The sequence below is a fragment of the Podarcis pityusensis genome (genome assembly GCF_964106645.2).
Source record: "Podarcis pityusensis genome assembly, chromosome: 3".
Classification (NCBI taxonomy): domain Eukaryota; kingdom Metazoa; phylum Chordata; class Lepidosauria; order Squamata; family Lacertidae; genus Podarcis; species Podarcis pityusensis.
The window spans coordinates 6,714,340-6,786,428 of record NC_138026.1 but is presented as its reverse complement, the minus strand read 5'-3'; the positions used below and the strand labels follow the sequence as shown (position 1 = coordinate 6,786,428).

At 44.4% G+C, this 72,089-nt stretch overlaps 1 long non-coding RNA gene across 1 annotated transcript; it reads right to left on the bottom strand.

The window, feature by feature from the left end:
- Window positions 1-30,031: 30,031 nt before the first annotated feature.
- On the bottom strand, window positions 30,032-61,230 carry LOC308473788. Its single transcript, XR_013984321.1, has 3 exons — window positions 61,130-61,230; window positions 48,685-48,825; window positions 30,032-30,148 (listed from the first exon to the last, which is right to left on the bottom strand). It is a non-coding gene; the product is annotated as an uncharacterized lncRNA (long non-coding RNA).
- Between the last annotated feature and the right edge of the window lie 10,859 nt (window positions 61,231-72,089).

Below are 72,089 nucleotides of genomic sequence, written 5' to 3'. Positions count from 1 at the left end.
GACTTATCCATATGAGTAGAAACCACCCCATTCATATCACCCATCATTATGATGTTGGTATAGTCCAGATAGTCCAGCATTATCTCGTGCAGCTTCTTGTAAAATTCCGATTTCCCCTCATTTGGTGCATATATTCCTAAAATCAAAAATTTTTCTCCCTGTGTTTGTATTTCAATTGCCAAAATTCTTCCTTGCTCATCTTTAAATAAAAATTTCGGTGACAAGTTCTCCTTTGCGTAGATTACCACTCCTCTTTTTTTAACTCTGTCTGATGAAATAAATTCTTGGCCTAGTCTTTTGTTAATTAGCACCTTCCTGTGGAGTCTAGTCACATGCGTTTCCTGCAAGCAAATAATATCCAATTGTTCTTTTTTCAAAATATGAAAAATCTTTCGTCTTTTTTCCGGGGAATTCCCGCCATTTATATTCCAACTGTACAACTGCAGAGACATTCTGAATCAATCTGTTGTTCCTATAATGGGGTGTCTTCTTTTTCTTCTGGACCCGAGGGTGTAGGTATCAATGTTGTTCCAGGCAGTGGCGGTGGCCAAGAGGCTGCGGCTCCCTTCTGAAGGTCTTCTCCGTGGTCATGCAGGAACTTCTGGTTATCTTCTGATGTTTTGATCTTAATTTTCTTTCCTTTATAATTAAAAGATAAACCTTGGGGGAACTCCCACCTATACGGAATCGCGTTTCCTCTCAGCAATCTTGCTAGGTCTGTATATGTAGCTCTGAGATCCAAAAGTTGTTTAGGAATATCTCTATAAAATTCTGCTCTTTTACCTTGGATATCAAGTGATTTCTTAAAGTGGAGGCCTAATATTTTATCTCTCTCCTGCTTGGATCTCAAAATAATCAAACAGTCTCTGGGCTTATCCCTCCTCACGACTCTTCCCAGTCTAAACGCAGTTGTGATCTTAAAATCTTTGTCCTCTTCTATACCCCAGAACTTAGAAAATTCAGCTGTCAGATAGCCAATTAAATCTTCCTGTTCAAGCTCTGGAATAGCTCTTATTCTCAGATTATTTTCCCGGTTTCTCAATTCCACCATAGACAGGTAGGCCTGTTGGTCACTAATATGCTTGTGTAGTGGCCTTACCTCCCCTTTTATAGCCTCAACTTTTTGATTTGCTTGTTCTGCTTTTTCATTGGCTGCTTCAGCCAGTCTCCGATTTTCCACAGTTGCTTCCTTAAGATTCCCAATAACTTGTGTATGTTGTGCAACTTGGTCAGACAATTTAGTAATAGAGGATGTGGCTTGGTCTATTTTTGCCGATTGGTCATCTACCTTCTTATTCAATATTGCAAATTGTTCTAGCATTTGTTTTAAGAAGGTATCCGATCCTCCCTCCGCCATATCCTCTGATGCAGGCTGTGCAGTTTCTTTTTCTTGTATTCCCAAAACAGCTGGGACAGATGATCTACGTGACTGAGTAGTCAAAGTTGTTTGCACAAGTTGGGCTTGTCTTGCTTTCGTTTTAGCAGATCTTGTTTTCGGTTGGCCACTCATTCCACACCTGTCTATGAGTCAAGGTCAAATTGTATATTGTCCCATGGGAAGGGTAGTTCCAGAGTGTAAATAACAAAGCAGGAGATAGTCAAAATAAAATTTGTTCCCAGGCACTTATAATTCCAAGACTCCACTAGGGGGAGTATTACTGTAAGTTCATAAAAAGGAAAGAAGTTTATCCGCCATTAAAGTCCCTGCAGCCCCAAACAGTCAAATTTACCAAAAGTCCTTCATAAACTTTTTTAACTTGCAGAGCACTTCCCAAGCTGTCACAAAGTCTCAGATAAAAGGTGCAAATAACAGTTTCTTTAATTGTATCTTGCCAGTATCACTCCACTGCAACAGTCTCTATTTTAAATACAGTTTCCGCAATGACAGCTCTCTTTTTCTCCTGTCAGTCCGAGATTTGGTTCTTAATTCCTTGTAATCCATAAAGGGGAGAAAAGTCCCATTTAAAGTCCAAAACACTTAAAAATAAAAGTCTTTACTCCTTCTTTTTAAAAGCCAATTCTGTCAACACGATAGTCCCAAATTTTTAATCTTTTAAAGCTGCTTCCCGCTTGTTAAAATCTTTGCCTTTGATCTTTAAAGCACTGCCGGGAGACGGACTTCCTGTTTAACGTCTCCCGCTTTCAGCCAAATTTAAAGCTTTTAGTCCCAAGATATTTAATCCTTACTCACGAGTAAGTAGTTTGGAGCCTGATGTTTCAAGAAGAAAGGTCGGCGCTCATCAGCAGCAGCCGCGCGGCTTCGCTCCCGCAGAAAGAGCGATGAACTCACAGCACCGCTCCCCCTTCCACGTTTCCGGAGCCCCTTACGGGGTTCCTTCTTCGTTTTTGGGGTCGCTCCTGGTGCCCGCCGAGTCCCACGGCCACGGGCTCACTCTGCCCGTGGTTTTTCTTGATGGGTCACCGCTGTGCCGCAGCGGACGACCCTTTTCTGCGGAGCCCCTCTTCAGAAACCGAAGAGGACCGCCATTGCCGTTTCGCGCCGCCTCCGGAAGCCCCACCACAGCTTATCTTGTCTTCCAAATTACTTCAAAATCTAATTATAAACACTGCCTCCTTCAGATGCAACCAACTTGCCACAGTACTAAAAAGCTGGGTAGCATTTCCCCCCCTTCTAAATTAATAAATATAATCTGCCTGTTTTTAACCTGACAGACTCCTGTCTGTCTACTACTTGACCTTTCTTTCCCTTGACTCCCCCCACCTTAACCTTGAAAACAGTAATATGCTGGAACTCCCATGAAAATTATTTGGCTACCATTTAATAAATAAATAAATTGCATACCACCCTTCATCGGACGATCACAGTGTGGTTCACAACAAAAATTCTGACTCAGTTCAGACATCACATCAAAATGGTTTGTGCTAACTATGGTTTGCCATGATGTCAGAGAGTGCAAGCTGTAGGAAAAGCCACTTCTTCCTCTGGAGGCTGGCACATGATGGAGATAGGAGTGAAGATGGGAAGCTTTATATTTATATAAATATAAATTTTTATTTATATCCCACCCTCCCCACCCAAAGCCAGGCTCAGAGCGGCTAACAACAGTAAAATAATACAACATTCTAAAATCAGTTCAGTTCAAATCAAATTAATGGCAACCATTGGGCTAGAGTTCTGTGAGGATTGCCAAAGGAGGGAGTCAGGCTGTGCCTTCGCCAAAGGCCTGGTGGAACAGCTGTGTCTTGCAGGCCCTGCAGAAAGATGTCAAGTCCCACAGGGCCCTTGTCTCTTGTGACAGAGCGTTCCACCAGATCGGAGCCACAGCCGAAAAAGCCCTGGCTCTGGTTGAGGCCAGCCTAACCTCCCTGTGGCCCGGGACTTCCAAGATGTTTTTGTTTGAAGACCATAAGGTCCTCCATGGGACATACCAGGAGAGGCGGTCCCGTAGGTACGAGGGTCCTAGGCCGTATAGGGCTTTAAAGGTTAAAACCAGCACCTTAAACCTGATCCTGCACTCCACCAGGAGCCAGTGCAGGTGGTATAGCACTGGTGCATGTGATCCCGCAGTGAGGACCCCGGAAGGAGGTCCATTCTGCACCCGCTGGAGTTTCTGGGTCAGTCTCAAGGGCAGCCCCACGTAGAGCGAGTTACAATAATTCAGTCTGGAGGTGACCGTCACGTGAATCACAGTGGCTAGGTCAGGGCGAGAGAGGTAAGGAGCCAACCGCTTAGCTGAATGGTTAGTGCAGACCATGGTGGGCATGATGTCTAAACCGAATCTCTGAATTCTTACTAGGAAGGATTGTCAACGTACGGTAGAATTGCATTTGCAATGAAAGCCTTTGACATGAAGTGTGGAGCTGGTAGGTGTGGCTTTGGGGAAAATCAGCTCTCGGGCTCAATTAGGACCCCTGCCACCCTTAATTTGACCTGTGGGCCAGTGACCTGTTCTCACTGGACACATGAATAGCCAGGAGCCATGTCAATGAGGCAGCAACCAGAGCCAGAGTCAGTCCAATGTCAGATTCCAAGCAAGCAGGATGCAAAGCTGCTGCACAGGTAATGTTTCAGCAACACTTTCAGCCAAGCACTGTGGTTTTTGAACCACAGCTGACTCATATCAACTCGCTTCTCTCCAGAGCTGCCTTTGCAAGGAGGGATTACTCCCGAGGAGACCTTTTTGACCGAGGTGTCTTTGCCTGGTTCGGCACTTTTCTGCATGGGCTGGGATTCCATGTAGAATTTAAGGCGACATCTCTTCCTTAAGCTTGAAACCCAGTAGGCCATGATGGCAGAGGCTTGAACTCAGCCGGGTGCCAACGTTCCAACCTCATTGTAGGATTCTGGCTCCTAGATGTAGACTGACTCAGGGCTTGGTGTAAGGCTGTTCCTCTTCTGAGTCCCTCAGCTGAAAGTTTCCATGCATAACATAATCTAGGTGTATAAGCAACTAAGGCTAGCTGCCCAATAGAAGAGATGCTACTTTGGAGTTTGGATTTGATATCCCGCCTTTCACTCCCTTTAAGGTGTCTCAAAGCGGCTAACATTTTCCTTTCCCTTCCTCCCCCACAACAAACACTCTGTGAGGTGAGTGGGGCTGAGAGACTTCAGAGAAGTGTGACTGGCCCAAGGTCACCCAGCAACTGCATGTGGAGGAGAGGAGACGCGAACCCGATTCACCAGATTACGAGACTACCGCTCTTAACCACTACACCACACTGGCTCTCTACTTTCTTGCTCTTTTATTTAGAAAATCTTCATCTGAATTTGTTAGATCTTAAAATATATATTTATAATTTCCATTTACCATATTTTTCTGTGTATAAGATGCCCCCATGTATAAGACATTTATTTATCTATTGGGGGGGGACTCCAAATTGAGAAAACACCCCTTAGCACTACCCTTGTATAAGACGAGCCCCAATTTTAAACCTTATTTTTTGGTTAAAAAAACCCTAGTCTTATACACGGAAAAATACGGCATATACCTTACAACAATAGTTCAACAATAATTCTAACATTACAAACCTCGACTTCCTCCTTTTTCTGCAGTTCCTTACATTTATTTTTTATCATTTCCTGCATACTTCACTTATTCTTTTATTCATCTATTCTCATCTATTTCTCGTAGATGTTTTTTGAAACTTCAGGTTTTTACAATAATCCTGCCAAAGTCTTAATCTGTTTACAGTTTATTTGTAAATATTCAACAAACCATTTCCATTCCTTTCTAAAAAGTTTGTTGTCTTGATTTCTTATTCTTCTGGTAAATTTCACCATTTCTGCATAGTCCATTAATTTCTGTAGGCAGTCTTCTCTCATTGGGACTTCTTTCCATTTTGGGGCAAATAACATTCTTGCAGCTGTAGTTGCATACATAAATAAATATCTATATTGTCTTGGTAGTTCTAATCCAATAATTCCGAAAAAGAAAAGCTTCTGGGTTTGTTTGTTTTTACAAATATTATCTTAAACATCTTTTTCGGTTCATTATAGATTAAAATATATATTGTATCTTCAGGCAGTTGCCAGGGCCCACTGTTGATGCTGATGCCTCCTAGCGTTCTCCATCATGTTTTTGCAATGGCTGCTCTGTTTGTTTGCTTTTACTCACAAAGTTATAGAATGATAAAACTTGTGATGACGATGCTTGCAGGGAACTGTATTCTGTGAAAACTAAAATCGCACTACAGACTTGGCCACTGGGGTCTCATCAACCAGCACTTCATATGATGTATGTCTTCTCAGTTGGGTCATTACCAAAATATTTTCTTTAAAACATAGATCCTTGAAATGTTACAAAAAAATTAATCCATGGATTAATTTTTAATCTTGAATAACTACTCCTAGTCCACAGCATGAATGAGGTTGAAATCTGTGCTCAGCACATTTCCGGACAGATGTTCTGCACAAAATGTAGTCAAACCTACACCACAAATTCCCACTGGAGTTAAAAACCAGTACTGGAACCACTCAACCTTCTTGGCTCTGATTCAGTGTAAATTGTTAGCATTTACAGAATTACACCAATTGTCTAGACTCTCTTCTTCCTTAGAATAGAAGGGCTCCGTTCCCCCCAAATAAGCATTCATGCTCCACATGATGTTTTTCTCCTGTCTGTGGCTGAAGCTGTTCAGTCTTGGGGTCCATTCTTCTTCGCTTGTACTTCAGGAACCAGATGTGCAGAAAAGTACATGGCTCCTTCTTCAGCTTTTAAAAAAAGTTTAGACAAAGTTCAGATTCTCCAACACGCACCGAGATGTAAATATCTGAATGAAACATTACAAAGAGTCTGGGGGGTTGGGTTCATGTAGTACCCTGTGCAAAACTGCATGTCTACAATTAATCAAGTATTGCATTTCTTTATAAAGAATCCTCACATAACGAGCTGGTGGAAAAAGGTAGGCCAAGGGGGGCAGTTAGCAATGGTTTGACTCAGCTCACACAACTGGAGACCTTGACAGTTGAGTGGAGGCTTGAGTGTGTAAGCAAACTTGGGGAAATATGGGGAAAACCCACCCTTTGGGAGTTGGAGCTTGCAGCCACTATTGTATCTACAGCTTCCTGATTCCTGCACCCACAGCTGCTACCCATTGCTACCATCAGAGGCAGGGAGCAGTAAACAGCTTGGGCGTCTCTCCTGACAGCTGTGGCTGAGCAGTTGCTCAGATGACTCTCTCGTGGGTGGGGTCGGAGGGTGGCTCTGAATTCAGATAAATAGGATTGCGCAAGTTGCACTCCGTGGTCCAGACTTCAGTGTGAATATTTGTTCATAAGTATTCCTTTTGCAGAGCAGGTTGCATAAGTTTAATAAAACACTCGGGCTGCAGAACGGGAGATAAAATAAACATGCCTTACATGCTCTCTCTGTGTGTGCAGTATATTATATATAATATTCCAAATGAAAGTTTGTGGTAACATTCAAATGAGCAATTATTTACTGTTTTGTTAAATGCTGACATGTATGACAGCAATCATATATTACTATAAATAGTTTTCTGTTAAGAATGGCTCATTAGTTATTGTATAGGGCTGTGTTCATTTTAAGGTTCAGATTTGCAATCTCTTTTTTCTCCTGCTTAATTTTTGGCAGCAGGCCAGCTGTAGATATGCATAATATTTCACTGTTAAACCTTGCAAACAGAATATCCTGCTGTGCTAAAGAAAACATTATGTTTCATACCACATGAAAACAATCCATCACTTTTTAATCAGCTCCCCCAAAAATGGGAAAGGGAAAGAGACAGAAGGAAGGAAATAAGGAATGAAGGAAAGAAGGAAAGAAGGAAAGAAGGAAAGAAGGAAAGAAGGAAAGAAGGAAAGAAAGAAAGAAAGAAAGAAAGAAAGAAAGAAAGAAAGAAAGAAAGAAAGAACCTGTTCCTGGGTTGTTGTTTTCCACCGGCCTCTAGAAAAATTAATAGCTCTAATATGAAATGTGGACTCTGCATATATGATCCATTAAAGTACAAGCTAATCCCAATGCAACTGACATCCGATTTGCTGAGCAACATGGAACCAGAAAAAGGATGCTGTGAAAGCAGACCGTACTAAGGCTCATATAGCTTGGTCAGTTCATGTTAATTTCGCTTTTTTAAATATTTCATGTAAATGGAGACCTTTAACAAAAGTCCACTTCACATCTACTTTGTTCCTGCCAGTGCCGGATTTACGTACAAGCTAAACAAGCTATAGCTTAAGGCCCCCCTCTCTTGAGGGCCCCCCAAAAATTCACCATTAATATACTTCTTCTTAACTGTGTTTCAGTTCAACAATTACTTTGATAAAATATATATTTAGCTATGTGCAAATGGCTTTAGATACCTATTAGGTCCATAAATTACCATACAGCATATATTCAACACAAAAAACAGCGACAATTTGTTGTTGACAAAGGACAGCTGGACATATAAAGGGCCCCATTACCTTCAGTAGCTTAGGGCCTCATCAAACCTAAATCCGACCCTGGTCCCTACCTGCCTATACTTCCCGAATTCTGTTAATTTGTTTTCAGTTCCTCCAAGTTGTCATATTTCAATAAATAAAGCTTTGATCTCAAAGTCTGATCTCATGAGTGGATGTGGTGGCAAAGGGAGGTTTTCTATGCTGGCTGAGGTTGATGGAGTCCATCAACATTTGTGTATGTGGGGGGATGTTACTTATCTCTGGTTTGAGCCTAATTTAGGCAACAATGCCACTTTTTCTTTGCACTATGGTGCAGTGTGGAGGAATGGCATCCATAGTCAGACACACCTGTGGATGGAATGTGATGGAGCGTTGGGAGAAGAAGCTGGCTGGAGGGGGCAGAGTCGCTATACCTGCTTCCTGGCAGGTGGACGGCTGTTGCTTCCCAAGAGGGGAAGGAAAATGTGAATGGGCAGTCAGTGCAGTGCAAATGAACTGGCTCAGCCAATCTGGCTTGCCCGCTGGTGTGTTTGCACCATGGCCACCTAGAATCATAGAATCATAGAGTTGGAAGAGACCACAAGGGCCATCGAGTCCAACCCCCTGCCAAGCAGGAAACACCATCAGAGCACTCCTGACATATGGTTGTCAAGCCTCTGCTTAAAGACCTCCAAAGAAGGAGACTCCACCACACTCCTTGGCAGCAAATTCCACTGTCAAACAGCTCTTACTGTCAGGGAGTTCTTCCTAATGTTTAGGTGGAATCTTCTTTCTTGTAGTTTGGATCCATTGCTCCGTGTCCGCTTCTCTGGAGCAGCAGAAAACAACCTTTCTCCCTCCTCTATGTGACATCCTTTTATATATTTGAACATGGCTATCATATCACCCCTTAACCTCCTCTTCTCCAGGCTAAACATGCCCAGCTCTCTTAGCCGTTCCTCATAAGGCATCGTTTCCAGGCCTTTGACCATTTTGGTTGCCCTCCTCTGGACACGTTCCAGTTTGTCAGTGTCCTTCTTGAACTGTGGTGCCCAGAACTGGACACAGTACTCCAGGTGAGGTCTGACCAGAGCAGAATACAGTGACACTATTGCTTCCCTTGATCTAGATGCTATACTCCTATTGATGCAGCCCAGAATTGCATTGGCTTTTTTAGCTGCCGCGTCACACTGTTGGCTCATGTCAAGTTTGTGGTCAACCAAGACTCCTAGATCCTTTTCACATGTACTGCTCTCAAGCCAGGTGTCCCCCATCTTGTATTTGTGCCTCTCATTTTTTTTGCCCAAGTGCAATACTTGACATTTCTCCCTGTTAAAATTCATCTTGTTTGTTTTGGCCCAGTTCTCTAATCTGTCAAGGTCGTTTTGAAGTGTGATCCTGTCCTCTTGGGTGTTAGCCACCCCTCCCAATTTGGTGTCATCTGCAAATTTGATCAGGATCCTCACTGCCTCGCTCCTCCCCCTCCCTGTAAACAACAGTGACTCAATGATGTAGCTCTGTCCCACCTATTGGCATTGTTTGTTTCAGCAATGGAGACATCCCCATATCACCAGGTAAATATAGTTTGTTTGTGTGTGCTTTTCCCCTGTTGTCATGTCCTTCTAGTTCTAATGCATCTTGCTTATCTAATCTCATCCAGTCCCTGATCCATACCAAACAAGCAGATTCATAATACAATTTAAAGTCTGGGAGGGCAAACCCACATCTGTCTTTTACATCTGTAAGTATTTTATGTTTTATCCTTGGCCTTTTGCCCCCCCCCCCCGATAAATTTTGAAATCTCTTTCTGCCATTTTTTAAAACATTCATCTTTCAGGATGACTGGTATTGCTTGAAAAAGAAATAGTATTTTTGGCAACACATTCATTTTAATCGCCGATGTGTTTACAGCAGGACACGCCAGAGTAGCCATGACAAGTAAAATTGCTACCTAAAGTGTCAAGAAGTTCTGATGGTCAATGAACTTGCCAAGTGGCTGTAGAAGAATTGACTTGATACCCTTTTGGTCTCCAGAAATTCTAAGATTATATGGAGCTCAGCTAATCCTCTGCAAAAAGAAGTCATGAGGATTCACCCATGACTTTAGTTGTGGCTATTTTTATCGAAAGATCAGGCATTTACTGCATGTAATGCAACACATTTATTCATTGTGCCTTATTTAGTTTTCTAATCTAAGCAAAACAGTTAAAAAGAAATCTTTCAAAGCTAATGCAGATAGTAGCAGTCATAAGAGTTTTAGTGTGTGATGTGGTTTTGCCCTAGTAAAGAATTATGTTCCATAAACATTTGCAGGCTGAAGAGTGTGTCTGGTGGTGCAACTGGATAGGAATCTATGGAAGCATGTTAGAAGAACAGTGGCTACAGTATGGGGGGCACCTTAAGACTACACCACCAAGCCTAGTAGCATAACTGGATCCATGGGCTGTTGGTAAAATTATACATGCCATTTGTTTTCTTTTTTCTTTTGGAGGGAATATGGTGGGGACGATGACAATTTTTGAATATTTGACCAACATTTTCTTCTTCATTTGGGACAGCAAGAGCTTGTGAACTGAAAAACAGTTTTCAGCAGAGCCTGAAGGGTGAACATGAGAGATCTGTTACGTATTCATGAGATTGTTGACTACATCTGGACCATGAGTTAGCATTATCATTAGCTCATACTCCCCCTTAGCTTATATGCTCACCTGTTCTACCCCTCAATTCTTCCAGTGCAGCCATGAGGAGGAGATAAGAAGTTTCCATTAATGTTCTAGAACAGATTAATTGTAATTTAGGGTGTCTTCCAAACCTGGACAAACTGTGGTTAATCATAACCAGTTAGCTTCTGGGAACTGAAAACCATAAATTTTGGTTACATTCCCCAAGTAATATGGACCGTTGCCACCAACGTTGCTTTGTCCATCTCAGTCACTTATTTTAATAGTTGGAACTAATATAGGAGATGCTTGCAGTATTTACCATAAAAACTGCTTGCTCACTTCTCTGGCTCAAACAGACTATAGGGACAGCAAACTTTCCGTTCGTTGTTTTGCCAAAGAAATGATTTCTTTTCCAGTGACTTATTTTGCTCCTGCAGAAAAAAGACACAAAATTAGTATAAACTAAGTTAATCCAGAAAGTTGGGTGAGCTATAGGCAAAGGGGGCCCAATGCATATGTATGCCAAAAACATCTATGGTATTCATGGGTAATTCATGGAATTAAAGAGCAACGTTTTTGCATTCCCCACCCCCATGGCAACATTGGGGAACGTATTAGACTTAGGTCTTCTACTATTCTCTTTTTAAAGACATTTTGATCTGGTATTTTAGGTGAAATAGCCACAATCATTTCTTTCACGGGATGGAATGACTAATTTAGAGATCAATGTTGTCAACACTTGGTTAATGTTATATTTGATAATCTAGTTTCATCTAGTATTTTGTTACTTGCTTATCCAACTGTGTGAGCTCCTTCTGTCTATGAATTATTCTTGGTTGGGTTGGGTCCCCCCCCTTAATTAATCAGTGAATTAATCATTTAAATTAGATTTGAATTGTTGGTTTCCAGCACATGTCTCTGGGTCACTCTCACCTTTCCATTCTATTATTTGGGAACCAGCTACTGTTCAGCTGCTGGGTGACATTTAAATTTATACTTGGCTCCTGTTTCAATATAAAATCTTCTTTTGTATTTGGGGGCTGGCTGGCACAATGGTGTTCGTTGCTTGACTGCTGTAACATCAAGTGATAATTGAATGAACTAACAGACATTGAGCTTTCATATAGCTTCACATCACTTCAGCATTTCAGTGCAAACAGGTGAAACATTCAACTGTCCATCATCTAGCATACAGTAATTTTAGAAAATCATCACAGTTCCCTGGCTCAGGATAGATGACTTTCCGGAACACCCAGGCATGCCAGCTCTAGGGGGCAGATATGTCCTCAACCCCTCTATATTTGTATGAAGGGGGTCCAGCCCCTTACCCCATTTTGAGGGGGCCCGGCACTGTCTTGATTGTTCTCTGATGGTTGGTTGTCAGAAAGTGTGTCCACAAAATTCTGCTGAATATTGGATACAACCCTATTTCCTGCAAATCTTTCATGAATAGCCGTGCCACAGCATTGTCCCCATTGTGTGATTCTGTGGGACAGAAGAATGCCAACATCTTGTGTCACTGCAAGTAGCAACAAAGCTTTTTTAAAAAAAAGTAAGGAAGAAAAGCTATCGTCCTCTGCCACCCCCGTTACTAATACTAACCTCTCCCAAAATTTGTAGATGCCCCCCCAAAAGTCACAAAAAATTCCTCCCCTTTTGTTTGAAACACAATTGAAGGAGGATGATATTCAGTGCAGCACTGTATGTGACTGGGAGAGACTCAAATATTCTTTCCTAGATAAGGAGATGTTTGAGAGTCTTTGGTCTGACGCAGGTGGGGGCAGAGAGGAGAAGACAGCTAGGAGGGGACTCTGGAATTTCATCCAATGTAGAAAAAGAAACTGAAGCAATAGTGCAATCTGTAAAACAAACGTTAAAAGAAAAATACGAGCTTGTCAAAGCTTTTACCAATAATGTAGAAGAGGCAAGCGCAGCCAGGAAGCTGTTCCAAACATCCAACCTTGCCAGTTGGCACCTTTTGAAGAAAGCAACTGTGATTGGACACTTTGCTTTGCTTTTCCTTCTTCACTGACCATAGCAATATTTATCGAAGTCTTTTGCAAAGTCTGTTATGTGAATACTAGCCAAGAAATGGAAGCCACACGTGCTTCCAGCATTTGTTATACACTGACAGGTATCAAAAAACAATATAGTTTTTTTAAAAAAAAATGGGGTGGGAATATGCAACTTGAAAAGGCTGGCTAAGAAAACTCTGAGGAAAGTTTCAAATAACTATGAAGGGCTGTCTGCAGTATAGATTCACATTGTTCATATTTTGTATTATCGTAAGTTATTATAGGAACGCAGGTGGCGCTGTGGGGTAAACCACAGAGCCTAAGACTTGCCGATCAGGCAGTTTGAATCCCCACAATGGGGTGAGCTCCCGTTGCTCGGTCCCTGCTCCTGCCAACCTAGCAGTTCGAAAGCACATCAAAGTGCAAGTAGATAAATAGGTACCACTCCGGCGGGAAGGTAAACAGTGTTTCCGTGCGCTGCTCTGGTTCGCCAGAAGTGGCTTAGTCATGCTGGCCACATGACCCAGAAGCTGTACGCCGGCTTCCTCAGCCAATAAAGCGAGATGAGCGCCGCAACCCCAGAGTCGGCCACAACTGGACCTAATGGTCAGGGGTCCCTTTACCTTTACTTTAAGTTATTATAATCAGTCTGCAGCATTCAAAAAGTGCCACCAACTCTTAAAAGTGAACAAAAAATAACCTCCAAAGTCTTGAACCTGTAGCATGTGATCATAGCTTTCTGCAGACCCAAAAGTATAGAGCAAAAAGGTGAAAACTCAGCATTTGCTGTAAAATAAATAAGTCTTGGTTTTTCAAACAAGTTTGCCATGGATATAGATCAGAATGCTAACAATGGCTTCCACTCGCCTTGGTAGGGTTAAGTAACAGCCAAGTATGATTGGGATCCAACTGATGTATTTGTGCCTATGAGAGCGGTTTTGGATCCAGTGGTTACCTCAGCTACCAAAATAAGAAGGTTGGCAGTTTGGGCTGATTCTTCCTCCCCACTGCAGCATCCCTCTCACTCCCCCCCCCCAAAAAAATCAGCTCCAGAGAGTATTAGATTCACCCTCCAGAACCGGGGGGCTGCAGCAAGGAGGGTGAGCAGGCAAAAATTGCTTTCCCCCTTCCCCTTCCATTTGTGGAGGGGGCCACTGGGTCAAAACTCACTGTGCTCACAGAAAATACACCCGTTACATTACCCCCATTTTTAGTATCAAGATTAATCTTTCTGTTCCAAAATTACCGTATTTTTCGCTCTATAAGACACACCTTTTCCCTCCTAAAAAGTAAGGGGAAATGTGTGTGCGTCTTATGGAGCGAATGCAGGCTGCGCAGCTATCCCAGGAGCCAGAACAGAGAGAGGGATCACTGTGCAGTGCTCCCTCTTGCTGTTCTGGCTTCTGGCTTCGCCCCTCAGTCCCTTCCCCCACCTCCTGGAAAAGCCCCCAAGAGCTGCGCTCCCTTTCACGAGCCGCGTGGAGTGTGTGTGCGGCTCTTGGGGGCTTTTCCCCAAGGAGGGAGAAGGCAGCCCATCAGTGATGGACTGCCTTTCTCCCTCCTCGGGGAAAAGCCCGCAAGCGCCGCACACACGCTCCACGCGGCTCGTGAAAGGGAGAGCTGAGCAGAGCCTGGTATGCATACAGGCTGTGCTCAGCACCCCCTTAAAAGAATTCCCCCCCCCTTGCATTCCCCCTCTAAAAACTAGGTGCGTCTTACGGTCGGGTGCGTCTTACGAAGCGAAAAATACGGTAGTATTAGTATTAGTTTAGGGGTACTCTCATTTTCCTACACATTCTGAAATACTGCCCCTCAATGAGGCCAAAATTAGATTCACAAAATATTTAGGGGTATGCGTACCCCTGCATCCCCCCAGAAAAAAAGCACCGAGTATTACACATTTGAACCTTTGTGCAAACTGGTCTCCATTTGTGATGGCTAGTGATATGTTGTGCTGTAACAGGTATTTGCATTTTCACACAAGTGAGAAAAACTGGAAAGATAATTACTGAATTAAATCTTCTCTTACTTATCAAAATCCATCCAAGAAAAACCATTCAGGTATCATTAATATATATATATATATATATATATATATATATATATATATATATAAATGGGGGGGCAGCAACACTAGTAGTTTTTGCCCTTTCAATTTAAAAATACCAATCTGCTCAGCGATGTAAGGGAAGCGTGCTAGGAAGAGTGAAAGACTTCAGATGATGCAAGGCCAACTTTATATTCTGAGATCTCATCACCTACCTACTGTTTTTATGATCTAGAAACCAGAATATTTTGTTTACGATGGTAATAATGCACCGTGCTGCAATAACACAGCAGACGGTTTTCAAATTACTGAGCTAAAACATTGAAGATGGTGCTCAGGACTCAGATTAAGGGGTAATGGTGGCAATGCAATTCCCGTTGGTAAAGTAGTGCAATTAGTTTAATAAATAAAAGGAGAGCAATTAGTTTAATAAATAAAGGGAGTTGCTTTCTTAAACAGTTATTTTTTTCGTCAGTTCTTACTACCCTGCATATGCAGAGCTACAGCTATGGGCACAGTCTCGCTTGTGGAAAATTCTGTCCCTAATTGCTATGTTCTATTATATACATGCAAAGTTATTGCTTTAAATAAAACTGGTGGTTCAATTTGTGTCATCATCATCATCCACCCATCCACCCATCTAAAGGAATGAGATATTATTAGGATGAATGCTATTTCTGTACTTGCCTTCCTCCCAATGGGAGCTCAGGGCAGTTGTACAACTCCATTAAAACACCATAACAAAACAAACAAACAAACAAACAAGTACCATATATTTACAACTGTTGGGTCCCTGGGACACTTAATTTACAAAGGCCCAAATGAATATGTAGGTCTTTAACTGGTGCCTAAAGGCCAGTAATGAGGACGACAACCATATTTCCATAGGGAGAAAGTTTACGTTTGGGCACCAACACTGAGAAGGTATAATCATACAAGCTGCCCATGGTGGCACTGTGAGCTGAGCCTCCATAGTTGATCAAAATACATGGGTCAGTAGATGCTGAGAGAAAGTTAAGGCTGAAGAAGAGAGAACCAGAATCAGAAGAGAGTGACAAAAGAAAAACTGCCACAGTCTTAGAAAGAGCTCATTCCAGTCTTTTCCTGGGCCATTGGTAAGAGATAATTCTGCACAGTTGTTGAAAATAACGATAGGTGACATTCAAAGGTGTCCACACAAAAGTTTTCCATACTTCAGCGAACTGGACCACCATTGATGGAATGCTGATCTTTCCCTGCTACATATTTCCCCCAAAGATGCTCTAGTAGGTTGGAGGATCCACTGGAGCAGATTGAATGGTGGGGGTTGTGGGCTGGGGGAAGGAGGAAGGAGGAAGGAGGAAGGGGAAGTCCCCTCGTCTAAGGAGAAGTCTGCTTTCATAATGTCAGATGTCACTCTATAATAAAAAAGATGCATGTATGTGTTTAGCAATTTTAATAAATGTATGTAAGAAATATAGACCAAAAGTAAAGACTTCAGTAGATGATTAAGATGACCTACAATGAAGGGCTATTAGGAAGAATTAAATTTTAGGGGGGGGGTGTTTCCCCCTCTGATCATCATTCATCAATCACCCTTCTGTCATGAAGAACTGAAAGCTATTTCTGTGGTAGTGTCCCCATTTTCCTTTATATTCTCAGATCGTTGACCCCTTTTGTAAAACTGATCCTACTTGCACCTGCTTAACACATGGACTTTACACGGCATTGTCTGGAAGTAATCAGACTTCAAACGGCAAAGTGTGCACTCAAAGGAATGTTTTAAGCTTAAGACTGAGATTATAGGTCAGTTGATTTTGATGTTCTCAGGCCCTTCCATTTTATTGTTGGCTTTTTAAGACTTATAATTGTTTGAATTTATTGTTTATTTACATTGACTTTCAAACCTTGGTAGAAATACAACTAAGGTAAAAGAAGATTGAAAGAAGTATTTGCACAATGAAGTAGTGCCAGGATGAATGCTTTTGTTTTAACCGCAAATTCTCACATATCCTTTGTGCAATGTTCTGTTTAGTACCCAAGCTATATGGAAAGACTCAAAGGAGGCCCCGACTCCTTAAATTTATGTTTTGATAGTTCTCATAGCTCCTACTTTTAGAAGGATTTGGTTAAAACTAATGGAGAGTGAAGACAATATTTCTTCAGTTGGACACATGGATGACCTCAGTCAAACCATCTCTGTGATTGCCTTCATTTTATACGAGTGAACAATTTCACCCACTTTTTATGTGAATGCCAAAATATCACAGTAGTGCTGAAAATGTTCAAGAAAACCATCCCACTTTGGTCTCAGCCTAGAAACTGAGCATAGTCATGTCCTCATTTCCCACCAAGGCAAGATCTGTCATGAGTTGGAGTGAGGCAGATGCTACAGGTGCCAGTATTTGAGTGTTGCTTACAGAAGACAAATAATCAGTCATTTAACATAAATTTCTTTTTTACTTACATTATTGCAATTGTTGTTTAAATATATTGTTGCTGGTGGGACTGACGTATACCCAAGTACAAAATAATATTATAAAAGGCCCCCAAACGGATCTCTATCAGTACAGCAGCCAAGACACTGGAAAATGTCCAGGGTACAACTGGATGGTTTGCCTAGCTATTGGCATCATCCTACAAAGTATGAGGTTAAGATATCAGCAGATCAAGACTGAGGTTAATTCTCTGAAACCCTCTGAAACAATGTGCAGGTGAAAAACCTAGGGCCCCAAAGGCCGTGTTGTAAAGAAGCAATCCTTAGTTTATACCCCTGGGGTTACTGATAGCAAAAGACTGCAGCCAGCGTCACTCTGACTTGCAGGACACATTCTTCTGGGAACTGTGCCTTTGAAACAAAGAAATGTCTATGGTCCACTTCTCTACCCACATCCAGAGATCACAGGGAACAATGGCAGATAAATCATCTGAAGCTCTTTTGTTTCCAGGTCAAAGGTTGACAAGTGGATTTTGAACAGAACCAGAATGATCAATCAGGGATGCATCCAATTGCCAAGCCTTCTGCTTAATAGAAGCATGTATTTGCCTTCCTTAAATGTCTTTCCATAATTCATTATACATTTTTATGCATTCCTTAACTAATGATTCAATTAATATCAAGCACCAGATGATGGTGATTATGACGACGATGATTAAAGATCTTGCCTTTGTGGCAAATTGTAATAAAGGGATTCCTCCTAAGCAGGTGTCTTCCTTAGAAGGCTAAGGAGTCCACCTGCTTCCTTTGTCAGGATTGCGTCTTAAGTGGCTGTAGCTGTAGCATATATTCTACTGGCATGAAAGAAATCACAGAAGGAGGTCATGAAAAATCATAGAATCATAGAATTGTAGAGGTGGAAGAGATCCTGAGGGTCACCTAGACCAACTCCCTGCAATGAAGGAATCTCAATTTAAGCATGACCATCCAATGACAGATGGCCATGTGCAAAACTCCAAGGAAGAAGAGTCCACAACCTCCTGAGGGAGACTGTTCCACGGTCGAACAGCTCTTACTGTCAGAAAGTTCTTCCTGATATTTAGTCGGAATCTTCTTTCTTGTAACTTGAAGCCATGGGTTCGGGTCCTACCCTCTGTAGCAGGAAAAAATAAGCTTTCTCCATCTTCCATGTGACAGCCCTTGAGATATTTCAAGATGTCCATTATGTCTCCTCTCAGTCTCCTCTTTTCCAGGCTAAATATACCCAACTCCCTCAACCATTCCCCATAAGGCTTGGGTTCCAGGCCCTTGATCATCTTGGTTGCCCTCCTCTGCACACATTCCAACTTGTCAATATCCTTTTAAAATTGTGGAGCTCAGAACTGGACACAGGACTCCAAGTGTGGTCTGACCAAGGCAGAATCGAGCAGTACTTTGGATTCCCCTAATCGAAACTCTATACTTCTGTTGATGCAGCCTGGATAACATTAAACCTTTTTTTGCTGCTGGGTTTCAGTGATGGCTCATGTCAATACTTCTGTGGCATTAGCTACCACACCTGGTTTGGTGTCATCTGCAAATTTGATGAGTGTCCCCTCAAATCCAAGTCATTTAGAAAGATGCTGAACAGCAACAGGCCAAGGACAGAACCCAGCTGCACCCTACTTGCAACTTTTTTCCAGAATGGCGAGGAACCCTCAGCAAGCACTCTTTGGGTTCAGTCAGTCAACCAGTATAAGTCTACCTACCAGTTACCTTGTCCTGCTCACATTTCACCAGCTTGTCTGCAAGAATATCATGCGGACTTTGTGAAAAGCTTTACAATTCTTTGGCATTGCTAACTACAGCCAGAGAGAAAGAAGCTAGATAATAATTGGCCCGGATCTTGTTTTTGCTCTGTGAAGGAAAGAATCTACCACCCACAGAAAGAGGAGCTGGGCTCACATAAGGATCCTGTCTTCCATTCACACAGAAGCTCCCAACACAAATCCTGCTGATTGCTAAATTCATCGTATTGAGGTGTACCACCAAATGCTATACATACAAACACACCAAGTTCTGAATGGACCACTAAGATAATTTAGGGTTACCAGACGTCCCCGTTTCCCGGGGACAGTCCCCGGATTTGTGAATAAGTCCCCGGACAAAGTCCATCCCCTGATTTCATCTAATGTCCCCGGGAAATGAAGCAGCGGCAGTCTCAGCAGCCCAGAGCGGTTGGCTCTGGCTGGCTTCAGGAGCTGCTCGGAAGTCCCCATATGATGGTGGTGCAGGAGCTCCAAGATACAGCTTCTGGGCTGCCTCCACCTTCCCTGACCCCAGCAACTAAGCTGTGAAGGGAGGCTTCATGCTGCCTATCGGAGCAGCCTCCCAACTCCTCCTTGCGTAAAAGCAGGATCGGGGCTGGGATCTCTCAGCTATGAACGGAGGCTTCATGCTGTCTATCAGAGCTTGTGTGCAAGCAGGAGGAGGCAGGGATCTCTCAGTTAGGCAACGGTAAGCCTCCCTTCCCAGCTGAGGGAGCCCCACCCCCTCCTTACACACAAGTAGGAATGGGATTGGGGCTGCTCCGATGGGAAGGGAGGCATCGCGCTGCCCGAGCCTCACTGCCGCCACCACTCTTGGCCCTCCTTCTCCGCCTTCCATGCCTGACCCACCACACACTTCCTCACCACCACCACCACCACCGAAGAACCAACAACTCAGGGGCTGCCCAGGCTCATGGAGAAAGGAGATAGAAGCCCCGGAGGAAGGGAAAACGTGGTGATTGAGGTCAAGGCGACGGCCGCTCCTCTGCCACCGCCATCGCTGCAGCATCAACATCCCGAACGTGTAGTATTTATTTATTTATTTATTCAACGTGTCCCAGATTCATTGAAAATCATCTGGTAACCTTAAGATAATTAACTTTTGATGAATGTATAATTAATAGGCTTCTTTGTAATGATAGTTTCTTTGGATTTTGTAATACATAATTTTTATGTGGAAAGAATGCGATACCCAGAACCTGGCTAAGGTGTTCGTTGCTTAGTTCCACGGTTTCATATGGTTTTGATTTTAATCATGAGGAAGATGAAAATGTACATCTTGCTTTCAACTCCTTGGCTGCTTTGCCATCCATCTTAGTCTATGTGTGGTTGTCCAAGACACAGCATTAATGATAGCTGTCAAAATAATAGTCAGGGCAGCAGGGTTAGAGGTCAGGAGAAAAATGTAAAAGACTTCAGGGTTGAACCAGATGATAAAGTAACTCATTTAGGCCATTAATTTCTGGAAGAGTATGGACTCAATGGGTTCAGAGGTTACTAGAAGCAAGAAGAGTAAATGGAGACGTCTTCAAGTAGTTTACTCTTGTTAAAAAGATGAAAAAAGATGATAATAGCAATACCAAACAAGCATGCTAAAGGCAATTTTCTTAATTACAGTGCTGACCCAGCAGTGCATTCAAAGTAATCTAGCTATTAGAACGAGAGCTTTTTCCCCTTTCAAAAAGAATTAACCCTTCCAAGTACTGTATGGCTTAATTAAGAATATTTCTTGAGGTTCTGCAACTTTCAACACCCCATTGCCTCAGAGCTTGAGAAGAGGGAAAATGTGCAAATCTCTCTCAATCTCTTCCCAACCCCTCTTGGATGGAACTGAAATTTTTATTTCTCTGGCAGGTTTTTTTTTTCTACTTTCCCCTGAAATCATGATAAGATGCCATGCTGCATTAAATGAACAGAACATTTCTCTAAAGTGAAACGGATTGTGGAACAATATGTGGGGTAGGAAAGAATGTGACTTTAATTTTATTTTTTTAGGTGGGCTGAGTCCTGGTTGCCCTAATGACCAGCCTTCACTGCATAGAGCAGGCATGTCCAACAGGTAGATCGTGATCTAACAGTAGATCACTGGAAGTCTGTGGTAGATCACTGGTAGACAACCGGCTCCCCCCAAAGAAGTTCAATAACTTTGGCTCCCCTAAAGAAGCTCAACATTTTAGCCCCGCACCCCCCCCCCAAAAAAATGGTGCTTTCTTTCCTCCTCCTTAAAAAAAACTCAACAACAAGGGGGGTAGATCACTGCCAGTTTTTAACTCTGTGAGTAGATCGCAGTCTCTTGGGAGTTGGCCACCCCTGCCATAGAGCATCGTTTTTAATTATTGGCTTCATGTCTACTTTAGGAAATCTGCCCAGTTGGTTGATTCAGTATATACAGATTCTTTCATGAGTTTGGGGAGTGGGTGGAGGAATATTCTGCATGAAAGACATCTTTGAGAATTTTTTGTGGACATTCACCCTGCCTTTCATTATGGGAAAACTACCATGTATTAAACAAATAATTAAGGATATGGATTTATAAGATCTGGAGGCCTTTTCTCTTGGAACGTATTTGGGTTTGGATAATGGGAAATGTTATCAGTGGGTTTCAGCTAAATTTCAAAGGGTCTTTATGCTGTAATTCTTTGCCAGGAGTATTGATGGAGAGCTGATTTAACTGGAATGCATGGGGTGGTGGTGGAAAGCCTTGTGATAAAGGTTATCAGGAATCTTTGTCATTGTGTGGGATGCATTTTGTTGATTTTGTATTTTTGCAAATGCTAGAATGGAGCTAGGAAGGATTTCATCCTCCCACTTTTATAATATTTATGTGGAAGACTTTTATGATTAAATGGGCACAAGATGTAGGGTACAACATTATGATGGAAGATTGGGTTCAATTATGGAAAACTGACTTAAAATTTACAGATTGTTCCCTACTGAAGGAAAATTACATGAAGATGATGTACAGATGGTACACAACACCAGTGCAGTTAGGGAAAATGTACAAAACTAGTTCAATGTATGTTGGAAGTCTAAGGAAAAGGAGGGGACATTTTATCATATGTAGTGGGATTGTAAGGTAATTAAAAAAATTTGGGAAATGATTTACAATGAATTGAAGAAAATGTTCCATTTAACATTTGTTAAGAAACCCAAGGCATTTTTGTTGAGGATTGTAGGGAAAGACCTGCCAAAAAAGTTGAAAAACATCTTCATGTATGCGACAACGGCCACGAGAGTTCTGGTAGCACAAGGATGGAAGACTGAAGAAACCCCAACTAAAGAATCATGGCAAGAAAAATTGACGGGCTATGCAGAACTGGCAAAACTGACATATAAGCTACGGGACAAGGATAACTGTGACTTTAAGGATGAATGGGAACCCTTTACAAAGTATCTGAAGACGCAACAAAGTGAACTGGACTCCTTGGCAGGTTTTGAATAAACATTCACAAACTTTTTATTGATAATAATCAGCTAAATAGTTTGAGGATCTATACAACTTTGTAACATGCAGAAAACAGCATTCTTAGAGAAACCAAAGATTGGAACTGAGGGAAGTTGGGGGATGGGTTCTGTGGGGGGGAGGAAAAATGGGGGGAACAAGGGGGGAACAAGGATGATATGTTTTTGGATAATATGTCTTGTTATAATTTTGAATAAAAATTTAAAATATATATATATATTTATGTGGAAGACTGAATGGCATTATGTTGGGATTCTGAATGGCAGGAGAGAACAAGTACATCACTAGAAAAGTAGCCCTTTTTAAAAGTTCTGTAACCAAGAGAAGAGCTCAGATGGTCTGAAAATGAGTTTGAGGTGGACGCCTCATTCTTTATGTCTTGCTTGTGTTGTGCTTAAAATTATATGTAGTCCCTTATTGTTTGGTGGATGATTCTCCTGTAGAATTCTCCAGGAGGTCTATGACCATATAAAGCAGGCATAGGCAACCTTTGGCCCTCCAGATGTTTTGGACTACAATTCCCATCATCCCTGACCACTGGTCCTGTTAGCTAGTGATCATGGGAGTTGTAGACCAAAACATCTGGAGGGCCAAAGGTTGCCTGTGCCTGATATAAAGAGATCTGCTCTGATCTACTACTTGTAATAATAACAATAAATAAACTAGCGATTACATGGGAGATTACATACTATAGATAGCTAGCATACCAGACTTTTAGAAGACATCTGAAGGCAGCCCTGTTTAGGGAAGCTTTTAATGTTTGATGTAACATAGTATTTTAATATTCTTTTGGAAGCCGCCCAGAGTGGCTGGGGAAACCCAGCCAGATGGGCGGGGTATAAATAATAAATTATTATTATTATTATTATTATTATTATTATTATTATTATTAGCATATCACAACAAAGCAGCATATTCTAGCTTCTAGTTGTGACTCTAGCTTTGCAATAAAAAATACTAGCTGAGCAGGCATAGAGCTTTTCAGTCACTAATGGAAACTTTTCCTTCCATCTAAATGGTGCAGTTGTCTAATTTGTTTAGCTAAACAGCATTAGCTATACTGAAAGTTTTATTAGCACAGCTGAGAGCAGGAAACTGAAGTGGACATACCATATATATTTTTTAAAAAATAAAATAAAGCATTTTTTGAAACAAACTCAGCTTGTTCATTGATTAGCTTATTTGTTAAACTAAAGTCTCATTGCTTTTAATAACGGGCTCCTTGTTGATACAGATGGGGGTGAGGGGGGAATCTTTGACTCCTGTTCCATTACAAAGCCTATGTGTATCAAATATTAAACAAGCACTATACAATAAATTTTCCCATTTCCTTTGCCGACTGCTGATACTTGATGCTAATATGCTGTCTCTAAATCTACTTGGACAATCTACTTACACAGGTAGGCTAATGCAACATTTGCAAGACCATGTCGCTCCTCAGATGGAGGAGCTGTTTCCGTAATGTGCATGGCCTTTGCGTGATCGCGCGTGGGACTACAGTTCCCAGGGAACTTACTAGTAAAAGGGGGCTGGCTTGCTTCTCGGGTTATTATTCAGAGGCTCACACCCAACCTCAGTAATTAGTTCTTGCTGAGAGGTGGGGCCAGCCCCATTTATAAATGGGAGGCGGAGCCGACAACAGCCAGGCAGTCGGCTCTCGAGATTCACCTTCCCTACTTCCCTGTACAGTGGTACCTCGGGTTAAGAACTTAATTCGTTCTGGAGGTCTGTTCTTAACCTGAAACTGTTCTTAACCTGAAGCACCACTTTAGCTAATGGGGCCTCCCGCTGCCGCTGTGCCACCGGCATGCGATTTCTGTTCTCATCCTGAAGCAAAGTTCTTAACCCGAGGTAATATTTCTGGGTTAGCGGAGTCTGTAACCTGAAGCATATGTAAGCTTTGTCCCCCGCCTCCAGAGGGGAGTGGGTGACCACGTGGTCCACCGCAACTCCTCCCCTCTGTGAAGTGGAGCGGATTTACCATGCTTAATAGTTCAACATGAACCTCACAAGCTGCAGCAAATGAAATGTCATACAGAGCACTTCTTACCAGCTTAGTTCGCATTTTTGTTTCAGTGACGTTTTCGCTGGGTTGGCCATTCCCACCAAAGGGAAGACGGGGAGCCTGACTTCAGCCACCAGGCCCAACGCTGCATTATAAAGATGTCTGCAAATGTGACACAAAGGCTGTTGCTGTTAACCCTTCACTACACCCAACAAAGGCTGACAACATTAACCCCGCCATGTGGGAATCCCTTGCACATGACAACAGTCCCTGGAGAAAGACAGTCAGGTCATGCATCCACAGCGTTGACCAGAGGAGGAACGACCACTGGGAGGAGCACACAGACAAGAAATGCCGTGGAGCATCTGTAACAGCAAAAACAGTTGCCTTAATCTGCCCTGCCTGCAATAAAACATCTCTCTCCCATATTGGTCTTTACAGCCACACCAAGCGCTGTAATTCTCCAGCTGTTTGACATTACCGCTGATGGCACACTCTTCCGTTGTCTGCCGAGACAGGTAGATACCAACAAGTGTTTATGCATGAGTTTTCACAAAGATGTGCAGAGAAGGCAACATACAAGTGTGTTCCCAGTACACATCTTTTAAGGTTTTGACTAATCCACACACTTTTGCAAGCAACTTCCTAATATAATGCATTTCTGTACGTTATTGTTCTCATATTGTTTCAGAAAGTGCTAGTTTGATGGATTTTCCTTTAAATGGGAACTAAGTGGAATTTCTCCACCATTTCTAGTCATGATTAACTTAAGTCCCGTCGATTTCAATGGGTCTGGTGCAAATAAAATCAAGTCTGGGTGCAACTCCTGCAGTTCACAATAACATTTGTAAAAAGTTTACCCAAAATTTCCATCAAAGACCAAATGGAGACATGGCATGACAGATTCTAGAAAATGGGGACTATCCTTAATAAATGGGACAATTATAGTATATATAGAATGGATCTCAAACTGAATCTCATTTTATTAATTTTTAGCGCAGTAAATTCAGTGGCTTCTGTTCCTGCAAAACAGCTGCTTTTCAACAAGAGGTAAGGAAAATGCAAGGGCTTTATAGTTGTAAGTCACAGTGCACTGCACATGCCCAGAAGACCCTGAGTCACTTCCAGATTCAAGGACTAATAAAAATTGGAAGCACTCCAGTAATTTTAAATTACTTTGCACATTGAAGAGTGATTTAAAACCAAGGAGGTGATTCCATTAAAAAAAACACCCACCCACCCAAGAACAACAACTATGTGTAGTTCAGTTTGTAAAGTGAATCTTATAGACAAGCATACCACAGAAGGTTCTGGATGTATTGAACTAAACCAAAGGGTTTAAATTCAAGAAGTAAAGGCAAACCAAGAGCACATGCAGTTTACACCAAGGAGCAAGTCTGATGAACTCCCTTCTGCATCGCCACTGATCAAATAAATGTCTGTAGCCATTGGAAAAGGAAAACAGTAGACGGGTCCTCTCCTAAACTCGTGAGGATATGGCTTCTCTAATTAAATTAAGAGGTGCTTAGAAGTGGTAGGAGCAGGCAACAGTGCTAAATGTTGCTCAATTTCACTTTCCCACTGGTATTTATGCAGCTACTTTTGTGCTTCTCTCAGTGTCCTGGGATAATTGGCTAAACTAGTTGGTCAATGCATGGTGATAGCACTGTACTGAACATATTCCACCTTGTATGTATGTGTGTTTGAACAACATTTGCCTGCCAGCATGTGGGCTTAATTTCAATATTGTAAGTATTCATTAATAAAAAGGATTCCACCCCCCTGCACTTCTGTAAGGCAAATATTGTTCTTCCTTGTACTTCTCGCCATGGCAAAGTACACTGAGAGCCAGTGTGGTGTAGTGGTTAAGAGCGGTAGTCTTGTAATCTGGTGAACCGGGTTTGCGTCTCCGCTCCTCCACATGCAGCTGCTGGGTGACCTTGGGCCAGTCACACTTCTTTGAAGTCTCTCAGCCCCACTCACCTCACAGAGTCTTTGTTGTGGGGGAGGAAGGGAAAGGAGAATGTTAGCCGCTTTGAGACTCCTCAAAGGGAGTGAAAGGTGGGATATGAAATCCAAACTCCTCTTCTTCTTCTTCTTCTTCTTCTTCTTCTTCTTCTTCTTCTTCGACAGGTGTTTGTGTTCTAAAGTACATACAGTGGTACCTCAGGCTAAGTACTTAATTCATTCCGGAGGTCCGTACTTAACCTGAAACTGTTCTTAACCTGAAGCACCACTTTAGCTAATGGGGCCTCCTGCTGCTGCCGCGCTGCCGGAGCATGATTTCTGTTCTCATCCTGAAGCAAAGTTCTTAACCTGAAGCACTATTTCTGGGTTAGTGGAGTCTGTAACCTGAAGTGTATGTAACCTGAAGCGTGTGTAACCCAAGGTACCACTGTACGCAGGAGGAGTGCTCGCCTCCAGGCCAGGAGAGGTGAGTCACCAGAGGATCGGGGCCGCCCTATGCCTCGGGGCAGATAAAAGCCAGCCAGCCCCAGTCCCAAGTTGAGCAACATTGTTGGTTGCTACTTCCTGCCTGAACCCTGTCCTGCTTACCTGCCTGAGCTCCTGACCCGCCCTGGCTCCCTGCTTGCATGCCTGTTCCTGACTTCACCCGACTCCCTGCCCTGCACCCAGCTTCAGCTACTACGGACTGTCTCCACATTGCACCTTTGACCACGAACCGGACTTGGACCTCACCTCTCAGGTAACCCACGGTACCAACACAAGCATGCTCTGTCAGCAGAGTGAATAAATCTTCACAACGGAAGTGGCAGACAGAGATGTGTGTAAGAATATTTACAGCATTTTATTCAGCAGCAGGACAAAAGAAAAACATGTCTGCTTCCCTTCGTGTCCAAGCAAACAGCAGCAAAGCAAAAGCAATATACAACGGAAGTTCCCAGCAGACTGTGCTGGAAGTAAACAGACATGTGACATACAACAATCCACACATCTGTTCTAAGGGTGGAATGGAACTATATCCTAACATACCCACGGTATTGATCAGTTATCAGCTAACAAGGTGTCTCAGATTAAGCAAGGATGCAGAATTATCAGAATTGCAGAGGTGGAAGGACTCCCGAGAGTCAACTAGTCCAATCCTCTGCAATGCAAGAATCTCAGGAGTCCGGTTGTCATAGATGGAAGCGAAAGCACTGAAAAAGCTCAATATGGAGGTCAAATGGCCGAAATATTGGGAAATTCTGGAACAAGAGGGAGACAGATTGAAACTGCAGAGTTTTGAGAAATTAAAAAATAAAGTGTGAGATTGGCTCCATTATTATCAGATAATGGAGGCATATAATTCGGACAAGAAAATTGGCTTCCAGGTGGAAAAATCAAAATTAGAAACAGAACTGTTAGAACCTAAAACTAAGACTTTATCAAAGATGTATAACTTGCTGTTGAAATGGAATACTCAGGATGAAACGGTGAAATCTGCTATGATTAAATGGGCACAAGATGTTGGACATAACATAATGATGGCTGACTGGGAACAGTTATGGACCACAGGTATGAAGTTTACGGCATGCAATGAGAGAGAATATTATGAAAATGATATACAGGTGGTACATGACACCAGTCAAGCTTGCAAAAATCTATCATTTGCCTGATAATAAATGTTGGAAATGTAAAGAAACTGAAGGTACATTCTTTCACCTTTGGTGGACGTGCCCAAGGATTAAGGCTTTCTGGGAGATGATCTATAATGAACTGAAAAAGGTATTTAAATATACCTTCCTGAAGAAACCAGAGGCCTTTCTCCTGGGCATAGTCGGCCAATTGGTGCCAAAGAAGGATAGAACTTTCTTTATGTATGCCACAACAGCAGCAAGAATACTTATTGCAAAGTACTGGAAGACACAAGATCTACCCACCCTGGAAGAATGGCAGATGAAGGTGATGGACTATATGGAATTGGCGGAAATGACTGGCAGAATCCGAGACCAGGGAGAAGAGTCGGTGGAAGAAGATTGGAAAAAGTTTAAAGACTATCTACAGAAATATTGCAAAATTAATGAATGTTAGAATGATGTTGGATAGAAATTAAGTGGTTTTTAGCTGTAATATTGTAAGGGAATATGAAAAATGGATTATTAATAGGTTAAAATTCAATGTCACAATATTTTAAGATTAAAGATTAGGATAAACAAAGAGGGGAAGGATTTGCTGAACTAACAAACTGAATTGGAATACAAAAAAGGGAGGCGCGAGGAGGTCCGGGAAACAAGCCAATGAAAGATAAGTAATGGAAAGATTGAGTTGTTTTTAACTACTTTTATTTTGTATTTTTCTTTTTTCTTTTTTCATTTTGTAATATTTTGAAAATTTTAATAAATATCTTTTTTTAAAAAAAGAATCTCAGGAGTCTTGCTCTGCTGTATCCTACCATGCCCAACTGATATTCAAGAAACCAGGTAAGTTGGAGTATATTAGGGATCATGTTGTTTGGAAAGAGCAATGGTGGTGGCAGGGAAATATGGGCTCACACAGCTCCCTACACACATAATTTTGTGCACGCACACTTTGCAATATTACGGTGTCAGACTAGGAACTGGGAAACCAGGGTTCAAATCGCCACTTGGCCATGAAGCTCACTGGGTCACTACCTCTCAGCCTAACCTACCTCACAGGGTTGTTGTGGGGATCAAATGAGGGGGGAAACCTTATGTACCATCTTGGGGAGAGAAATTGAGATATAAATGCAATTAATCAATGAGCCACCGATCACTGCAGTATATAGTTCCACATAAATGTGAGTAGCACAGGACTTTTAAGTTTTGCTTTTGCAAATGCCAGCCACTGTAAACCAGTAGCCCATCAAAGACTACAAGGGATAGGATGGGTTGCTGTGTCATTAAAAAAAATCCCAGAAAGCTAGGAAGTCAAGGTGATGGCTAGTCTCGAACCCTGAAAGGGAATGGTTTTTTTTGTATGGAGAAGCACTCGTTCATGTACCTCCAGGATGAGCTTGCAGTACTGAACGCACAGAGAAGTATCCAGTATAACCTAATTCCAGTCTTTATTACTTTGACATAAATTCATTCACAATCCATCCCATTTATACATTAATCTGGAAAAAGGGTTCCCCCACAAAATGACACAACTTTCAATTTCAGTACATATTTTGAGTATTCTCAAGCATTTCTAAACATATTTTCCCCTCAAAATAAGACTTTTATAACGTATTTCATCCTAAAATACGTATTTTAAAATTAATGCTTTTGAGCTGAGAACTATGTTGGAAAATTTGGAGAAACGAGAGATCTGAAAGGATAAATAAATTCTAATCCGTACATTAGAGGGCAGGATCAGGCCATTTCATATCAGAATCCACAAAAACAGACTTCCTCAACCACCACAGCTGTAGAGCTATGGATTATTATTTTATTTCCATATTTTTCTGAAAGCTTCTTACCTTTGTTTAACGAGGCTTTGGCTATCTCTGATGAGCTTCAAAAATGCATTCACATCCACCAAATGTGTGGATTTGTATCCCATCCCAAATTGTCATACTTCTGATTTCTGGGTTTCTGACGCATTTTGGAACTGTAAGGAGTTTGCTGCTCCCCCCCCCCCAATTTTATTTCACATTGTAATAGAGTAGCCTTTCAGAGAGAACCATAATTATTGACTTCTGTAATGGCCACTTTAGTTGAAGCTATTTGGTAATTCTGCAATCCAATAGTCCAATACAAGCAAAAATTATTACCCACCGTAAAGGCTTGAATTGTAAACATTTAATGCGAAGAATTTCCTTCTCGCCTCTGGCCTGCTCCAAAAGTATCCCATACACACTCCTGGATGCTAGCTATCTTGGCTGCTTTCAGAAAGTCCGGGAAAATTGGTTCTTACAGGAGACATTGACTTCTCCCTGCCCTTACCTATATAAAAATACGGGCATTTATGAGTATTAGGAAGATGTTTTCATTGTTTGGTTTAAATAATGTAGACACAATACTCATAGTCTTAAAGCACTTTTGAAACATCCGGGGTGTTTCAGCGCAGCTTTAAATTGGGCTGATTGCCAATTACAGTTTTAAGTGGAAGATGGAGGGAGTCATTTTTCTTGGAGTTCCTTTACAGTTCACTCTCTTGTCTTGGTGCTAATTCTCTTTCTTGCCATTGGGTAAAGAGGGGGGAGGATTGGAATACCCTGCCGGAGGGCCTCCAAAAACTGTACATCTGTCATAGATCATGTCACAGAACAGAAATGTTTGTTTTTTCACCCATTCATTTCTGCTGGCAGCCAGTTATTATTAGAATGAAAAATTAAGCTATTATGCAGTGGGAAGCCTTGCTGGCTCTACAAAATTTATGGCATTAATACAAGAAAATTATCCTTTATAGCTCGTATAAGCAGCTGTATGTATAATGCAGACTCCTTCTGGATAACCCCACAACAAAATGGCCACCCCATCCATCCTTTTTCTTATTGAAAAGATCTCTCTGCATCAGAATTGCATTCCAATGGGTACGATGAAGGCCGGGTGGGGCCATATTAAGAATGTAGGCCCTCCCCAGAAGTATATGCTTCCAGAGATACAGTGGTGCCTCGCAAGACGTAATTAATCCGTTCCGCGAGTCTCTTCGTCTAGCGGTTTTTTTGTCTTGCGAAGCAACCCTATTAGCGGTTTAGCGGCTATTAAAGGCTTAGCGGCTTAGCAGCTAAAAGGCTATTAGCGGCTTAGCGGCTTAGAAAAAGGGGGGGGGGAGCGAAAAAAATCTCAAGACTCGCAAGACATTTTCGTCTTGCGAAGCAAGCCCATAGGGAAATTCATCCTGCGAAGCGCATCAAAAAACGGAAAACCTTTCGTCTAGCGGGTTTTTCGTCTTGGGAGGCACCACTGTATTTTCAGCTCAGACTGGACCCTGGCTTAAATTGTAGCTCAACCCAAGCAAGAAACATATTAGCTAACTGACACTGAGGAAATCATCAGGTCTGGTTAATGTAGGAAGTAACAAGACCTTTTAAACAAACCAGTTCTTGGGCATGAAATCTTTTGACTCGCCTACTGGAAATGCCAAAGGGAGGAAGGGTCATTTTATCATATGTGAAAAGGTGAAAGGGCTTTGGGAAATGATATCTAATGAGTTGAAAAGGATGTTTAAACTGATAATTCCTAAACAAAAACAAAACAAAACAAAAAAACCCTGAAACCTTTTTGGTAGGAATAATGGGGACATAAGTCCTGAAAAAGCTGGCTAACTTATTTATGTAGGCGACAACAGCAGCTAGAACTTTATATGCACAGAAGTGGAAGAAGGAAGGATTACCAAGGAAGGAGGAATGGCTTAAGAAACTGATGGACTATGCTGAAATGGCGAAATTAATCGCTAAATTAAGAGGACATAACGACAAAGTGTTCAAGGAGGAATGGAGACCATGGACAGATTATCTGTCAAAGTATCGCCCATACGTGGAGTCGTGGGCAGGATTTGAGATATAAGCAGTGGGTTATTGAAAGAACTAATGAGAGTGAAGTTTAGATAAGAAAAACAGCTAATGTGTTGTAAAACAGCTAATAAAAAGAAGAAAAACATCGGGAAAGGAGGGATGGGAAGTCAAGAAGAAACTTTGCGTTAAAAATGTATATGACAATAAATGTTTTGGAATATTAAGATTTAATAAAAATGATATTTAAAAAAAGAAATATTTTGACTCCATAGGCTGAAACACCACACCAAGCATTCCTCAGAGCAGCCCCTTTGAAATTAACAACCATGAGGAAGTTAGGTCCATTAATTTCAGTGGGTTTAATTTGAGTAAAACTTAGTCGACTACAACTGCTTGGGTAGAAAGGGAAAGGCGTCAACTTGGCCTTTACTTTCCACTCTGAATCCAAAGAGCGGCACATCTGCTTAACAAATTCAGAAGTACAAAAGGCAGATGTTCAAGAAGATCATGAATGTGATCCATAGCAGGGCTGGCCCAAGGCATTTTGGCCTCTGAGGCAAACCACAAAATGGTGCCCACCTTCCGCCAGAGAAGGGGTTGGGCGAAGCTCTACATCACAAACACGGGGGTAAGAAAGATCTACGTTGGGAAGAAGGGTGGGCTGGCCCCGATTCAGAATGTGATTCGGACAGTGCCACGGACACAGTCCACATATTCCCTCCCTCTCCTGCTGCCTGTATCCAGTATGGTGAAAGTGGGCCATTGATAATGAAACAAAGGTAATTAGAAAAGACTAAAACTGCAGTCCTGCTTGCTCTGCATGTAGAGAAGGGGACATGGAATGGCTCTCTTGGAAAAGCAACATTGCTGCCATCCCTATCATGCTTCCTCCTGGACTACAATGGTGCAAGAGCATTACTAGCCAAAGTAGTCAGAGAAGTCTGAATTCTCTGTGACTGAAGGTGGCCCACTACAGTATGGGTTGGAAGTAGACTATTCAGCACCAGCTCCATGTTTCCTCTCCTCTTTCCCCAACCCCCCAACCCAATATCTAGGGCAGGGACGTCCAACTCTCAATAGACTTCGATCTACTCAAAGTATTAAAAAAATCTGGCAGTGATCTACCCAAAGTCGTGGAGCTTTTTTTAGGAAGCCAAAGTTGAGGTGTTTGGGGTGTTTTCTTTTTGTTTTTGTAAGGAGATCACTGAGGAGTCAGAGGTCAACCAGTATCTACCATGAACACCCTGTGATCTACCAGTAGATCACAATCTACCTGATCTAGGGCAACAACCTTCTATTTGAGGGTTGAATTACCTTACGGGTAATTTGTTTGGAGCCAGAAGCAAGTGGCAGTGTTGCATAGATCTTCCTCACTTTCGCTCAGGGTGTATTCAGGCAGCACATCACTCCATCTTCCTGACATTTTCTTACCTGTTAATCTTTCACACAATGTAAAAGCCACTAGTGGAAACCTAGGGGAATCTAGCAGTGGTTTAACACTCATTTCTGTGTTAATTGTTTCCTTGAGGGTGGCAACCCTCAGGAAAATTGTGGGATTTTTGCATTGCAATTTCACATGATTAAATCGGGGGCTGTTTCCTGGCACACAGTCCTCTCTTGCCATTTAGAAATTAGCACAACGTGGTGGGTGTCAACCAAAAAGCCACCATCCCATAATTCAGCAAATACTGCAATGTAAAAGAGCTGTTCAAAATCAGCACAGAAGCCAGTGTAACGAATGCAAGGAAAGCTAATGCAATAAACCCCATGTCTGAATGCAAGCACATTCTCATACACACACAATTCCTGGAAGCAATTCCTGGAGGGGTTGTCCAGAGAGCAGGAGTGGAACCATTGCATCTGCTGAGCTGCTGATTCCCTGCCATTAATCTAACAAGACCCAGCAGGCTTAGTTTAGAATTGTTTCTATAATATTTCCCTACTGTGAAGAACCATGACGAGGGGGAAAGAGGGAAATGTCTTTTGTGGATTTCCTGCCTTGATACAAAATTCGTACAGCTGATGAAGTGGCCAAGTGACTTGGCTCCAAATCAGGAATAAAAAGGTAAAGGTAAAGGACCCCTGAGAGTTAAGTCCAGTCGCAAACGACTCTGGGGTTGCAACGCTCATCTTGCTTTACTGGCCAAGGGAGCCGGCATTTGTCTGCAGACAGTTTTTCCGGGTCATGTGGCCAGCATGACTAAGCCGCTTCTGGCGAACTAGAGCAGCACACAGAAACACCGTTTACTTTCCCGCCAGAGTGGTACCTATTTATCTACTTGCACTTTGATGTGCTTTCAAACTGCTAGGTGGGCAGGAGCAGGGACCAGACAACGGGAGCTCACCTGCAGGGATTCGAACCACCGACTTTCTGATTGGCAAGCCCTAGGCTCTGTGGTTTAGACCACAGTGCCACCCACGTCCGTAAATCAGGAATAGTCCCCAGTTTAAATATTTTCTCTGCCTACAACTCACTAGGTAGTACTAAGGAAGCCACTCTGCATCTGCCCCCTCTCTGCAATTTGCAGATACAGTGGTACCTTGGTTCTCAAACACCTTGGTTCTCAAATGCTTTGGTTCCCAAACACTCAAAACCTGGAAGGAAGTGTTCTGGTTTCCGAACATTTTTCAGAAGCCGAGCATCCGATGCGGTTGTCGGCTATATTGTGTGACTGCGGAAATGGATAAAAGACCCACATCCCAACAATGACTATCATCAGTGCAGGTAAGAAAGAAAAATAATTTTAATTTTCATCATCTACAATACTGTCTTATTTATTTTATAGTACAGTACTTTGTTTATTGCTTTCATTTTATGGATCAATGGTCTTGTTAGATAGTAAAATTCATGTTAAATTGCTGTTTTAGGGGTTGTTTTTAAAAGTCTGGAACGGATTAATCCGTTTTGCTTTACTTTCTATTGAAAAGCACACTTTGGTTTTGGAACGCTTCGGTTTTGGAACGGTCTTCCGGAACAGATTAAGTTTGAGAACCAAGGTACCACTGTAATAATACTGACCCACCTTCCAGGAAAGTTGTAAGCCTGTAAGGACTGCATCAATGTCTTATTAGTTAGTTATTGTTATGAATCAGAAACAGGACTTTGGACCCAGCTTTAGGCCCAAACCATCCTTTAAATCACTGTTTTCCCAGAACTGATGGTCATGTCATAAGGGTTTGGTTTTTTTAAAAAAGTAAAACCAGCTTAAAATACTGCAGTGAGAGTGTTGTCAGTGATGCTGAATAAATAGGGATGGACTGAAGAAGTACAGTGAACAGCAGATGCCGTGGCTTTTGTTCTGAAGCGACTTCTGCCTGCCAGATTTTGCCCTCCAGGCACAATGGCAAAGCAAGGCTTCCACCTGTTATCTCTCACCATTATGGGCTGTTCTTTCCCCCCCAGTTGAAGTTTGGGTTTAAAATCGTACGTCTTCCCAGGATTTAGAGCTCATCATCCCAGCTGTGTTGCGCACTGTCCTTACATGAAACATCTGGAGACATAGTGTAAACAAAGTTCACCTCTTCTTGCTCATATCTAAAAGCTGTTATGTGACTTACTTGGTCATTGCTTTACGGAGGAGTATTTTTCTTTTATCATTTTTTCTCAGAATTTTTTTAAAAAATATATTTTGCACTATACCTGCATATATGTTATATACAGTGGTACCTCCGGTTACAAACTTAATTCGTTCCGGAGGTCTGTTCTTAACCTGAAACCGTTCTTAACCTGAGGTACCACTTTAGCTAATGGGGCCTCCCACTGCCGCCGCACGATTTCTGTTCTCATCCTGAGGTAAAGTTATTAACCTGAGGTACTACTTCCGGGTTAGTGGAGTCCGTAACCTGAGGTGTCTGTAATCCGAGGTACCACTGTACATATTTATGCAAAGGGGTGGAGCAACTTCCCTAAGAGGAAAGGCTGCAAAAATTGGGGCTTTTCAATTTAAAGAAAAAGAGAGTAAGAAGAGAAATCATGGAGGTGTATAAATGGTGCACACTGTGGTGAAAGTGGACTGGGGGAATTTCTTCTCCCTCTCCAATAATACCACCTGGGGACTGAACATTGGAACATTGGAAGAATCAGGACATATGAAAGAAAATTATTCTTCGCACAGTGTGTAGTTAAATTACAGAATTTGCTTCCACAAGACGAAGTGATGACCACCAACTTGGATGACTTTAAAAAAGGCACACCTGGTCACCTGTAAGCAACACATGCCTTCATCTTTACGAGAAAACTCAGTAAGTGTGCATACACAATAGCAAGTAACACACCAAGCCCTGATCTATATCCAGTTAGGCATAAGTGGAACAAAATATTCAAAAGCCACCTAACACAATGTGGAAAGGTCCTCCATAGTATTAAGCTAGGCATTGTACTGAGGTTAATCCCACAGAAAATATTCCTCTGGGCAACTGAATTCCAGCTTGTCTTAAACACATAGGCATTGCACCCATGGGGGGCTGCCAGAGATGCATACAGCCACAAAGAGACCTCGTTCACCTCCTATGGAACAGCCTGAACAGAACCTTCCTGAACACAAGGGCAGGCTAAAATTAACTTGGTCCTAGACAAATCCACATTAATAGGAGGCACCAGCATAATACTTGACTTCATAACTGACAGAAAAAGACCATTGTAAGGTCAGGAAGGATGTTTCCAGCAAGCCAAGCTGGCAGCAAAACCAGTAATGCTCTAGCAATTGAAAGTCTGGGCCACACAAGCATGGGAAACCGGATTTGAGACCTCCTACAGGTAGTTGTGGATGCGGGTGGTGCTGTGGGTTAAACCACAGAGCCTGGGGCTTGCCGATCAGAAGGTTGGTGGTTTGAATCCCCACGACGGGGTGAGCTCCCGTTGCTCGGTCCCAGCTCCTGCCAACCTAGCAGTTCGAAAGCACGTCAAAGTGCAAGTGGATAAATAGGCACCACTCCAGTGGGAAGGTAAACGGTGTTTCCGTGCGCTGCTCTGGTTCGTCAGAAGCGGCTTAGTCATGCTGGCCACTTGACCCGGAAGCTGTACTCCAGCTCCCTTGGCCAGTAAAGCAAGATGAGCGCCACAACCCCACAGTCGTCCGTGACTAGACCTAACGGTCAGGGGTCCCTTTCCCTTTTACAGGTAGCTATCAGAAAAAAAACTGCTCTGTAAATGACATGAAGGGTGGGTCGAAACAGTACTTTTGAATAGTTTCACATACATTATCCTCTCTTCCTCAAAATGCTTACATTGCAGGCTGAGACTGAAAAGAGGTTGCCTAATGTCACCTCGTGAATTCATCGCAGAAGCAATATTCAAAACTGGCGCTTTTTGATTCATAGCTCAGTCTCTCAACCGCCACCAAGTCATGGCAATCTGTCACAGTAACTGCTGTTCTTCCTAGGCAGACAGTTCTCACCCTGGGAACCCATACACTCCTGTGATCTGTGGTAGAAATCCCGTTGTTTGGACCCTTTCCATTTAAAACCCAACTCTCTCCAGATGAACCACACCCAGCCCTAGATTGCAGTACTTACAGGGCGTTCGAAGGATGATCTCATAGTAAAACATTTTGGCGGATGCTTTTTGAAAGAGTGGTTGCTTGTTTAAAAGAGATAGCGATCATCTTTGCTGTGTGTTGTCTCAGTTCACAGCCAGGCTGCTGTAATAATCAACAGGTCTCTTCCATCTGGTTGTCTTACCAACTATCTGCTGAAATCTGTGTGCCAGGCATAGCTTTGGAGGGCATTGAGATGGAGCTACTCTTCCATCACGAGGCTTTTGGTTGTCATTCTTAGGAGGGTTTTTCGGGGGGAGGTTTTTGGTGGGCGTTCTTTCTTAAGCTGAATAGGTAGTTTGCATGACTAAACTCCATTGCATTCCAACCATTTGATTCCATGAGGATGAAGCCGATTCTGCTCTTTCCTTTCCTTATTGCTTTAGCGGCACAAAACTGTGACTCATCATTTTATAATTCAGTTCTATAATTTGTCTGGCATTATATTGCAGTAGACACCAGTCAGCAGATTTCTAAAAGATCAGCACCAGTGGGGTTAATAAATTATTCCCTTTCCTGGAAGAAAAGGAAAAAGAAAATGGCCCTCTGAACCCTTGTGCTACCTTCCCCTAGCGTGGTGAGTAAAATATAATATGCTATTAGAAACATATTTTATTTTAAAAAATGGTGCTTCCACAAAATTATGTGGCAGGAAATACCATTTTAAAAGGTTATTTAAAAATAATTTCCCATTTTTGTTTAAATGTGCCTTCATAGAGAGGAGTAGTTTGACTTCCATGCTCTTTTTCTTAGGGCAGCATTTAAAAGAAATACTTTTGACTTTTTTCTCTCTCTCCCGGAGATAATCTTATGAATTAACTTATTCAATTTCACAGGACCAGAAAAATCAATATCCCACCCCGGCATTTAAAACTCCCCATGCTCCTACTTGAAGGCTAAGGAATATCAAATGATATTGCAAGCATATTTGGCTTGCAAAGATCCTGATATCTGAAAAATGTATCTTTCCCAAATAAGGGTTTCATGCAGGATTCACCATGCATTGCTAAAACTGTTTTTTAATTATTTTTAAAGGGCAAGTCATGCACAAATTATAATTTTTTTTTATTTCAGAAAGTGTTAACAGAGCTACCCTCTCTTTTACTTTGAGGCGCTGCATTAGGTGAAGAAAACTAGGAGAGGTGGTATTGAGAATTGTTAGTAGCTTGGTACAGGGCCATCTTTAGCACATGCACCCCTGGGGTGCAAAGATCCGCCCAGTGCCCCCAAATTTAGTTTAGCCGCCCTCAGATTTTTTGGGGGGGGCCAACTCAAAGTTGTTGACTTTTTTGAGGGGGAGGAAAATCGCTCACCTGTAACAACAGCACAGTGGAAATAACTGCTTTTGTTTCCTGACTCGTCGGGAATATTTGACGCTACGGAGTAACAGAGCGACGGAAGAGGGGGGCGGGGACTTTTGCTCCATTGCTTTTCACTGCCGCTGATCGAGAGCGACTGGTATACAGTAGGTATACATTTGGCACCCCTCAGAATACATTTGGTGCCCCCCAGAATTCAGTGACCGGGTGCACTGCACCCCTTGCACCCCCGGGTAAAGACGGCCCTGGCTTGGTGGGAAATTACGCTGGATTCAGGGTGTTCTCCTGAATTCTCTTCCAGCTTATTAAAATTGTTCATTAGATCTTTTCTCTTTTTGAGGTGTTGAAATAGCTTCTTCCTTTAAAAGTCTTTAGCTATGCAGTCACTCTCCTCTGCAATGCATAGGATGAAGGCAAGCAGGCCAAAGAGGCTGGTTTGATGCCAAGACGAATGACAAGGTGGCCTCGGCCGAGCTGTGAAAATCAGCAGCATGGGAGTTTTTATAGAGAGTCCCATGGACTGCAAGAAGATCAAACCTCTCCATTCTTAAGGAAACCAGCCCTGAGTGCTCACTGGAAGGACAGATCCTGAAGCTGAGGCTCCAATACTTTGGCCACCTCATGAGAAGAGAAGACTCCCTGGAAAAGACCCTGATGTTGGGAAAGATGGAGGGCACAAGGAGAAGGAGACAACAGAGGACGAGATCGTTGGACAGTGTTCTCGAAGCTACCAGCATGAGTTTGACCAAACTGTGGGAGGCAGTGGAAGACAGGAGTGCCTGGCGTGCTCTGGTCCATGGGGTCACGAAGAGTCGGACACGACTAAACGACTAAACAACAACAAATAGCACCTGATTTGCCCTCCCATATCACCTCCCATATCAAGACGAATGCCTCGCAAGATGAAAAACTCACTAGACGAAAGGGTTTTGCGGTTTTTGAGCTGCTTCGCAAGACGAATTTCCCTATGGGCTTGCTTCGCAAGACAAAAACGTCTTGCGTTTTTTGCAATTTTGTTTCCTTTTTCTTAACACTGTTAATACAGCTGCGACTTGACTTCGAGGAGCAACTCATAGAACGCGGTGTGGTAGCCTTTTTTGAGGTTTTTGGTGATTTTTGAAGCTTTTCCAAAACTTTTCCGACACCGTGTTTCGCAAGACGAAAAATTCGCTAGACGAAAAAACTCGCGGAACGAATTAATTTCGTCTTGCGAGGCACCACTGTATGAGGCTCTCTGTTGGAATTGTCTCTAGCAGCTGTTGCCAACCTGAAGTCATCCAAGTATTTTGGACCACATAGGATAACTGCCTTATACTAAGTCAGACCATCTAGCCTGGTATTGCCTACACCAGCCTTTGCCAAGCTGGTGCCTTCCAGATGTTTTGAACTGCAACTCCCAAACAATCTGAGCACTGGCTGGCGGGTGAAGAGAGTTGAAATCCAAAACATCTGAAGGGTAACAAATTGGTGAAGCCCAGTCTGTAGTCTCTGTCCATCCACAATAGCCAGCAGCTCTTGCGAGGCAAACGTAAGCAACCCAGGCTCCATCCTTCAGCCCTGTGGCACCTGACACTCTGATGTGTACACAGAGCTTCCAGGTGTGCAAAGGCTTTCTCATTGGCTGCTATGAGAGCTCCTACACATAAATCATTGTGAACACTGGTGCTTCCATGGAGCTTTGGACTAGGTTTCATGTCTCAAAAATGTTTCAGCCTATAATGTCTGGTCATGAAAGCTTTAGGATTTAAGCAAGGTAGTACTGGTATGTGACATAAATGGATTTAGGTGTACTCTATATATGCAATAGGGCTTTGTTCTGATGAGCACACAAGGGAAATAGAATAGGTTAGATTTGTATTGTATCCATGTCTTGATTGCGCCTATACAGTCAAACTTAACATAACCTAATGCTGTATGGGAAGCAGATCCCTATGTACAACAGATAACCTGCCCTAAAGCTGAAGAACACTGGTTTAAGAGAAGAGTTGGGGTACTCAAAAGCATGAGAATTGAAACCTAAGACATTCACACTTAACCTCTGTGGTATGTAAGCAGTAAGCTTACATGGGTCCCAGGTGAGGATGGCCAGCATTCCTCCTTCTGTCTGCTTAGCGGCAGTGATTGATTGTCCGTTGCAATGTTGCTGCCTGATAAAGTCTTAGATAACTGCCTCCACATTTTCCTTTCTAACTTTCTTTGTAGATGTCCAATTGACTTACATCTTTAAAACATGAAAGTGAAGAGTCAGGAGGCCCTGCTGGTTCAGGACCTGGTACCTGTGGACCCCCTGTACCCCCCCTGTCAGTAGCCCTAGTGTCCTGTGGAGCCTATTAAGATTGCTAGACTATAGAGATGAGTGTGAATGAAATGACTTCTATAGTTGAAGCATAAAACATGCTGTCAGGGGTTCAGGAGCAGAGGCAAGGGCAAGGGAGGAAACAGAGAGCGAGGGAGAGGAGGCAGAAGAAAAGATGAGTGATGACGACGACCCGAGATCTCCGAGTCTTTCCAGTGAATCAGAAGATTCACAGAAAGGAGCACCAGTGGCCAGGGCAAGGGGGGAGCCTAGGGGGACACCCCAGGAAGATAGAGCCAGAGGGGACTCAGAGGGGAGCAGTTGGAAATCAGGACCAGCGTCACCGCCAGAGAGCAGGGAAGAGGAAGGGCGCCAGGGATCAAGCGCTGGCAGCTCACAACAGGGGGGAGGGCACGAGTCAGGAGTGGCCACACCTCCATCGGGGAGCGAAGAAACGGTCAGACGGAAGGTGGAAGGTTGGGCGCGCGTGCCAAGTTCAAATGCACAGGAAGGTGGCGCAGTAGGCAGCCCGGAAAGGGAGCCAGGTCCTAAAGCCCGCCGAAAGGAGGGAGAAGAGTCAGGGGGGTCAGCGTCAGCGTCAGAGGAATCCCAGAAGGAAGAGACCCCGGGGGGCAGAGGGACCCAGAGAAGAACAGTCAGGCGGAAAAGGTGGAGCAAGGCTAGGATATTAAGTTGGTGTACAAGGGGCGGAGACTCAGATGGAGCTTCGCCGATCTAACCATGAGACGTAGAGTTGCACGCAGCAGCTTGAGAATGGAAACTGTAACTCAATAAAGACTTTTATTTAATGATCGCTGGCTAGCGTGATCCTCTGTGAGCTAGGATCTGGAAGCAGCTCTGACAGTAAGCTCCATCTCATAATTGTGGGCATCTACGTCCTCGCGGAGAGGAGAGAAAGCGGGTGCCTACTAGCGAGCTCACGAACGGCAGACAACATGACGGCCGAACAGCAGATAGTGGAACTCAGAGAAGCAGTGACACGACTGAATGCCGAGGCTCTTGCATCCAGGAAGAGAGAGGAGGACGCAGCTGCCGCCTACAGGGATCTCCAGGTCAGGTTGGAAGTGCTTACGAAGCAAGGGCAACTGACACCCAAACCGGAGGGGATTGGGCTGGGGAGACGAACAGGCGGTCTGGTCTCTCACTTCGATGGGAATTTGCAACAGTACCCCAACTTTAGAGCAGATGTAATGTGTGCACTGCAACTGCTGAACAAAGACTTTAGAGATGAGCAAGAGAAGGTGGGATTCATCATGTCCCATTTGCATGGAGATGCTAAAGCATGGCTGCGCAATTTGTGGAGAGATAAGGATCCGGCGCTCCAAAATGCGGATGCCTTTATTAAAGCGATGGATGGGTGCTTTTTATCAAGCATTGACGTGGATCTTGCTCGGCAGGAGATACATGGACTGAAGCAAGGGAGGGCCAGCGTAAGGCAGTACCATGCCCGCTTTTTCGCTTTGGTCAGTGCCCTGGAATGGGACAGAGATTCGGCTCCTGTAAGAGACCTGTTTTGGGAGGGATTGCACGGCTCGGTTAAAGATGAAATTGCGAGGGGGGAGAGACCCCGGACCACGCAGGAGATCGTTCAGAGGGCGCTGGCGGTGGGGGTGCGGCTGGAAGGACGTCCGTGGAGCAGGGACGAAGGGCGTGGAGGGCGCGAACCAGCCAGGGGCTCCTCCTTCCTTCCCAGAGAAGCAGCGCGTGCGCAATCCACGCCTCCGCCAGGAGGAGGAGCGGAACCTATGGAGGTTGGAGGTGCAAGGGCTCAGTCAGCAGCCAGAGCCCTAGCACCGGCAGCAGTGAAAGCGAAGCCTCCTAGAGGGAACAGGAAGTGTTACATCTGCGATGATCCACAGCATATGGCGAAAGAGTGTCCCCAGAGGCTCCACAAGCACACTGCAGCCTCAGCAATGGTAACTGCAGCAACGCAGCAAGGACAACCACAGCAGGGAAACGAAGGAGTCTGGTTGGAAGAAGAGGCACTGGGGCCCAGCCAGACGTGTCAGTGAAGCAGTCCCCAGAGATTTTACAGCCCATGGACCCCCTCCCGCCCAAACCGGTAGTGAAGCTCACCGCGTCGCTCCAGCTGCCCAATGGAATCACCATGGACGTGCCGATCACCATTGACTCCGGAAGCAATGCGGACTTTATAGGGCAGGACTTTGTCGACCGGCATGCTATACAGTTGCTGCCTGCCACGCTGCCCCTGCAGGTTGTCACGGTGGATGGCAGGGAGCTGCTAGGGGGGCAAGTGGTGAAGCAGACGCCACCAATGGTGATGCGACTTGGGAATCACAGGGAAATCATCAGCTTCAATGTCACTCAACTATCGGACACGCCCATTGTATTGGGCATGAGTTGGCTGGACAAGCACAGCCCGACGCTGGCTTGGTACCAGAGGCAGCTGACCTTCGGCTCTTCCTTTTGCGCTGAACACTGCATCGTGCCCAGGCAGGAAGGAGGGGAAGAGGAGTCACAGCTGCAGCTAGGCACGCTGCAAGCGGTTCCCCACAAGTACGCAGAATTTTTGGAGGTTTTCTGCAAGAAAGAGGCAGACAGGCTACCCCCCCACAGACCATATGACTGCAAAATTGACCTGCTGCCGGGGGCGGCGCTGCCCAAAGGGAAGCTGTATTCCATGTCTGAGGACGAACTGCAGGAACTCAAAGAGTTCATAGATCATAATTTGGAGCGCGGTTTCATCCGAGAGTCCAAGGCAGCGGGGGGCAGTCCGGTATTCTTTGTTAAGAAGCGGGACACGCCCCAAAAAAGACTTGTAGTGGACTTTCGCATCTTGAACAGTGTGACCAAGCCATCGGACTTCCCCATGCCCCGAATCGACGACCTCCTCGCAAAGGTACGGAAGGGCAGAGTGTTCACCAAGTTGGACCTGCGAGGGGCATACAACCTCATTCGCATGCGGGAGGGAGATGAGTGGAAGACAGCCATGTTCACGCCCCTGGGCACCTACGAATATAGAGTTATGCCTTTTGGATTGCAAAATGGCTCCCACGTTTTTCAAGCTTTCATGCATCACGTGTTGGCGGGGCTCCTCTACAAGACGTGCGTCTGTTTCTTGGATGACATCCTGATCTTTTCGGAATCGCAGCAGGAGCATGACAGACACGTCAAGGAAGTGCTGAGCAGGCTACAGCAACATAGGCTTTACGCCAAGCTGGAGAAGTGCCAATTCGACGTGACCGAGGTGGATTTCCTGGGCTACAAGTTGTCTGATAAAGGGCTCGCCATGGACAGCGCCAAGGTCCGAGCAGTGTTGGATTGGAAAAGCCCACGCAACCGGAAGGAGGTCCAACGGTTTGTCGGCTTCGCGAACTTCTATCGCAAGTTTATCAAAGGCTTTGCGATGCAGACAGCGGCCATCACGGACACGCTCAGCTCCAAGAAAAAGAAGTTCATCTGGACAGAGCAGGCGGAGCAGTCCTTTCAGGCACTCAAGCGTCTCTTCGCGTCGGAAGAGCAGCTGCTTCATGTCAACCCCAGCAGGCCGATGAGGGTGGAGACAGACGCTTCGGACAGAGCCGTGGGAGCAGTCCTGCTGCAGAAAGACCCGCAGGGGGTTTGGAGGCCGGGAGCGTTTTACTCAAGGAAGCTCAGCAAGTCCGAACAGAACTACACCATCTGGGACAGGGAGTTGCTGGCCATTCATGCAGCGTTCAAAGCGTGGAGGCACTTCCTGATCGGCGCCAAGCACACGGTGCAGGTCTGCACGGACCACAAGAATCTAGAGCACTGGCGCACAGCACAGTTCCTGAACCAGAGGCAGATACGTTGGGCTGAGTTCTTTGCGAATTTCGACTTCCGAATAGAGTATGTCCCGGGGGACACCAACATCATGGCGGATGCTCTCTCCCGTAAGCCACAGTATCTGGAGGAGGCAACGCCAGCGGCCGCCATGCACATCTTCGCACCGACAGTGTGGGCGTGCGCGGCGGCAACAGTTGACCTGGATGCGGTGCGACGAGCGTTGCAGGATGACTCCTTCGCGCAAGCAAAGATGGCAGAGGTGCACAGGGGCACGGCAGCGACCGACGAGTTCCAGCTGCGAGATGGTTTGCTCATCCGTAAAGGGGCCATCTACGTGCCGGGAGACGAACTTCGCGCCAAGGTACTGCAGCAGCTGCACGACGCGCCCACTGCCGGGCACTTTGGCAAGGAGAAGACGGTGGAATTAGTAGCCAGAGACTTCTGGTGGCCCGGAATGAGAGGGGAAGTCGCGGACTACGTGGCGAGGTGTGACACCTGCCAGAGGTCCAAACCAGTGCACAGACCGCCGGCCGGACTGCTGGAACCGCTGCAAACTCCGTTCGAGCCATGGGAGAGAGTGGCCCTGGACTTTGTCACGGATCTGCCCAGCTCGAGGGGCAAGACGGCTGTGCTGGTGGTGGTGGATTTGTTCTCCAAGATGGCACATTTCATTCCGTGTGCGAAGGTGGCCACGGCGGAACAAACCGCCAAGCTGTTCATAGACCACGTGTTCAAGGTTCACGGTCTGCCGCGGTCTATTCTGTCCGACCGAGGGCGACAGTTCATCTCGAACTTCTGGCAGAGGCTGATGGGCTTCCTGAACGTCAAGATCAACCTGGCGTCGGCTAGACACCCGCAGACCAACGGGCAAGCGGAGCGGGTCAATGCCATCATGCAGCAGTACCTGAGATGTTATGCGAATCAACAGCCTGCGACGTGGGTGGATTACCTGCCTCTCGCCGAGTTCGCCTACAACAACACGAAGCACGTGTCCACGGGGGTCACGCCGTTCTTCGCCAACAACGGGAGGCACCCTAGAACCTTCCCGGGACTGGAAAGAATGGGGGAGGGGGAGCCGCAGACAGCAGATGCGTTCGCGTCGGAGTTGCAGGAGGTCCACGATCAGCTGCGGCGGCACCTGGAGCTGGCTAAACACGCATACAAGGTACAAGCGGACAAACACAGAAGGGTTGGCGAAGAGATCCATGTGGGAGACTGGGTCTGGTTAGCAGCCCACGCAGTGCCGGCCAGGTCGTTGGCGAAGAAGAAACTAGGGCATAAACAACTGGGGCCCTACCAAGTCGACGAACAGGTCAACCCGGTGGCTTTCAGGCTGGCTCTTCCGGAGGGTTCCAGAATGCATCCGGTGTTCCACAGATCGGTGCTCACTCCCTACAAGGCACCTCACAGGTTTCAGGAACCAGGAACGGCACCGGGTCCGCTCCGAGAGAGAACCGGGCAAGGGGGAGTGGCACAGGAGGAGCGCATCAACGAAGTCACGGAGATTTTGGACTCCAGATGGGGGGAAGAGGGGGTAGAATACCTTCTCGCCAAGGAGGGCACCCCGGCCAGTGCCAACAGCTGGGTGCCGGGCTACGCTTTAGACGAACCTCTGCTCAAAGAAGAGTTTCATGCCCTCTTCCCACATAGGCCAATGCCAGCAGACTTTTTCGACGACTGGCTTTTCACGCCCACGCTTTCAGCCAGCACGTTCCGGGGGTTCGACTCGGACGAGGAACCGACACGAGACGCCCGTTCCCCGGAGGGGTCACCCTCGGGATCTGCTTCAGAACCCTCGTATTGGTGGGATGATCGACCAGAGGAGCAGTTCCGCAGAAGGTGGCTGGAGGGTCCAGGACGAGCAACGTCTCCAGAAGGCAACGAGGGAGAGACGGACATGGACGTTTTCGGGGACGACCCGGGTTTCGAGCACGGCGGCACAGAGATGGAAGCGGAGGTGACCGTCGTCAACGAGAGCAGGGAGGAAGAACCGGAAGACTTCGGATGGCGGCCCGCCACGGGAAGCGAACTGTATCCGACATTCGTCCCCCTGACACGGCAGCACCCAGATCCCGCACCGGAAGGAGGGGAGGGGGGAAGAGGGGGCTTCGAGGGGGGGATGGATGTCAGGGGTTCAGGAGCAGAGGCAAGGGCAAGGGAGGAAACAGAGAGCGAGGGAGAGGAGGCAGAAGAAAAGATGAGTGATGACGACGACCCGAGATCTCCGAGTCTTTCCAGTGAATCAGAAGATTCACAGAAAGGAGCACCAGTGGCCAGGGCAAGGGGGGAGCCTAGGGGGACACCCCAGGAAGATAGAGCCAGAGGGGACTCAGAGGGGAGCAGTTGGAAATCAGGACCAGCGTCACCGCCAGAGAGCAGGGAAGAGGAAGGGCGCCAGGGATCAAGCGCTGGCAGCTCACAACAGGGGGGAGGGCACGAGTCAGGAGTGGCCACACCTCCATCGGGGAGCGAAGAAACGGTCAGACGGAAGGTGGAAGGTTGGGCGCGCGTGCCAAGTTCAAATGCACAGGAAGGTGGCGCAGTAGGCAGCCCGGAAAGGGAGCCAGGTCCTAAAGCCCGCCGAAAGGAGGGAGAAGAGTCAGGGGGGTCAGCGTCAGCGTCAGAGGAATCCAGGAAGGAAGAGACCCCGGGGGGCAGAGGGACCCAGAGAAGAACAGTCAGGCGGAAAAGGTGGAGCAAGGCTAGGATATTAAGTTGGTGTACAAGGGGCGGAGACTCAGATGGAGCTTCGCCGATCTAACCATGAGACGTAGAGTTGCACGCAGCAGCTTGAGAATGGAAACTGTAACTCAATAAAGACTTTTATTTAATGATCGCTGGCTAGCGTGATCCTCTGTGAGCTAGGATCTGGAAGCAGCTCTGACACATGCTGTCTCCAGGCACATGTTTAATCTACCAGGGATGCCCTTCTTTCCATGTCCATCTATTGTCTAAAGTGGCTCTTTTGTTGTCTTAAGCATCACAGGTAAATTACCAGATTAACGGTAGTGTGCACTCAGCCTTTACGCAGATAGCTAAGATCTTCCTCTTTTGAAAGTTCTTTTCCAGGGAGAAGCTACTGGTTGGGTTTTTGAGTAGATTTTATGGGTTTTGCTGGTGGTTTAAAGTATGTGTTTCATTGCTGTGACATTTGAGTTATAGCTGATGCACTTTTATGGATATAGTGTAGTGTTTCTTTTCATAATGTTTTCAGAAGCTATGGTTGGAAAGCAGAGTATACGTTGGTAAATAAATACGTGCAAGGGAAGAGTTCAAGTTATAGACTGTCATCTTAAATAAGTTTATGTGAATAAGTTATTTTCACCATATATTTTTATTGGGGCTACACAGGCCAGCCTTAGTTACATAAACATACAGCACAGACAATATTCCCCCAATCAATATCAAAAATAAATGAATAATATATTATCGCAAGTGATGTGGTTACATGGATTATATTTTCGCTGTCAGTCGATATTAGCTATCAGATTTTGTATTAAACTATCAGAATTAAGATGATTGGGAGGAGCAGGGTTGTAGAAAAATCACACTTTTGATGAAGTGACAGTTGCACCTAATTGCCAAATAAGACTGTGTTGTGGAGGGGAAGCAAAGAATACTGTAAATCAGGAAAGAAATGAAATCATTACTGGCTTAGAGTACTTCCAGGTGGGAACCTTAGATCACAAATGGATCATTCAGATCTGATCTTTATGTGTGTGCGTTTGGCACATTAGCTTTGGCGCACTGCCATTTTTTCAGTCATGGATAAGGGATGTAGGAGAGGGTGCTATTGGTTTGTGGGGGTTTTGCCTTGTTTTTCGTGTTTTTATCTTGTATTTTTATGTTGTGAACCACCCCAAGATCTATGGATGAGGGTGGTGTACAAATTAACAAATAAATATTTTGCCACATGCCGTTTAGCCCAGTGGGTGAAGCTTGATGGAATGCATTTGGAATGTATTTTTGTTCCTCCCCTCAGTTACTTTATCCCAACCCTCTACCACCTGCTTTCTATTCTTGAAATTTTTCACTTCTGTGTGCATATATTTTAAATTTTAAAAATAAAACAGGTAGTACCCACCATGTCATCGCATCTGTTCTTGGTTCCTATTGGCTCCATTGCTCCCACTGTGCTCAACGAGATCAGAGCATAGCACACACAAGGGATGATGTGTACCTCCTCTTCATTCAGAAAACGTTAGGACTTGCCATTTGTATTTCTCTAACAGAGAGAGAGAGAGAGAGAGAGAGAGAGAGAGAGAGAGAGGCTATATTTTGCAAATACCCAACTTGCTCTATCTGATCCATTAAATATTTATTAGCCAGTGTCTGCCCGTTGAGGACTTGGAGGGAGGGGGGAGGTTAGTGTTATTGTCTGTCTGGTCAGAGAGTAATCTCATTGGCCAAAGATAAAAGTTGATTAGGATCATAAATGTAGCCTCCCTGCAAATGTCATTTAATGATGTAAGATGGGGGTGAGGTGGGGGGTTACTCTTTCTGATCAGTCCAAGCAGCAGTTTCTCAAATGAACAAAATGTTTGGGGAGGGTTGAAGCTTAATGACTCTTTATTCAACTGAATGGACAAGCAGCAAGCTCTTGGCATATACTCCCCCAGATCACTGGAGGCAGAACACTCTCTGGAGCTGGCACAGGCATCAGGCAGATGATAACACTAATGTACTTTCCTTTTTCTGAAAACAATTAAACCATGAGAGACTGAGACTCTTTGTGACACGTAGCGATTTGTTGAAAATCAGTTATCTGCTAAAAGGGGGTGGGGGAGGTCCATTATATTAATCAGACCAACAAAGTCATAAATTTATTTTCATAAAAGAAAGGCGCTTGGACCCGGACAGTGCTGATTGCGATGGTGATTCTCAAGCACGCCATGAAAGCGATTTACTATCTATGGTATACTTAATAAACACTATAGTGTGGCTTTCTGTGGCTAATAAAGCTTGCTTTACGTTATGCCCCTTGTCTGCTAAGATTTGCCTCCTAGGGCTCACTTAGAGTGCATTAAGAAGTTGAACACCAAGATCAGGGTGATTTGCTGCAAAACCTAAATAATTCATGCTGCTTTCAGCTGGTGTTTTTGCAAATGCTGTAACGAGACAAGCTGCAAAATGTTTTACATGGAGGGAAAACACAGATTACCACTAAAGGAAAACCCTTTTGCACAGAACTGCCTCTTGGGGCCCTGTCTCATGTTGCCTTTGCGGTGTGGGAACCCTACAGCGGTACAGCGCGGCTTCTTCCCACACCACGAAGGTGATGCCAGAAGAACCTGGCCATGTTGGAGGAGCTCATTTTTGCAGTTCCTCTCCATGCCAGAATTGCCCCTTCTTGAAAAGATGGAGGGGGTTTCACTGTGTGGGCTTTCCCCCTTGCTGTGGGGCTTCTGGTGTTACCTTTGCCATGCACAAAGGAATGGTGCTGTGCATAAGAAGAGCTCTGTGGGATCAGACCAAAGGATGTAATCGAGCGTTTTGTTCCCACAGTGGCCAAACAGATTTGCATGCAAAGCCCAGAAGCAGGACATGAACCCAATAGCCTTCTCTTGCTCAAGATCCCCAACAAGTGGTACTTAGAGATTTTCTTCTTTGGCGATCACTCGTAGCCGAGTAAGATTGTCTTCCATAAACACGGTTTTAACAGTGAGTCCGTAAGTGACTGTGGAGGCCAATTCTGGATCCACACATCCTACCACAGTGGAGAGATAGGTTTCTGGGCAGGAGCTGAACACAGTGAGGGTTTGCCAAGTGTGCCTTCCTCTTAGCTTCTAAAAAAAAATGTAGTATAAATACCAACAACTGGGGAACACTGCCCTGCGAGTGCTCCAATTGGAGAACAGCCTTTACCAAAGGTGTCAAGGGCTTTGAAGACTTGGAGATATATCTCCTCTGACACTGGACACAATATATCCAACATTCATTACTAGTAGCCATTGATATACTTATCTTCCAAAACATTGTCCAATCTACTCCTAAAGCCATCTAGGCCTGTGTCCTTCATCACATCTAGGAAAACCAGATCCCAGCCTAGCAAAGGCCTGTGTGAAGGAGTGCTTCAGTTTTTTTATGTCCCAATTGTGATCGGGACGCCAGGTTTGAATGTTACGAAAGAGAAGATCTCATGCTAAAAAGATAACATAAGAAGAAGCTTTTAAATGTCTGCTGCAGCACATTCAATGAAGATTATTGGAGATGTCCAAGTAGTGGTGGAACTTCATGCTCCAGCACTGGGGGGCGAGGAGCAGGCGGAGGCGTGGCTGGTGCGCGTCCTGGAGGCGTGGAGCGCTGCCCGCAGGGGCGTGGCATGCGTCCTGGGGCATGGCACGCTGTCTGTGGGGGCATGGCGCCCAGCACGGGCCAGGGGGCAGCTGCGATGGCACCCCACCGGGATCACGCTGCCGGGGGCGGTGCACTCCCCCCCCCACTCCTCTTCCTCCGCCAGTTTCTCTGAGGCATATTCTGGAACCCTGAGACGGACGTCTATTTCCTTGTTCTCAAGGACCAAATATTCTTAACAACAAGTGGAATTGATGGGGACATTTGTAAGAAACTGAAGAAGTCAGGACAGAACTCTGGCCCTGCAGGGCAAGTGAGGGAAGGAGAGGTATCCTGGCTGGATTGTGGGTAGGACATCCAATGGTTGCTGGAGGAAAGGAAGAAAATACATGTATGTAGCAATGAGAGACATGGTGGAATTGGCAGGGTGAGAGGGGGCATTCATTAATTTTACCTGTGTTAAGCAAAAATTAGCACAAAGACTGCATAGCAGGAGACCGCAGTCTATAATACAAAAATATTCCCCTCTTCTCTAAACAGTGAGAAGTCTAGGATGGGAATGAAGGATTTCGTTTCCGTTGGATGATTTATAGTGTCTTTGTAATATATGTTTATATGCTAATATACAAGCAGAGTCTATTGAAAACAAACAGACTTAGATACAAAATATAACAGGCAGCGCAACCATTAATCCTGCACTAGGTTCCCAAAATAGCAACTGCATCCAGATTTTGGCTAACTGCTGCTAAAAACTTTTGTACTTCTCACCGTTTCTTAAAATTTTGATAAAATTTCATCCTGCAGAACATTACCCAGATAGCACACATCAATCTTCTTTTCTTCCCTGCAACTTTGGAGGGGGGAAAAACACTTAGAGGTTTTCTTCATGAAGCAGTACATAGGTTTTGCTAAATAAATAAATAAGATACAGCACATCCCATTCATATTTACGATTGTATGCCAATCCATATTTTGTGGTTCAGCTGGTTCAGCGGAACAGTATTGCTAAGTCTCTCCTTCTTTAATATACATATATATACAACCTGCATTTCCTAAACAGATTAATCAGTATTTCCGCCATCTGTTTTATAGTTTGTTTTTAAAATCCATTCAGCATGCCAAATGGTAAAGCCAGCTGAGCTCTTGTTTTGGGAGAACGGCTGTAGGACAACACAGTAGTGAAAACTGCTAAAAAAAGAAGCGTTGAACAGCTCAAGGTGTTGTGCTGTTGAATCAACAAGCAGTGACCCAAAACCTACATAACACAAGACGCTGAAACCTGGTGGCATAAGAGCACTTCTTCTGAAAGGGTAAGATCTGCACCTTACATTTAGAGCAGTATCACACCATTTGGGGGAAGTCATGGCTTCCCCCGAAAGAATCCTGAGAACTGTAGTTTAAGGGTGATTAGGGTTGCTGTGGTGTAGTGGTTAAGAGCGGTGGACTCGTAATCTGGGGAACTGGGTTCGCTTCCCCACTCCTCCACATGCAGCTGCTGGGTGACCTTGGGCTAGTCACACTTCTCTGAAGTCTCTCAATCTCACTCACCTCACAGAGTGTTTGTTGTGGGGGAGGAAGGGAAAGGAGATTGTTAGCCGCTTTGAGACTCCTTAGGGTAGTGATAAAGCGGGATATCAAATCCAAACTCTTCTTCTTCATCTTACAGAGCTGCAATTCCCAGAGTGCCCCGGGAAGAGGTATTCGCTGTCCACTCACTCTGGGAATTGTAATAGCACACAAAAATGTATTATACTGGGGGAAATTGCTTGCAGAAGATGTATACAGTAGTCAAACTGTGTAGGAAAATTAATAGAAACTCACACTGTAATGCCAAATTATTTTAATGAGTTTTGGTTTCTTTTTGTTTTGGAAAGGAGACGCTGAGGGTGAGAGATAGTGGCCAGCCTAAAGCAGTTTAGAAACTTTAGCAGTAAATGTTGGGCTGGACCTGGAGATGTTGTTGTTGTTGTTTAGTCGCTTAGTCGTGTCCAACTCTTCGTGACCCCATGGACCAGAGCACGCCAGGCACTCCTGTCTTCCACTGCCTCCCACAGTTTGGTCAAGCTCATGCTGGTAGTTTTGAGAACACTGTCCAACCATCTCATCCTCCATTGTCCCCTTCTCCTTGTGCCCTCCATCTTTCCCAACATCAGGGTCTTTTCCAGGGAGTCTTCTCTTCTCATGAGGTGACCAAAGTATTGGAGCCTTAGCTTCAGGATCTGTCCTTCCAGTGAGCACTCAGGGCTGATTTCCTTCAGAATGGAGGATCTGGAGATACCCCAATTCAAATCTTCCCTTAGCCATGAAAAACCACAGGTTGACCTTCAGCCAGTTAGCATTTCACAGACTAACCTGCCTCACAGCATTGTTTTGAGGGAGGTGCTTATTTTCTCGAGCTCCTTGGGTATACGTGTAATCAAATTAAGTAAATAAAACAAAATGTATTGTAACAGAGGCAAGGGTCTTTCTGGTCCATCACTCAGGCTCTTGGTCTCTACGCTATATCAGCCAAGACTCCAGTGCCTCCTCCTCCAGTGGTGAGGCTGTTTTGAATTTTCTCACAACCAAAGGAAGACAGAACAAAGGCCTCTTCCCCACTTAAAAGGGAAGAGGGCTATTCACACGAGAGTGTTTTAAAAGAGCCTGACCTCCTGCTCTGCACACTTTTAGTGGCTGAGCGGCTGTTTTCTCCCCGTAGACCTTTTAGTCCTGTTGAATAAGTATCTAGTTCCTTTCAATAAATTCTGCGCATTTTGATGGCAAAGTGACTACACGTAGCTGAAGTGACAGCTGCTAGCGACAGGCGAGAGCTTGTTAAGCCGAAAAAGATGTCACATCATTTTCATAGCGCTGCTTGTCTTCTATTTTTCAGCAGCTCTCTGCAATGAGCATAGAGTAATGTCATATATATATATATATATATATATATATATATATATATATATATTGCAGCCAGAAACAGGTAGTCAATGAGGGTGTTTATTCATTGAAGGTCAGGCTTTTGTATTATGAAACTTCCAGCAGATGCGATAAGCAGTAAATTGCAGATCTATCACTGCCCCCCTCCCTTCCCAGCGAGCGTGCGCGGGAAATCAGCAGAATCCTGCCTCTGTTTGATTTATAGCCCACTTTTGACCAACCCTTATCTAGTTCCCACAAGCCCTTTTCTGATGCAGCTCATGTCTGAATGACAATAGACAACCACTGCCATTATGCTCCAAAATCCCTCTCTGCATTCTAGACACCTAAGATTACATCTGGGCTATTGATTTATTACTGCCTCCCCCACCCCACTACCCCTCCCGGGACCAGTTTGTTCACCCTGAACAAGATAGACTATTATTAAACTGAGCAAACAACTCCATGTGAACTTGCTAAGGGAAATAATCATTTGCAGCCACCTTTCTAAGAACCTGGATGCACAAAGCAACAGAGGCGTTGAAATATTAAGGCTATTTTTATGTCTGTAGCCACCAGTTGTGCTTTGCTCAGATTATATTTAATTGATGCACAATGTGCGATAGCATAAACATGCTCTCCCCCCCCCCCCCATCTTGTAGTGCCTCTCTCAGAACCTTCAGATACTGCAGTCCTCCTGCGGATACTTTCCAGTTTGAATTAAAACCCAAATAATTGGAGGACTCTGCTTCCTTGCCTGTTACGGTAACACCATCCCCATCAGAGGCAAAGAGGTTTTACAGCACCTCTTGGAGCCTCAGCAAAACACACACACATCTTCTTTCAATTTGTGAGAGATTTCTGGGAGATATAAATATCCTACAGCTATCATCATCTCTGTAGTCCCACTTGCACATTGAAATGTGATGTGATGGCAATAACAGTTGTGTTGTTATTTGTGTGTTTGTTTGTTTTTATTTAATATCTTCCATCTCAGCTTCAGCAGTGGCATATGATGCGGTTTCTCTTGGGTGCTAACCATGTGGGTGTTGCAGAAATGCTTCTCCCTGGATAGAACAAAGACAGTCCTGTTTCGCCTCCAGAGGGGTTGCTAGGCTTATAAAATTTCCCTCCGTCACCGACTGATCACCTAGAGTGCAATATTTCTGCCAGCCACTGTTACCCCACCATTGTGGGACTGTAATGTTGTTGTTGGTTGCTGGCATCCACCTCTCTCAGGAGACAGTGGAAGAGGGACCCTTTGGGGGCAACATCAAATCACTGGAGAGTTACAGTGCTTGCTGCAGATCGTGTCCTCCCTCAAAGAGGGGACGTGTTGCAGTGCGACCTGACAACCAAACCCTGTGTTGTGGGTGGGTACAACCTTACAAGTTGTGACAATTTGCTACGCGGCAGGCAAAACCCAATGGCAGCAGCCAATCAGCCAAGTGGGGGAAATTCCTGCCATGCCCCTGTCCCAAAGACAGACGACACATGACGGCATAGCAAGGTCAATTGCAAAATGCCCTAAAATTAGGGAGAGGTGGGCGGGTGTTCCAATGCATGAGCGAAAGAGGAAGCTCTGGGACATGTGCATGGGTTTATATAGGTCCCTTGATCTGTTTAGACTGCTCCCCATTGGCCAGATTAAACCCAGCAGCGGGGGATCTACCAATCGGGTGTTGTGGCTATCCAATAGACCCACCCACAACCAGGAGGTCAGTCTCCAGGTCTCACCACAACACGTCCTCTTCTAGGGAGGACACGATTTGTGTGCAGGAAGAGAAAGGGACAAGGAGCCTGGACATGGGACCTTTTGATAACCCCTGCCCATGGAAGCCCAGCAGACCCTCCCATTGAAATTATGAGATCTAGCCATGAATTCCTTTGGTCCTTGGGCAGGTTAAAGTTGGTGAACCAGAAAGGGGGTCAGATAGAACCAATTTCAACCTCTTGCCCATGAGTAAGGAAAGTGCTGTTTACAGCCCAGCCACGTGAAAACTGTTGTCTGCAAAAGATTCTCATGATGCTGGGGCCGCATCTGCAAGATGCATACATCTGGGCAAGGCTGATTATTACACGGGCCTTTTCCTGGAAATCAACACCCCACCCAGCGGGAGGAAGCCAATTCCCAAAGAAAAACTGGCCCCACCCATGTTGGTGCGTTATTCTGAGGCAGCTTTCAGGCCCTCCGGATCTCCTCATGGAGAAACAGCTTTCACATGCTTAAAGCAGGAGTGGGGAATCTGTGCCCCCCCCCTGAAGTTGCAGGATTTCAGCTCCCATCAGCCCCAAGCAGCATGGTCAATGGTCAGGAATGGTGGGAGTTTTAATCCAGCAACATCTGGAAGGCCACAGTTTCTCCCAAGTATCTCACAGGATCTAGAATTCCACACTGCTGTGCTACTTTAAATAATATATTCAATAAAACCCACTGGGTTTCTTTTCTCCTGTTATTGAAGGTGGGGAGGTTGTATTTTGTTTTGCTTCACTTTGCTTACTGTATGTTTTACGTGTGTTCCCCTCGATCAACTTCCTTGGTAAATACTGATGCATCTGAGAAGTAGTGCCAAAATTCCTCCTATTCCTCCTATTCCTCCTCCCTATCCATCACTTTTCCTTAGATTGTAAGCCTGAGGTGATTTCCTGGCTTATTAGTTATCATTGCAAGCTGTTCTGGGATCCTTTTCGGCTGAAGAGGACAATTAAAATCCAGTCCATACATACATACAAGTAAAGGTAGCCCTGACCGTTAAGTCCAGTCGCAGACGACTCTGGGGTTCCGCGCTCATCTCGCTTTATTAGGCGAGGGAACCGCCGTTTGTCCGCAGACAGCTTCCAGGTCGTGTGGCCAGCATGACTAAGCCGCTTCTGGCGAACCAGAGCAGCGCACGGAAACACCGTTTACCTTCCTGCCAGAGTGGTACCTATTTATCTACTTGTACTTTGACGTGCTTTTGAACTGCTAGGTTGGCAGGAGCAGGGACCGAGCAATGGGAGCTCACCCCGTCGCGGGGATTCGAACCATCAACCTTCTGATCGGCAAGCCCTAGGCTCTGTGGTTTAGACCACAGCGCCACCCGCATCCCAGATACATACATGCAAACATAAATATTGGAGAAACGCTGTGGTTGAACCAAAAAGGTGCTGGCACCTCCCAGCTGCTGCTGCTGCTGCTGCTGCTGTTGTTGGCTTTCAAAAGGTAGCCAAAGTGCTTCATTGTTCTTATTATATTTACCCTTCCATCAGCGCAAACCAGTACAGTCATACCTCGGGTTCAATGTGCTTCGGGATGAGCGCATTCGAGTTGCACTCCGTGGCAACCCAGAAGTAACAGAGTGTGTTACTTTCGGGTTTTGCCGCTTGCACATGTGCAGGCGCTCAAAATGACGTCACGCGCATGTGAAGATGCGCCGAAACGTGACCTGCGCACGCGCAGACGCGCGGACACGGGTTACGTTTGCTTCTAGATGCGAACGGGGCTCCGGAACGGATCCCGTTCCCATCTAGAGGTACCACTGTATACCTGATGAGCTTCATAGGCAAGAATCCTGTATCCATGCCCATCAAACTCCACTGCAGAATTTTCACCATCATCCTCACCACACTTAGTTCATAACGCAAGTTGGCAGCCCCTGGCACATTCAAATTCCATGCTGCTTGAATTCATTCGTGCTAGCCAAGAGTACTTTTCATTGTCCAGTGCTATGACACATCTCAAACTTTTTAAAGTAGAGTTTTTATTTTCATTTCTCTTTTTAAAAAGGGAATGGTGCTTTGTTTTAAGAAGCTCTCCCCCTCCTTCCCCCTCATCTTTTCTCTTTGGTTTTTCTCCTTCCTTGGGGAAGGGGTGTGGGGAGAGAGACACCAGTTAAGGCTATTTTTGAAGATATATTATGGTATTTTTCTTACCAGCTGAGCTGTCTCTTAATCCAGCCCAACATGTTGTTTGCTTTTTTGACTGCTGCTGGGCCTTCAGCAGGTGCTTTCATCAAGCTGTCTACACCAATGCCTAGCTCCTTTTTCCTGAGTGGCTACATTTAATTTAGAACCCATCAAGGCGTATGAGCAGTTCAAGCAGATTCTGTCCATGGTGTATTCCCAGGCAAAGTCTGCTGTGGATTTCATCTGCTCCTCTTGTCCAATTTCTACATATATTATTAAGTCTACTTCCAGCAAAGCATTTTGCTGCATGAATACAGATGTGCATTATTAAACTAATATTATTGCAGAATAAATTATTGATTACAAAGAATAATAGACGATTAAAAAATAGCTCTTTTCCTGTTTATAAAGGGAAAGGCTAACTTTGTCTTCATCTTATTATTACCATTACTATTATTTGTATTAAATTTCTTATACATGTGACTGGCATTTTTTACATTTCCTTTTTTAATCGTACCCTAAGTGTGCTTATCTGACATCTGAAGGCAGCCCTGTTTAGGGAAGCTTTTAATGTTTGATGGTCTACTGTATTTTAATATTTTGTAGGAAGCTACCCAGAGTGGCTGGGGAAACCCAGCCAGATGGGCGGGGTATGAATAATAATACATTATTATTATTATTATTATTATTATTATTATTATTATTAATCTTCAATGGTTGGGCACTTTTCCAGTACGACGCCTCAGGCCCCCATGGTCCAGCCAGGAAGCAGCTATTGGAGGGTTTTCCCAGGCTAGCGCAACTGCCAAATGGGTCTTGTGTGGGCCAGGGAAGTGGCCTGTGGCCTGCCTGATATTTGACCTGTCATGGGCAGACTACTCAGCTGACTCCACCTCAGGGGTCTCCTCTGCGGTCAGGGCCTTTTCAGTGGTGGTGCCCCACTTATGGAGTCCAAGGGAAGCTGAGCTCCCACCTCCTGTTTTCCATTGAGCATCAGGGTAAGACTTTGTTTCCCCAGGTCTTTAAAGGTCTCTCTCTTCTTAATGTGTTCAAACACCTGCTTTCTTGCTGGTTTTATTATGATTGGCATGTTTTCCTGCAGCTCATTGATTGTTGGCTGCATTTATCATCATCATTTTTTATTTGTATGCCCCCTTTCCATAGTTAAAACAATGCTCAAAGCGGCTTACAGCATGACAGGATTTACGTAATTACCAACATAACAAAATTCATAAACAACGAATAAATGAAGCACAATCAAAAGGAACACAACCAAATGGAAAACAATTCCCACATAAATCATAAAATCTAAAACCAAAAAAATACAGCATTAATATCAATAACAATTTAGAATGACATAGATAAAAAATAAAAATGATTTTTAAAAAGATCCATCTGTGTCAGCAGCAGCAGCAGTCCTTTATGGAGCCCGCCAGGCCCCACCCCAAGCCAGGGGGAGAGACGTAGGGCAGGGCCCTCAGGCTCCCAGCAGGTCAGTCGTGAACTGCGAAGGACCCATGTTGTCACTGGGTGGTATATAAGTATAACAATTCCAAGTCAAAACTGTTAATAAACCAAGGCAGCAAAGGAGTAAGGAGGAGTTAGAGCAGCAAATATACTTAAGTTGAAGATCGGTCATCAAACTATTGAAAAAGAAGCCCTCTGGGTAAATAATAGCCATGTGGCAGTTTTGCCATACATATACTAATTCTAAATTTCAACCACTGAGAAGCTACCTACCTTCCAAACTATTAAAAAATAGTAGCCTTTATGAACACTGATCTAGTTACATCATTTTATAGCAGTAGTAATCGTAATAGTTTATTGATTTATGAATTGTCTCATGTAAATTTACAATCATGCCATCATATAATATATACATACTATATAATACATATTATTGACTGAAGCAAACTCTTTTTCCTGCCCCTTTCCAACAGAAATGTAGCAATCATATTGCATTTCTGTATAGATAGAATAATACACACAAAGGGGAGGGGGGAGAGAGAGATATTTTAAAAACAAAAATCCTACGACGTTTTTAATGCATTTCATGACCTGAAATATTTGACTCCAGACTTTAAAGGTTTGAGGTTGGCAACAGCTGTCTCTTTCTCCCATTAGGAAAGGCACCATGGAAGTATTAAAGAAACTGTAGGACAAAAATATGTCTGCCATCAGCACTGTCAGTCCTAGCAATCATGGCCGGTTTGACGGCTTTTATATGAGTTCCTGCATATGTTTCTGGAAATTGGTGGGCTATTGGAGAATGCTTGCCTCTCGCTGACTGTATCTTCTCAGTCCGAATTGTGTGTGAATAGGAATTAAGGAAACATACACAAGGAGAGGGGTGTCTAATTCTCTAAGAAGCACATTTCCATTCATGTGGGAGTTGCAAGACATGCCAGTGGTCTTTCATAATCTTTCAGTCTACTCTTTGTTTGTCATTTCATTTCCTTTGTGGTGCCAACATTACTAGACGGCTCAGTGACACAGATGCTCAAGTAGTGAATACTCAACTCCCTTTTCCCCTCTCTCTATCCCCCCCCCCACCTACATCTTTTTTTCTTTTTGGCTTAGTGAAGGCTTTTCCCTTAGCCATGGAAACACCCTGTTCCCTTATTGGAGTTGACCGGGAAAAAAATCTTGATTTATCTGTCTAGAAGCATTTCCTGCTTTAAGTTTTGTTTTAGAGCAGAAGCCTGTTCTCTTCCATTTGCCTCTGCCTATGTCCTTAGCAACCCAGAATATAGAGAATGTCCCGAACAACCATTGCATTGCCATAATGTGGTTGCAATAAAGGTCATAAATGGAGCCTGCCTGGGAATTAATTCAAATAAGAAATTGACGTGCCAAGTTCAGTCCTCTGCTGGGCATGTTAATAATGTCACTTGTGTGATTGCTGCCAGAGGACATCCTAAAGCCAGGACTTGCAGCTCACTGGCCCTACCCTTGGGGCTCCCTTACTAGGACAAAAGCAGAGCCCAGAGGTCAGAAAGAGACTGCGGCGGCATCACTGCCGGGAGATAACTATTCATCTCCTTAAAGTATGGGCTAGCTTCTTGAAAGATTAATGTTGCTGGTGTTCAGGCATTTAAAAAATAGCACTGATTTCATCCCTGGACGGACTCCAGTGAAGTGACAACAGGGGTGAACTGGGAAGCGGCAAAGTCCTTGAGTTGCCATATGGCAAACATTTATAACTTCAGCAAGGCTGTTGCAATATCCTAACAAGTCATTCAAAGGGTCTTTTTTGGGGGGGGGGGGAGATTCAGCAATCCGATCAAAAGAGCCAGAATATGGGATGGTGGGACAGTGGGGTGGGTGGGGGACCCTTGCATCTGCATTTCTTGCACAAATAGGGAAAAGAAAGAACTAAGGGGACAAACGCGGAAAATGCGACTAAAGAAATGATGCGCGTGTTTTTAGTAATGATAAAGGAGATTACTTACTTGGCCGTGTGTTTGTGGAAATGTTTAGAATGAGAACAGTGGCTTCTTGTTTTAAAAGGAGGGGGGGACTGAGGAAAGAGTGGCAGTCCACAGGCTACATATGTACCAGGCCTTACTAGGGTTGTTGGAACCTGTTTTCATTATCAGAGCCCAGTGACAGATGTGCTGCAACAGAGGAAAGAATGATTCTCCGAGTCCACCCACACAGAGCTGGGGCTTGAGGAAGGCAGGTGAGGCTTTCGGATTACAATGTGTGACTTCTGGGCAGGCTTCCGTGCCAGCACCTCCTTTTTTTGAGAATCATGAAATCATAGAATTGTATAACCAGGGCCGTCTTACCCATAGGCCCTAGGGGTGTGGGGCACCTGGGTGCTGGGCTCTCAGGGGGGGGCCAGGCCGAGAGTCCAGGGCCCGAGAGTTGAGTCCAGGGAAGAGCCCATCTGTTGGTTGGGGTGCTACAGTGGGCTCTTCTGCTGCGGCTCTGCACCGCAAGTTCGGAGACAACTAAGCCAGCAAGATGCTGAGGCGGCCAGCCGGCCAGCTCCGCCCTCCTAAGTGCCTGGGACTGGGCAACCTGGGGGGGCACTGGGCAGATCTTTGCACCCTGGCACCGCATATGCTTAAGACAGCCATGTGTATAACTGTAGCGTTGGAAGGGACCACGAGGGTCATCTAGTCCAATCCCCTACAACGCAGGAATATTTTGCCCATTGTGGGGCTTGAACCCACAACCCACAATCCTGAGATCAAGAGTCTCATGATATACTGAAAAATTAAACCCCAGCTGCCTTTTCAATAGGCATAACTAAGTATCCAGTGCTTTCTGAATGTACTTCAAGTAAGAAAGTAGTGACACCCTCGTAACTCCACAAGCGCTGGTTCAGATGTACATTCTCAGCAATTCATGACTACACCATCAAGTGATGGCCTGGGGATGGACCATGACAGACCTATCTGTGACAAAATGCCCATGTTTCTGCATGTCACCTCAAGCACAATGCTTTAGTCTGATATCTTCACTTGCAGTCACCAGGTACAGCAGCTTTCCCCAGCCCAGGGCCTTTCAGAAGTTGTTGGACTGCAGTTCCCATCATCCTTGACCATTGATCATGCTGACTGGGGGTATCGGAGTTGAAGTCCAACAACATCTGGAGGGCCAGAGGTTAGGGAAGACTGAAGAGCACAATAATACAATGATGTAGATGTGAACCAGCTGTAAGTCTCAGCATCTTAACAATGGTCTGTGCCAGAGCTGGGGAAACGCAGGTCCTCCAGATGTTGTTGGACTCCAACTCCCATCACCCATGATCATTAGCCATACTAGAAGTTACATTCCAAAAATGTCTGGAGGGCCAGAAGATTCTAAACCATAGCATAATGTCCCATTTTGGGCCATCCAGCCATGCTTGTTTGTTTATTCACATACCTGCCCTGCTCACATCTGAAACAGGGGACAGCATATGCAACATACCACAAAAACCACACCACCTGCTACTGGTAGGCTCTACCACTTTGGATTGCAACCGTAGAATTTCTTTTCTTTCAAGCTTTCCTGTTGCATGTGGGATAGGGTGGGAGGTTTCACAAAAAGGCATCTGGGAGGGTGAAATGTAGGCCAGAATGTTTGGGCAGATGGCTTCTTCAAGCTCTGTCCAACCACAAATCAGATAGATAGATAGACAGATAGACAGACAGACAGGCATTATTGGCATCATTGTAGTTGTAGGTTTTTAAAACATATATAGCACTACTATTTTGATCACTTCCTAGGTTAATCAAAATTTGGCCAATTCATCTATCCACCCTCCTTTGGTCCATGTGAGGCTGCAGTGACAGCAAAAGAGCTACCCCCAGCTGGTCTTGCTCCCTTGCCAAGCTCTGGAAGTCTGTCACTGCCTTTCATGCTCCGCTTAGAAGCATTCCATATTGTGTTAATCCTTGTGGTTAGCAAGATCTTTCTGGCAAGTCTGCCAAATTCTTTCTAGTGCTTAACAAGACAATTCTCTCCCACTGTACTGTAGGTTACGGGGAGAGCCAGGGTCTTAATTCATCCCATGCCTACAATAACGTGTGTGGAGATTACCCCCAGAATCCCACTGGTTGCATCAAAAGTGCCTGGATCGGGTACCTGCTGTGCTCAGGACTCTGCAAGGGTACGTGTTCATCTAAACACATATATTTTATGCTTTGCCAAAGCAAACTCTGCTGTTTTTGGCTGAGTTCCTAGTTGTGTTTCAAATGCCGATTTCATGGCTCACCTCATCGCCCCCATACATGGCTGAGCACTAGACCCACTGCACCAATTCCACTTTCCTTACTGCCCTGTCTCTTCCGAAATGAAAGGACCAGGGAAGAGGGTCCCCCTCCTTTCTTTCTTGTCCTCTCCTTCTCTCTTTCTTTCTCCCCCTGTTTCTGGGCTGGAACACGCTGTGTTTTGATGCCATGTCCCAGCTGATTGAATGCCTTCCTCTTGACACACAGTGTGTGGGTGATGTGGCTGCCTTTGTGCAAAAAAAGAAAAGGGAAAAAGAATGAGAGCTTCAATATCCTGTTCTGAACCCCCAAAAGAGAGGCAGACTCACACAGGTTCCTCCCCTGCTAGCAGCAGCAGCAGATCTTGTTTTCATTAAAGGAAAAAGTGTGGCCACATATATTCTCGATGAGATTTAAAGACACGTTTGCATGCTCATGATTGTGAAGCAGTGACTCTAAATCAGTAGTGCAATGATAAAGCTTGTGTACTTTTAACAAAGTACTGAAACCAACATCATGGCAGGAGCATTTTGTAAAGGGAATTGTCTCCCAGGCTCCTTCAGAAAGAAAGAAAAACCAGATGGACCTTCCTGTGGAGAGAAGAATGTGATGTTTTCTCTAATTGCTGATGGAGGTTGGTGTGTCTAACTGCTCTCCTGCAAACGCAAACCCCAGAACCTTGTATGCAGAAAGCTAACATGTCAGGCTGAAGGATTTGGCCTAGTCTTCCCACTGAGATGTTATTTTTCATGTAGCATCACCAAAAATACAAACTCCTACTTAAGCCCCTGCAATGTCATAGTCCATGGCTGATTCTGCTATGCCACTTTTAGGAACTGGGCTTTTAGACTACAGCTACCATAGAAGGTAAAGGTAAAGGGACCCCTGACCATTAGGTCCAGTCATGACCGACTCTGGGGCTGCGGTGCTCATCCCGCTTTATTGGCTGAGGGAGCCGGCATACAGCTTCTGGGTCATGTGGCCAGCATGACTAAGCCTCTTCTGGCGAACCAGAGCAGCGCACGGAAACGCCGTTTACCTTCCCGCCAGAGTGGTACCTATTTATCTACTTGCACTTTTGATGTGCTTTAGAACTGCTAGGTTGGCAGGAGCAGGGACAGAGCAACGGGAGCTCACCCCGTTGCGGAGATTCGAACCGCCGACCTTCTGATCGGCAAGTCCTAGGCTCTGTGGTTTAACCCACAGCGCCACCCGCGTCCCTACCATAGAAACACAGACTTAAATCATTTGGGTAATAAGTTGCACTTATTTTTGTTTTCATGAATATTGTTTTCAAACCCCTCAATAGAAGCCTACAAACTTTTGGATCTGAAAACTGTACAGCATTGAGCGAAACATTTTTCATGATTCAGTTTCATAGCATTTAGATAAGTGCATTGCACACAAAAAAAGAGAGGGAGCCAGCTGTTTGTCTGGTCATTGCAATCGCAGTGCATCCTCCCAGTGAACACAAGTCGCTAACCAAATTCCTTTACAACACACTGTGCAAGAGAGATTTTTTGTCCGTGGGAAGCATCAGCAATGTGCATAAAAGGAGTGAAGCTTCTCCTGCCTGCACTTGACAGCACTCCTCTAATCAGCAGTTTCCTCATCCTGGAGATCCTCCTTGAGGTTTGCAGATGACCACGCATAACGATGTGGTTTCTTGTCAACTAGCAGTAATTTCGCCGGACAGCAAAATGTACTGCGAGAGACGACTGCTTTGCAAGTGAAATGGGGATGACCTACTTTTCCAAGTCTGCATTTGCACAGCGCCCCTCTAATCTCTTTCAATAATATTTAGCTAGTGGTAACAGGATGCTGAGCACCACAGAAAACATTACAAGTCATAATTCAGTGGAATTACAGGGGTGGGAGGAAACAGAAAACTAACAAATAGCACTTTGTACACGGCATTGACTTACTTTCATTTGTTACTTACACTGCTTCTTGTTTTTCTTTCAAAGAGTGCAAAGTGGTATATAATATTCCCTCCACCCCCATCCTTACCACAACCCTTTCAGGTAGTTGTATTAAGCTTGCCCAAGTAGGCTTCATAGCTGTGTGAGAATTTGAACATTGAACTCCTGCAATCCTAAACAGACACATTAGCCATGGCACCACTCCATTCCCCCTCTCCAACATGTACACACACCAATAAAATAGTCATTGTGCCCCACATTGGAGGATTTATAGTGCTCACCACAATCTGGGATTTGCATGCAGACGGGGTGAGAGATGACCCAAAGTGAGGGCAAGTTTCACACCAGCAGTGGCCAAGGCATGGGGGCGAGAAGGGACGGGTGCTGAGAGGGAGAAAGTGGTGGTTTAAAACAATGGGAGAAGTTTAAGTAAAGCAGGGATGAAGGGACCTAAGAGGAAAACAGTGATTTAAATCAACAGCAGAGGTTTTAGTGAAGTACTATGGAATATTTTAGGTCTTCACATCCTTCATCTCTCTCACACATGGGGCAGCTGAGGACTGGACAAGGGAGAAGTGTGAGAGGGAAAATAAAAGGGAAATAGTGGCTTTGAACACAAGTGGTTTCGGAAATGGGGCTGGAGAGGTGGAAAGCAGGCTTCATTGTGGCATGCTGTGGTAAAGTGAAGCTCATGGGAGGCCGTGGTTCTGATGGGGCTTCTGGGCTACAGAGTCTGAGGATGGCAACACAACCTCCTCAGGCTGAAGCTGTGCCAGAAATATGGGCTTCTGGCCTGGAGCTTCTGGGACCACTGGGGTTGGTTCTGAGGACAACTCCCTCTCTTGCTCTGATTTTCCTTCTAGATTCCAGGCCTCATCCCCTGAGGATGGGGAGTCAGATCACAAGCTTTTATATCCCGTTCAAGTATGATATGCTACAATATTATTAGTTTAACATTTTGTATACAATTATACCCATGTTATTTAGGATCAAAAAGGTGTCTCAAAATAAGAGACCTTGCATACCTTTGTTCTCTCCAGTTTTGTATGCTGCCCTTATTATAACATGATGCAGTTGCAAAATGCATAGTTTATGTCTCACACACCCAGATAAATATTCATAAATTTCTCCAAAGCCTCTAGGTGGGAATGTGCAGTTGCTGTTAGACTACTCACTAATCCCGTTTGTCACCATAGGTTTTTAATGTCACTCTTCCCACCCACCCTTTTATCCTGCTCACTGCCCCCTACTCCAGTAGTATATTCTCAAGTGTTTTGTCCACTCTAGTTTTAAATAGATTAAATATGGTACTTTCTCACCGACTTGTCAGAATCTGTCAGTGAGTCTCCAAGGCAATTGACACAGGCAATTTTGAAGGTGCATTGTGGACCTTAGCCTACTTGTCATTTGGCTCTAAATACAATGCTTTCCTCTGGCTGTCATGAGCCTGGCACAATGGCATTTTGAAGCCTTAACTCTCCCTCTCCCTCCAAATGCAATCGTACAAATTGCCTGCAACAAATGACCTTTGCAGTTGGGTCCGGTGCTGAGCCAAAGAAATGAAAATATATATTTGGCAGGCAGGTGTACAGAAGATCGATTTGCAGCGTGGGGCAAAAGTTTCAATTCCGAAGCCTGGGCACTTTGGATATTATGTGATAAAAGGCTTTGGGTGCTAATAACACACCCACCACTTTTGTTTTTTGTTAATAGCATTGGATATGGACCAACTTTAGTTAAGCACTTTTTAGTTTCATTACAGCTTTCCCATTGGAATTTTAAATTCTAGCTAGACCATGACCACTGGATCTTAAGAATTGGCATAACAGTAAGTACAGCTACTGTTGGAACTCTCTCTATCAGTGCATTGGTTCACACACTTTGAGTGGTGAGGTAGCAGCCCACCATGTGCCTAAAGTAACGTGGTTTTTTGTGGTTTTTCCAACTGCAGAAAAGGCCCACCCTCATGTTGCTACCCTCCAGACTTCTTGCAGAGGAGGCACATGAAGAAGAGCTATCAGAGCCTCCACACGACCGAGCTGTAATGGCTACTCCTCCGACGTATCTTCAGAACCCATCCAGGCTCTCCTCCGATGGTGATGAACGACCTAAGCCTTTGAATGAGGCTTCAGGCATGCTCTCCAGAAGGAGCCAGAAATATGTGCTACATTGCTACTTTATTTCTAACTACGTAAGACAGAAAAGAATATACATCTGCTCTCTGTGAGAGACAGAAAAACAACAGAACAAAGAAATAGGAAACCAGTAACATCTACATCCATCTCCTGTCTCCCGTGAGACTTCCCACAGTCTGGAATGTCAACAGAGTCTTGTGACTCTAAGAACTGTACAGTGGCATAACAGAAACCTAACAAGAGCCTCAGATGGTGATTGCAGGGTCTGGGTCATTTCATACGGGGAGAAGAGGTCCTCTCTGTTTCATCTTCTGAATGACTGGTCCAAGGTCACACATTGAAATTTACTTCATTTCTTATCAGATCTAAACATAGGAACCTGAAATGTCCTGTGGATGTTAACATAGAACAGTTTTATGCACTGGTTAAAACTAAGAGAAGGAATTCAACATTGCACTATGTTAATCATTCCATCACGACAAGCTGAAACATCCCCCCCCCTTTTCCTTCTCCCACATGGTGTTCTGAAGGTTCTCCTGGTCCCCTTCCCCAAGCCAGTTGTAGGTGACATGCAAGGGGAGGAGGGGCAGGAAGCCCCATTGTGCAACCAGAAGACCATGGACAGGCCTGTAAGTTGAATACAATGGTACTTCTGGTTACGAACGCTTCTGGTTACGAATGCTTCAGGTTATGAGCTCCGCTAACCCGGAAGTAGCTGCTCCTGGTTGTGAACTTTGCCCCAGGATGCAAACAGAAATCATGCAGTGGAGGCGTGCGCACAGCGGGAGGCCCCATTAGCTAAAGTGATACCTCAGGTTCAGAACGGTTTCAGCTTAAGAATGGACCTTCGGAATGAATTAAGTTTGTAACCAGAGGTACCACTGTACCTGATTATAACTGAGATTTTGCCACTTGGACAAAAGGGTGTGTGTGAAAGTTTAATATAGAAACCAACAGCAAACAGGGGTTTTTCAAATGCCCGTAAACCTGTCTCCTTATTTTTCTGCATTTCTACCATTGCAAAACATAGGAAAAATTGGGGGGCGGGGCGGGGTGGGGTGTGGAGGGGCGGGGAGAAGACTCAGTGGCCTTGGTACCATATTGCAGGAAATATATGTTTGACAGACAGTGAAGTTCTTTGTATTCTGAAGCAACTGAAGTAATCTTTCAACATTGCCTTAGAAGTGTTGATTATTTAATAATCCATTCAAAATCCGTAGAAACATTATCATTTGACATATTCTAATTTAAGTCACTTTCAACCCTTTGATAGTCAGAAAATAATAATGACGCCACAGTTTAAATTCTAGATGAGAAAAAAGATGAAAACATCCTTCTCCATTTCAGTAAAAACAAGGGGTGAGTTTTAAGGCATGAAAATACTTGCTACAACCCAAAACATATTTACTCAGAAGTAAATTTCTTTGTGTTCCACGAGGCTTACGCCTAAGTAAATTTGCACAGATCTGCAATCCAGGTCCCTTATACTTTCACCTCATGAGGTGAAGGTATCTCCATCCCCAAATATGTCACTATTGCCAGTCTATCCTGTCAAATGTCCTCTCAGTGACAAGTTAAATAGCGTCCAGAGGCATTATCCATTGGAGGATGGCAGCTGTTCCTTTAAAAACTCACTTGTTGTGAACATTGTCTCTTAACACCTGTGCCAGAAATTCTGATAATGCTCATCAGTAGTCAATAAAGTAATGGAAGGTTATTACGTTAATTAACTGAAGTGTAGTTTTGGAGCAGTGCTTTGGAAATGAATATATACAGCAAATATGGTTGGAATGAGCACTCTTGCTTATTCTCTTCTCAAGGTATCCACTCAAGTTTTCTGAGGTAATATCTGACAGGATTGAAGTAATTGGTTTAAAGCTTGATGTGCATATTAAAATAATTTATATTTTACCCTGAGTTTGGGGCACAACAGATGACTCATAACAAATCCAAAAACACTCTGACAGAGCAATCCTATGAGGCCAAGGGATGGTTATTAAATGGCAGGCAAACCAGCAAATCCAATGTCTTATCTGTCTGGTGCTAGCAGGGAACAAGTTGTGAGGGGGTTGACACTTTCCCTCTCCTTTCTGAGTGCGTGTATATATCTTTATCTATTTATCTGGTTGGTTGGTTGGTTGGTTGGTTGGTTAGTTATCTAGCTAGCTAGCTAGCTATACACCAGTTGGAACCAATGGGAGGGAAATAAACTATGCCAGCTCCAAAGATTCCACCCTTCCCCACTCCAGGGCAACAGGAGAGCTTTGGATCCCTCAGGTGCACTTTTAAAGAAGCAAAAATCTGCCAAATGATGTAGCTCCTGTCCAAGGCAGGAGGCAACAAAAAGCTTTCTGCTCGTAGAATGGTGCTCCACTGATCCCCAACACAGAAAGTTTTATGAGATGCAGAAATATGCTCAGTTCTAGAAATCAGAGGCCTTTCTTCTTGGAATAATAGGTTTGGAATTGCCCAAGAAAGATGTTAAATTGTTTTTGTATGCCACAACTGCAGCAAAAAATTTGTTAGCTAAGGATTGGAAAACACAAGAAGTCCGAACAGTGGAGAAATGGCAGATGAAGATGATGGACTTTTCGGAGCTAGCTGACCTGACCAGAAGAGTCCGCGACCAGAAGGAGGAGGAGTACCAGGAGGAATGGATAAAATTTAAAGACTATTTACTTAAATATGTTAAGTTAATTTAAATGGAAAAGCTTGCAAATATCAGATAGGCTTAGGATTTAAATATGTAATGTTAGGAATTAATATGTTTAATGCCAAAATAGAAAGAAAGAAAGATGTTAAGTGATTAAGTTAATTTTATGAGAAAATTGGTTTTGGAAAACTGTTAAAATGATATACACTGAAATTCAACCAGTGGGATACAAGGAAGTCACTTAACAATGTTACTAAGATTGGTTTAATTACGGTTGAGATTTATGTTTGTTTGTTCGTTTGTCTGTTTAAATTTTTTTTTTTTTTGGAAAATCAATAAAAAAAATTGAAAGAAAAAAAAGAAATATGCTCAGTTCTACTCCATCGTTCACAAAGGAATTGTTAAGTATTTGTCTAAATATATACTATGATATAGTCTGGGTGGGATTCAAGTCTGCATTGCTCTAGCTTTACATGCTCCTGTAGGAAGATCTGACTCACCCTAGAACCATAAGTCTATATAAATGTACAAATATGTACAAACTTTGTTGAGCTACAGCTCCCATCTTTCCTAACTATTGGCCATGTTGGCTGATAGGAACTTGAGTCCAACAACACATTCTAGCTTTTCTTGCACTATTGTGTGGCTCTTGGCCATTCCAGCCAGCCCATTATGTATTGCAGGGGAAATGGATCAGTGAGACCATCCTAAGATGCAGCCTATGCTATGAACACTTATTTTGAAATACAGTGGTACCTCAGGTTACATACGCTTCAGGTTACAGACTCTGCTAACCCAGAAATAGTGCTTCAGGTTAAGAACTTTGCTTCAGGATGAGAACAGAAATCATGCTCCGGTGGTGCGGCAGCAGCGGGAGGCCCCATTAGCTAAAGTGGTGCTTCAGGTTAAGAACAGTTTCAGGTTAAGAACGGACCTCCGGAATGAATTAAGTACTTAACCCAAGGTACCACTGTACATGAGGTGAATAGCTACACACCTGTGCTATGGACCTCTAGGCAACCAGAGAGGGAAACCTTTTGTAATATTGGGACAAAACAGTTCTTTTCTCTCAGGCTGTCACAGTCACTAATATGGGTGCATATGGGGGATAAATATATTTGTGGACCAAGAACCTTTGTAGCTGTGTTTGCAAGAATGAAATATACAGTATACCTAACAATATTTCCCCCTCAAGTTCAGATGAAGCTCAATGAACTTTGTACAGGTTCTTGCTATTTCTCATGCCAGTAGGCCCAAGGAAAGGAAAGGGAAAAATCAGTCATGGTGGCAGAGAACCTGTCCATTGTTTGCTTTCTGCTGCCTGAGAGAGCTCCCACCGTAGCCTGCTGAGGCAGGGATTATTCATAGCCCTCTGACTCAGTGCCATCCCTGCCTCTGAGCTCACAAATCCCAGACTGATATGACTTCATGTAGCACAGCGTTCCTTGGACGTTTAGCACCACATTAAAATGTCATTTTGAGCAATTAATATTTTATTTATAAATGCTTTATAAATATTTATTATAACGGAGCATTTAAACAGCAGCTCATCAGGAAAGAGAGAAAAGCAATCTATTACATTTGTATTAAAACATGCTCAAATATTTAATTATAAGAGAGAATATTTAGACAAACCATAAAATATGTATGCTGGCAGCGTGCTCTCGGCCAGCTCCTGTCAAACTGCCAAGCTGAGCTGAAAATATGGGGTAAGTTGTGATCCTTGCAAAAACCCAGGGATGTAATCTGGGAATGATTCTAAGTTCTCCTCTGCATCCCTCTTTATAATGTCATGACCACCTCCAAAGGCCGTGGAGTGCATTTGAAGTGGCTTTGCCTGAGGACTGTCCTGGATGGGAGACTGACCACATCCCAGGGCTTTCCGTTAGCATAAAGCCACTACGAATGGCACCAAATGGCAGAAGTGCTGAATTTGCCTTTGCAAAGATAACAAGTAAACAGATCACAAAACTCATTTAATGAAGCAGTCCATGTGA